This window comes from Cibotium barometz, chromosome 38 (assembly GCF_041138505.1).
Source record: "Cibotium barometz isolate CiBa-2024 chromosome 38, ASM4113850v1, whole genome shotgun sequence".
Lineage (NCBI taxonomy): Eukaryota > Viridiplantae > Streptophyta > Polypodiopsida > Cyatheales > Cibotiaceae > Cibotium > Cibotium barometz.
Window position 1 is genome coordinate 3374010 of NC_141083.1, and position 72089 is coordinate 3446098.

Sequence of the window (72089 nt, forward strand, 5' to 3'; positions counted from 1 at the left end):
ATTTAGGTGCAATTGAGGGTTCAAATTAACCATTAGGTATCTGATACAGATTCCTATAACTTTAGATTGCAATTCGGAGTTGGTTTGATACTCCAACCATTCCGTACAAATTGGTTACCCTTGATTTAATGTAATTGTGCTGATAAATTTGTGATAATCATCATTTTATATTTAACCCTTGGTTAATGCTTGTAAATCTCACTTAAATTCAAGATTATTCGCAGCCAGAGTTGCATTTAGGAATGTGCATAAGAATGAATGCTATACGCATTATGTATTGGGCACATTACATCAGTGTAAATATGGGATCAGACACTGCCCTTGTCTAGAATAAGGTAAGAGGTAAGACCTCCCGCATAAATTTGGGTTTGCATTGCATAATGACAAGATAAACATCAAAAGCCCAAAGGAACTATCAGCAAAACATTTAAACATGCTGCTCACATGGAGCAAAAAGACTTGACGGACAAGCTCATGGCCCCAGCCATGAAAGAAGAAGAACATCTCCTTCCAAGAGGAAGATCCACACCAAGAAAATCTAAAGGAAGACATGGACATGAGAAGAGAAGCTACCCCAAGAAGACTAAAAGAAGAGACGGACGTGTGAAGAGAAGCTACCACGACAAGAAGACTGAAGACAAGAGAAGATGTGAGGCTCCAAAGAGTGAGGAGCCATGTGAAAATCTCTGAGAGAGAGTGAGAGAGAAATCCAACAACCCAATGTAACCTGCCCCAACAAAGTAAAACCACCTCTGAGCCACCGATGATGTAGGCCACGTGATAGATGTATGTGTGAGCACTTTAGTCAAGGTCACGGGCACTTATAGTAAGCCTTGGACACATAGAGAGAGAGAGTGTCAAGGACTATGAGTTTAGGGACTTGAGGCACTGGTCGCGGGCTATCAAGTAAGAGAGAAACTTGGTACAGGATCCAGGTATGCTAAGTTAACTTGAGGGGAGGTGTGCTAAGTTAACTTGAGGGGAGGTGTGCTAGACACTGGTCGCATACTATCAAGTAAGAGGGAAATTTGCTATAGGGTCCAGGTGTTCTAGGAGTATTCACTTGAGGGGAGGTGTTGAAATATACAAGTGAATAGGGTGTGTGCGGGAACAAGCCCTTGGTTAGAGGCTATAAAAGAGAATGTGTAAATGTGAAAGAACCTGTGAAAAGGTGAGAAGAATCTACTGGCAGAGAATAAAGGGTAGCATGAGAAGATTTAGGAAGTGTGGAGATATTCTGGGAAAAGTGAAGAGGTGGAGAGAATCAAGCAAAAGAGGTAGAGATATTTTGGGAGAGGTGGAGTGAATCAAGGAGAAATCAGTGGGATTTGATGCTTGGATGTAAACACTGTAAATTGAGGCATTGGCCTAATGAGAATTTGTTGGTTTTTTATTATCCATGCCTACATTAAGCTATTTGTTAATTACTCACTAATCACATCTTAATTATTTGTTAATTACTCACTAATCACATCTTAATTATTTGCTAATCACTTTGTTAATGATGTTGATTCTAGTATTTGATCCACCATAGCTCATCACATTGCTCTAATTTCAACATAATCCCCATCCTATAGACTATGCGCATGAGACCCAATTTCACATCCACATCACACCTATAGGTAAGTTTGATTATGGATGCAAGGTGCATCACCTAGTGCACACACTATTTCCTTGTGTCCGAATATGGGACTAGATTGCTCAAAATTTCATCAAATTTGATTTGGCGTATGTTCATAGTACCAACAACACATTGGACCACTCCAATCCAAGTTAGTCTCACAAAAAACATCCAAAAATAGGTAGTTACAAATTTAGCGCATGCCCAATCCATCCGAAAGAGTCCATAATCCAATTTGTCTATTTGGGCTTGAACTTTGTAAAGGAGTAGGCCTATGGAAGGAAATCAACACCCTATACTTGTTTTTGGAAAATTCCAAAACCAGAGAGGAAATAGGTTAGGGTGACTATTCCTCCTCTTTCGGAGAAGATTCAAGTGAGGAAAATAAATTATGCTGAGAAGTAATGCTAGCACCACTATCAAAGTACCAAACATGCTGATCTATCACTAACATGCATACATTATGGACATAAAGATCATAACTTCAATGCCCAACGAATGCCCAATCATCTTATGCATAGTTCACTGACTACTCCTTTTTAGTACTTGGTGCTAATGTATCAGCCATGCCTGACTCTTTCTACTTCTCCTTCTCTAGTCTTTTCCTATATTCATTGATGTAATGGCCTACCTTCCCATAGTAGTTGCATTTTCCTTTCTTCTTAGACTTATCCCTCCCCTTCTTGTATCCTTTCCAAAACATTAGGCTGATTCTGCCTTTGGATTATAGTCGCCCTAAGAAAAGGCTTTTCCTTTACATTTTTGACTAGCAACAAATGCCTAATCTCTCACATGCATACTAGAACGATTTTGCTGAGATTCCTCTTCTTGCAAGAGTACTGAAAACAACAAACTTATTAAAAGTAAGGGAATAGGGTTACCCTTCATTATGAGCCAAATTTTAGATACAAAACCCTCATGGTATGAATATGGTAGAGTTTTGAGAATAGGAGACACCGAAGAACTATTCAGATAGGCCTCATCAATACATATCGGATACTGCTTAAGATCTTTAGTCCTTGTGAGGAACTCATTCATTAAATCTCCCTCATTAATATGTTTAGACTCTAACTGCTTGTGCAAGTAGGCCACTCGTGCCTTATGCACTTGGTAAAGCGTAACAAGCATATCCCAAGCATGCTTCACAATTTTACATGCAAATATGAGGAATAATGCTTCTTTGCATGTGTATATGCATCCCTACTATCCCACCTAGCTTGTTTCATTGTGGGAGGTGTGGAGAGGTAGATGCCATAGTAATATTAGAACTTGTATCACCATCCAAAGTACCTATTCTATACTGTTGTGCTGGCGAGATAGGGCATGCCTCAATGCCAATAAAAACATTCCAAATCCCTTTGGCAGCCAATATATGACACATCATATAGGGCCACAACAAGTAGTTAGTCTTGTCAAGCTTATTCTCAACGAAAAGTATACCAAATCCACCACTGTGCCTACTACCATTTTGCTTATAAATAACTAATCTCGGACACATAATGCAAATATCCCAACTACTTGCTATTGCAGATACTGTCTAAATACCCACTAAATGTAATCCAAATGGCTGCTGCTCTAATAGATCACTAATGATGATGGAAACCTACAAAGTGTATGAAAAATTACAGAGTGTAGACTTTCAAACCAATACTTAGTAGGAATGTAGAAATTGATGATAATGTTGATGATGCTGTTGTTGAAGATGAGCCAAAGATGCAATGTCAAAGATGACAACAACCTTGTTTGCACAGCAAATGCTACTATTGCTACCGTAGAAAACCCAAAATTGAACAAAAATAGTATGAATTGACACTTTCTTGAGATGATTACAAAAACCTTATAGCATGCAAACAAAGCCTTGAAACATGCAAAATGGAGCACATTTATAGGGTCATAAGCAAGAAGGGGTGGAAAATAAAGCTTGTGCATTGTTTTAAAGTTAGATTTTTGAGACATATGCATGTATACAATTTTTGATATATATGCTGGTATATTTAGTCCGCTTACAATTTTTGTGAAGTGGGAATTTTGGAATATATGGTTATTTTGCAATTTTGGTGATGTTAGTGTTTAAAGAAGTAGATGCTATAGGTTTTTAAATAATTTCTATAATTGTGCCACCACCCAAAGATAGCGCAGTTGCAACTATGTAACTCCTAAGAACGTGGGTGCATTCCCTCCCTATCCACTCTTTTAAAACTTTTCCACAACACTCTATGTACCTTCTTCTCCACATCGCACACACCTTATGACTACCTTACATAGCCAAGGTGACCAACTTGCTATAGGGAAACTGTACTGCCCTTGGTACTCTCTCTCTCTCTCTCTCTCTCTCTCTCTCTCTCTCTCTCTCTCTCTCTCTCTCTCTAGAGCTTTTCTCAATGCTAGATATGTTGGCTATGCCCTATCGGTAACCTTTCCTAAACGAATATAGTTATATTGTTTATGTGTGTGTGTAACCTTTAGAGCTCACTCCAGCTCTCTCTCTCCATAACATCTCCTAACTTCCTAATGTTTGTTGTCATCTTTCTATCAGTTATTTTAAGGTAAATCAAGGATGGATGCATCATAACAGCATGTTGGTTTTGCTCAAGCAATTATGAATCTTTCTTTGGGCCAGCTCTGCTGGCAGGAAGTCACTAGTCCTCAAGCAAGGATGGATTTGTTGGCACTTTTTGTACTTGTAAGCACTCTCATTACACTATATTTATCACTTCTTCTTTTGTTGCCAAGGTATTAGTGTCATTTAAAATGAGCAAATGCATGATTTTTTTGTGTTTCAAGGCCATATTGAAGATTTGCATAGTGGAAGAAAGTGTGCACATTCTGGTGACAAGGATAGTGCTCGAGAGTTGATTTGATAGTATTGGGTTGCGATGAAGAGAAAGGAATGTCATACCAAAAAGGCACGTACAAGGCCACAGCATAAGGATGCCAATATGTCACTTGATGACAAAAAATTTTGCAAGATTTATAAGGTGGTTTGTTGCTTGCTTTTTGAAGAACAAACAGTAGGCATGGATGTGGATAATCGAAAAAAAAATATTTTAAAAACTTCTTCTCGATCCACCATTCCCAAAGCTGCATGATGCATCATCACAAGTTGAAGCACTTGTGCTATCTAAACATCCGTCACATCCTTACACATGTGAAAGTGCCAAGGACAATGATGAGTACTTCCTCAAGCGATCAATCATCATGATGTTACTAAATTCTCAAGTTGGTGGATCCAAAGATGTGAATGTCTCTAAAGCTACAAAAGTCCTTTATATCCATAGACGAAATGTTTAGTTAGCAATATCTCGTCGGTTATCTTTAGCCATGTGCCACATGCCACCACATTGCAGAGGAGATTCACGACCTTATTGTTGAGTTTTGGACATCTAAGACTCACGTTTTCAAAAAAAAAGAGATGTGTGTCGCCATAAGATAAGTATGGGCATGTATGTGGAGGAGCATCCTATTCATCTCCTTGATGAGCCGCCTTAGGTATACTTTCATAAAACTGTAATTACAACTCTTTGTCTGTCAATACATATTGCAAACCTTTCCTTTGCATTAGCTCATTGCATACTCCTACTTAAGGCAATTGTTGATCAAATTTAGAGTGCATTAAAGCTCTGTAATATTGCTTCCTATTAGTGAACACTTGCTTTAAAGCTAATTTTTAGAGCTTTAACGCATTAACTTTAGTGCTTGAAAGCGATTAGACATTGCTTTGAAGTACTATCACAGACCTTAAAAGCAGTTACAACCTTCTTCAAAGTGTCTTTCACAGTACAAGACACTTGATGCACAATAAAAGTCCAACAAATCTATGAAGCATTGTGTTTAGCAGCTTAAGGCTAGTTTCAAGCATTTCTAGAGAGCTTTCATGCATTTCTCTTTCCCCTCTTTGCACTCTCTGAATGCTTTAAAGCAATGTTATATGTTTTCCAAAGCTTTAGGGTCAATGTCACAAAGCTTTTAAGGCTATTAAAGAGCTTTATAATATTGTTTTTGTGGTTTGAAAGGCTTTGAAGCATTGAGACATGTGTTGATGAAACTTTAGAAGCTTTAAAACTATATGATTCTCCTTTGAATGGATATGGAAAAAGATTTGAATCATGGAGTCATAGCTTGTTCTCACGATCGATACCGACAACAGATGTCGAGGTATTTACACGTTTATTACTTGTTAGGTTTTTTTAGTCATTTATTTACATGTTTATATGTACTTTTCTATATTTTTACATGAGCAACATGGTTGATTGTGTCACGTAGGGTCCCACACCTACCACTGAGAGACTCACTCAAGAGTTGGCAGAGGCGGGAGCGGAGATGGACCGCCTTAGAGCTGCATTGTGGATGACAGAGGCAGCTACTACTACAGAGGCACGGCATGCGAGAGAGTCTAACATCCAGCAAATAGGTTTCTCTTGTACGTAAAAGAGTTATAATTAAGGTCCTAAGTTATAAATTTCTTTAAGTAATACCTAATGAGAGAGACTAATCAATTATTTTTATGCTTTACTTTTTGCGTAGGCTCAGACTGAGGTAGAGAGTTCTAGAGCTGAGGTGTAGTAGCACATGATTATGGAGCGGATTGCACAACATAGGGTAGAGCAATTGATGCTGCATGCTCGGGAGTTCCACAAATCCTCAAACGTGACAGTGCCCTACTTACCTTTATATCCACGGCCTGTTTATTACAGAGGTTTTTTGACGACCTCTCCCTCAGGATGCACCACCATTTCTCCGTGATGCCTGTTGCACTCTCTGTATCGAGGACATTGACAGTACTGGTGGATATGCTCTAAGATGTGGACATTTTTTCCATTTGTCTTGCATCACCCAAGAGCTAGTATGCTTCTCAGCATGTCCCTCTTGCTGCTCACGTGTCGACCTAGCGACATACAAAGTTTTGGGCATTGATGATCTTCACCCAAGCTTCGCTCGAGTAGATGATAGGACTGGTAGGCCTCTTGATTTTACCTCAGCTAACTACTAACTTGGGACTCGATGCCGCTACCGATGACAAAGATCACGAGCCTAAGGTGCCTCCAGAGATTGAGTGGAGTGCACATGAGTTTGATGCATACTAGAGAGTCCTTCACGGGCGAGAGCCAGATCACAGCATACGAGTGTGTGGGTGGTACTGGTCCTAGTGCAACCTTGGGTGATGGTGTTAGTAGCAGTGCTTCATGAGCAGCGTGTCCTTACAGCAGAGGAGCTTACACGCGTAGAGTGGCAGACACGTACCATTGCCGATTATAGATTTTGGGTTTATAGACAGAGACGTCTTGCAGTAGGATGACGTAGAGAGAGGGAGAGGGCTATAGCAGCTTATGGGACTCATGAGCTCTCGAGTACACCAACACTAGCTCATGATCCTCCCTTTGAGGTAGACCTCCCCGCCGCGCACAGCCTCCTCGACGTGCACAACAGCCTCGACACGCATGTCGACCACTAGTAGAGATGACGATTTTGAATGGGTTGCCGTTTGATAGTGACTAAAATCAGATTAGCTGGGTTAGCTCACTTACATTGTACTTAGATTTATGGGAAGTGACTAACCTCAAACTACCTGGGGTAGCTCAGTTTCATTATGCCTTGATCTTTTGAGTTAGTGGCTAAACCCAGAGAGTAGTTGGGTTAGCTCACATTTTGATGTACTTATTTGATGTTTATATCATTATGAGTTTTTTCATTATTGAGTATCATTACATTTTAGTTGATGTTCTTGGTTTTTTTTTTAACACTTTGGCTATCATATTGTTTGTTGAAAATCCCCATGCCATCGTACCCAAACATGCTCCGATGGTGGGGACCAAACTTTGCAAGCATGTGGGGAGGACCCACATGCTTTTGCAAAGTTTGTTGAAAAGCCCCATGCCATCGTACCCAAACATGCTTCGATGGTGGGGACCAAACTTTGCAAGCATGTGGGGAGGACCCACCCCCACATGCTTTTGCAAAGTTTGGTCATGATCGGAGCATGTTTGGGTTAGTAATTAGCACCCAGTGTGGATTTTTCAAGTCTCTTGGTGCTTAACAGGCCATGGAAAATCCAGGCCTTCCCCATACCATCGTACACAAACATGCTCCGATGGGGACCAAACTTTGCAACCATGTGGCGGGGACCCACCCCACATGCTTGCAAAGTTTGGTCATGATCGGAGCATGTTTGGGTTAGTATATTTAGCGCCGAGTTTGCGGATTTTTCAAGTCTCTTGGTGCTTAAGAACCCATTAAAATTTCGGGCCTTCCCTACACAATCGTACCCAAACATGCTCCGATGGGAACCAAACTGTGCAAGCATGTGGATGGGACCCACCCCCACATTCTTGCAAAGTTTGGTCATGATCGGAGTATGTTTGGGTTAGTAATTAGCCCAGTGTGGATTTTTTAAGTCTCTTGGTACTTAAGAGGCCATGGAAAATCCGGGCCGTCCCCATACCATCGTACCCAAACATGCTCCGACGAGGACCAAACTTTGCAAGCATGTGGGGGGACAAATCCGTATTAGGCGCTAATTAGCCCGAACATGCTCCGATAATGGCCAAACTTTGCAAGCATGTGGGGGTGGCCCACCCCCACATGCTTGCAAATTTTGGTCATCATCGAAGCATGTTCGGGCTAGAATTTAGCACCCAATGTGGATTTTTCAAGTCTCTTGGTGCTTAAGAGGCCATGGAAAATCCGGGCCTTCCTTCCCCACACCATCATACCCCAAACATACTCCGATAGGAATCGAACTTTGCAAACATGTGGGGGGGACCCACTGCCACATGCTTGCAAAGTTTGGTCATGTGATCGGAGCATGTTTGGGTTAGTAATTAGCGCCCAGTGCGGATTCTTCAAGTCTCTTAGTTCTTAAAAAGCCATGGAAAATCCGGGCCTTCCCCATACTATCATACCTAAACATGCTTCACTGGGAACCAAACTTTGCAAGCATGTGGGGGGGACCCATCCCCCATGCTTGCAAAATTTGGTCATGATCGGAGCATGTTCGGGTTAGTAATCAGTACCCAGTTCGGGCTTTTTAAGTCTCTTGGTGCTTAAGAGGCCATGGAAAATCCGGGCCTTCCCCATACCATCATACCCAAACATGCTCCGATGGGGACCAAACTTTGCAAGCATGTGGGGGGGGACCACGGCCACATGATTACAAAGTTTGGTGATGATTGGAGCATGTTTGGGTTGGTAAATTAGCAAACCAGTGCAAATTTTTCAAGTCTCTTGGTGCTTGAGGCCATGGAAAATCCCGGCCTTCCCCATACCATCATACCCAAACATGCTCTGATGGGGACCAAACTTTGCAAGCATGTGGGAGGGATCCACTGCCACATGCTTGCAAAGTTTGGTCCCCATCGGAGCATGTTTGGGTTAGTAGTTAGTGCCTAATGCAGATTTTTCATCAAGTCTCTTGGTGCTTAAGAGGCCATGGAAAATCTGGGCTTTGCCCATACCATTGTACCCAAACAAGCTCCGATGGGGACCAAACTTTGCAACCATGTGGGGGGGACCCACCCCAACATGCTTGCAAATCTTGGTCATGATCGGAGCATGTTTGGGTTAGTAATTAGCACCCAATGTGAATTTTTCAGTGCGGATTTTTCAAGTTTCTTGGTGCTTAAGAGGCCATGGAAAATCCGGGCCTTCCCCATACCATTGTACCCAACATGCTCCGATGGGGACCAAACTTTGCAAGCATGTGATGGGGACCCACCCCCACATGCTTGCAAAGTTTGGTCATGATCCGAGCATGTTCGGGTTAGTAATTAGCGCCCACTCTGGATTTTTTAAGTCTCGGTGTGCTTAAGAGGCCATGGAAAATCCGAGCCTTCCCCATACCATCATACCCAAACATGCTCGGATGGGGACCAAAATTTGCAAGCATGTGGGGGGGACCCACACCCACATGCTTGCAAAGTTTGGTCATTGTCGGTGCATGCTCGGGTTAGTAATTAGCGCACAGTGCGGATTTTGCAAGTCTCTTGGTGCTTAAGAGGCCATGGAAAAGCTGGGTCTTTCCCATACCATCGTACCCAAACATGCTCCGATGGGGACCAAACTTTGCAAGCATGTGGGGGGGACCCACCCCCACATGCTTGCAATGTTTGGTCATGATCGGAGCATGTTTAGGTATGACCCACCCCCACATGCTTACAAAGTTTGGTAATGATCGGAGCATGTTTGGGTTTGTAATTAGTGCCCAGTGCGGATTTTTCAAGTCTCTTGGTGCTTAATAGGCCATGGAAAATCCAGGCCATCCCCATATTATCATACCTAAACATGCTCCAATGGGGACCAAACTTTGCAAGCATGTGGGGTGGTGGACTCGCCCCCACATGCTTGCAAATTTTGGTCATGATCAGAGCATGTTTGGGTTAGTAATTAGCACCCAATGCAGATTTTTCAAGTCTCCTGGTGCTTAAGAGGCCATGGAAAAACCGGGCCTTCCTCTCATACCATCATACCCAAACATGCTCCGATGGAGACCAAACTTTGCAAGCATGTGGGGGGACCCACCCCCACACATGCTTGCAAAGTTTGTTTCATGATCAGAGCATGTTTAAGTTAGTAATTAGCAAACCAGTGCGGACTTTTCAAGTCTCTTGGTGCTTAAGAGGCCATGGAAAATCTAGGCCTTCCCCATACTCTCGTACCCAAACATGCTCCGATGGGGACCAAACTTTGCAAGCATGTGGGGAGAACCCACCCCCACGTGCTTGCAAAGTTTGGTCCCCATCGGAGCATGTTTGGGTTAGTAATTAGCGTCCAGTGCGGATTTTCTCATGGTTGGAGTATGTGAGGGCTAGTAATTAGTGCTTAGTGCGGATGTTTCAAGTTTCTTAGTGATTTAAGAGGCCATGGAAAATCCGGGCCTTCGTGATACCATCATACCCAAACATTCTCAGATGGGGACTGAACTTTGAAAACATAAGGGGTGGACCAACCGCCACGTGCTTGCAAAGTTTGGTCATGATCGGAGCATGTTTGGGTTAGTAATTAGCACCTAGTGTGGATTTTTCAAGTCTCTTGGAGCATGTTTGGGTTAGTAATTAGCACCTAGTGTGGATTTTTCAAGTCTCTTGGTGCTTAAAAGGCCATGGATAATTCCAAGCCTTCCCCATACTATCATACCCAAACATGCTCCGATGGGGACCAAACTTTGCAAGCATGTGGGGGGAACCCACTCCCACATGCTTGCAAAGTTTGGTCATGATCGGAGCATGTTCGGGTTAGTAATTAGTGCCCAATGCGGATTTTTCAAGTCACTTGGTGCGCTTAAGAGGCCATGGCGAATCCGGGCCTTCCCCACACCATCGTACCCAAACATGCTCCGAGCATGTGGGGGGGACCCACTCCACATGCTTGCAAAGGTCGGTGTCATGATCGGAGCATGTTTAGGTTAGTAATTAGTAACCCAGTGCAAATTTTTCAAGTCTCTTGGTGCTTAAGAGGCCATAGAAAATTCGGGCCTTCCCCATACCATCGTATCCAAACATGCTTCGATGGCAACCAAACTTTACAAGCATGTGGGGGGGACCCACCGCCACATTCTTACAAAGTTTGGTCATGAGATTGGAGCATGTTTGGGTTAGTAATTAGCGCTCAGTAGTGCGGATTTTTCAAGTCTCTTGGTGCTTAAGAGGCCATGGAAAATCCGGGCCTTCCCCATACCATCGTACCCAAACATGCTCCGATGGGGACCAAACTTTGCAAGCATGTGATGAAGACCCACCCCCACATGCTCTGATGGGGACCAAACTTTGCAAGCATGTGATGGGGACCCACCCCCACATGCTTTCAAAGTTTAGTCATGATCCGAGCATGTTCGGGTTAGTAACTAGCGCCCAGTGCAGGTTTTTTAAGTCTCTTGGTGCTTAAGAGGCCATGGAAAATCCGGTACTTCCCTATACCATCCTACCCAAACATGCTCCAATAGGGACCAAACTTTGCAAGCATGTGGGGGGGACCCACCTTCACATGCTTGCAAATTTTGGTCATGATCGGAGCATGCTTGGGTTAGCAATTAGCGCCCAGTGCGGATTTTCAAGTCTCTTGGTGCTTAAGAGGCCATGGAAAATTCGGGCCTTCCCCATACCATCGTACCCAAACATGCTCCGATGGGGACCAAACTTTGCAAGCATGTAGGGGGGACCACCCTTGCATGCTTGCAAAGTTGGTCATGATCGGAGCATGCTCGGGTTAGTAATTAGCGCCCAGTGTGGATTTTTCAAGTCTCTTGGTGCTTAAGAGGCCATGGAAAAGCCGGGGCTTCCCCATACCATCATCGTACCCAAACATGCTCCAATGGGGATCAAACTTTGCAACCATGTGGGGGGGACCCACCCCCACATGTTTGCAAAGTTTGGTCATGATCGGAGCATGTTTGGGTACGACCAGTCTCCACATGCTTTCAAAGTTTGGTCATGTTGATCAGAGCATGTTTGGTAATTAGCGCCCAGTGTGGATTTTTTAAGTCTCTTGGTGTGGAAAAGGCCATGGAAAATCTGTGGCTTCCCCATACTATCATACCCAAACATGCTCTGATGGGGACCAAACTTTGCAAGCATGTGGGGGGCGTACTGGGCGCTAATTACTTACCCTAACATGCTCTGATCATGACCAAACTTTGCAAGCATGTGGGGGGGGTCCCCCCCCCACATGCTTGCAAAGTTTGGTCATGATTGGAGCATGTTAGGGTTATTAATTAGCGGATCCCCCCCACATGCTTGCAAAGTTTGGTCATGATCGGAGCATGTTAGGGTTAGTAATTAGCGCCCAATGCAGACTTTTCAAGTCTCTTGGTGCTTAAGAGGCCATGGAAAATGTGGGCCTTCCCCATACCATCGTACCCAAACATGCGCATGCGCAAGTGGTGTATATAAGCATTACTATAGTGGCATTGGTGGTTGGGCATCACTACATAGTTTTTCTAGTGCCAAAAGGTGAGAGAGAGAGAGAGAGAGAGAGAGAGAGAGAGAGAGAGAGAGAGGAGACAAAGCAAGATCACAACTAGGGGAGCATGGAGCAACAAAAAGAGGAGCAATCGAGAACAATAAGATAGTCGTATAGACAAATAAGAAGGGAAGAAACAACGGAAAGCCTGCGTGTAAAAGTGGTATAGCGAGACAAATGGAAAAGAGATGGATGACATAGGGGAAGAGAAGCAACAAGCTAGGTGAAAAAGAAAGAGAAAGAACGTGGAAGAAAAGTAACACCAATGAGAAAGAGAAGTCAGTCGACCAAACAGACGACAAGAGATAGACAATGGTAAGTAAGGTGAGGCAACAAGAAGAGTAAGCTAATGAAGAAGGAAGACGATGGTAAGTAAGGTGAGGCAATAAGAAGAGTAAGCTGATGAAGAAGGAAGCAATCTAGAGAAGAAAACATCTACTATCTTACATGATCAATAAGCCCACCTTAAAGAAAAGCTGTCAACACCACCTTAAGTGAACCACTCTCCACATCAACAATAAATTGGTAATAAGCGAGGTATAGTTTTCTTAACCCTCCTTTTATTTCTTACTTTGGCTCCCTACTAAATGGATAGAGCACTCCCCATGAAGGGTAGAGGTGGTACAACTAGGATTGTTTGCACATACAAAGTCCAAATGCTAAATAATCAAAAAGTCCAAAAGTAAATCCCCCTAATTCCAAATGCAAATCAGCATCCAATTACCAACACACCCTTGAAAGTTGCGTATTTACCTTTAATTTCTCTTCACACACACCACCAACACTTATCCAACCATCATGTGGTCCATGAGTGTGTGCTTGCAGTGAGTTTTTTTGACAACCACTCTCTCTAAATCCATACCTCCCTACTCTTCTCACTCTTCTTTCCTCCTCCTCACTCCTCCCCTCCTCCTCCCAGCCCACCAACCCGGCTTGGCCAGCCCTTCAGTCCTCTCTCTCTCTCTCTCTCTCTCTCTCTCTCTCTCTCTCTCTCTCTCTCTCTCTCTCTCTCTCTCTCTCTCTCTCTCTCTTCCCTTATCTAGTCTCTCTCCCTCCCCTCTCCCTTTCTATTTCTCCTCTCTCTCTCCCCCCCCTTATCTGCTCTCTCTCTCTCTCTCTCTCTCTCTCTCTCTCTCTCTCTCTCTCTCTCTCTCTCTCTCTCTCTCTCTCTCTCTCTCTCTCTCTCTCTCTCTCTCACAATAATGTCAAGCCACCCCCTCAATACTATTCATGTTAATACAATTAGCCGAGAAATTTGACAAGATTTACAAAAATTCCAAGAAGAAAACACAATGGATGCAAGAGGCATTATTGACTACACAGTTGTGTTAGGCCCAAGGATAGTAGAGGAGGGGTGCGTTGAAGATATAGTGTACAATACCCTGTAGCTTTTGCAGTCTGAGGATTTCCAATCATCGAGCAACTCAAAATCAAGCACTGAGCAACATGGTCCTCAAAAAATAGATTATTTTCAATATTTCCATGCAAGAAAGCTCTAAATCTAAAAAATCTTAATCTTTAAGGCACATAAAATCATCTATTTCATTTTTTAAAAATTACATATCAAGAGAACAATTTTATACAAAATGCAAAACCCTAAATCAAGTTATAACTCTTGAGTCTGCTCCTTAAGGAGGCACAATCATATGCGCAATCAAATTCTCATATCCAGTGAAAGGAGTTGGTAAGGTTATTCTCACTGTGAATGATGGGATAATTACTCTCTGTCAGAAGTATCATTTGTACCAAGCATTAAAAAGAACTTATTATTAGTCTTCGCCATTGTTAGGGTTAGATTTGTTGATGAGACAGGTGTACAGTTCATGACCGAAGTGATGGAGAAATCACTATGGTATCTTGTACTCTAGGCCATGGGCTTTAAATAGGTTGAACATGTATGAGAGATTGCCACATGATGCTTGTTTAGTTACTATCATACACGTACTATGAGTGATGTGGAGCTATGGCATGCCCACTTTGGTCACTTTAATTTTGACAATTTGTTGCACCATAAAAGGTAGGAGATGGAGTTAGAATTCCCAAATCTTGAGGACCCTATCATACATGTTTATGAGGGATGTAGCTTGGGGAAGATGCAATGAGAATCAATTTTTACACACTTCAAACACTTTGTTTCTATGGCTCAAAACGTGTCTACATGTAAAATTGGTACCCTTCATACAGATGGAGCGGAGGAGTATATGTAAAAGGAGTTTCATATACATATGGAGGAAAGAGGCATAAAACATCAATACAAAGTGCTTTATGCACCTTAGTGGTATTTAAAAAAAAGTGCCATACATAAATAAAGAGAAAACTAATCATCGATAGTAATGTGATGCTCACTAGTCATATGGATTTTCCATGCCAATGCCCTCCTCCCCAACATCTCTTACGTCCTCCATTTGTTCCTTGAGACAAATTCTCTTTCGTGATAGAGATTCTATCAATGGTTTAACCGTAGTAGATACAACAACTTCATCCACATCCAAGGCACACATGGACGGCTAGATGCCATGCAAGCTTGAAGTAAAGGGACTATCTTGCATCCCATCTCAAGCACAAGACCATGAGGAACACATAGCATCTCCGAATACATCAAAAGATACATTTCATACCACTTGAGCATGAATTGGACCTAATGAGAGCTTGCAATATCATGTATCATTGGTTAGTAATAAGTAACTTGACTACTGGAGTGGTGTAATCCTAAGCTCAGGAAAAAAAGGATTGACTCTCATTATAGAATAGAGTAGGATTGCAAGCCCTCCATCGGAAGAAGTACATAAAATGGCTATCAAGCTTTAACATGAAAGAAGTAAGATAATACAATAGCATTAGCCTATTGCAAGACATTTTTCACATAGTCAAATAACATGTAATTGGACATTATCCTTAATTTCTAAGATAGTTACTAGTGCAAATCATACCTCGATGCAATGACCAGAGAAATCATAGTATCCATAAGGAATCTTTGCACAAAAATGCACTCACCTGGCCACATCCAATCCCTCAACACGAATGTATCTTTCAGCCCATGTTATACCTGGCCCTATAGTTCACAAGCATTACCGTCTTCAAATAAAATACTTCTTTTTGTAATAATAACAAGATAAGACTAGCTAATACATGGAGTCTTACTAGCAATAGGTCAAATTATTAATAGCTATCCAAATTCTACAAGTGTAGCTCCTACTAGACACATGTCCCATAGTAGATATGTTCCTCTCTCAAGTCATTCCAAGGAGGCATGCCATCAACACCAATCAACCTATCCCCAAAAGGGAAGTCTAAAATAATGAAGTCTACAACCCACTTTACTTTCTGTCCCCCTTTCGAACAAATAAAGGCTCACCACAGAATGGAAAAACCCATGGATCTTGGTGAACTCAGTATTCATTTGGGACTTTTGAAAATCCATCCCCATTTGAATGTAATCACCCACCACACCTAAAAACATATGAGCCCCTAATCACAAAGCACTAAATCTATCAATGTTGGAGGTTGGGAGACGAACTCCTCAATTGCCTTTGCCACATTTTCTATCATTTTTCACATGTTAGAATAACTATAATAATAAAGTGTGGTATACAAGTAAATGTAAACAACAAGAAAATTACCATGTGTCAATTCATCAACTATGAGCAGTGTATCGCCACCAGCACCGTCATCTTCCAAATCCACCACATCTAGTAATATATTACAGAATAAGTCTTGTTGACTAGACACACACATATATGTCTTAATATGAAGCTTCTAACAACTAGGATTAAATGTTCTACATTTGATTATTTATAAACTAAAAGACATGGATAAAGTGATACCTTCTCTTATGGCATGTCTTTCTTTCTTTCTTTTTTCTAATTGGGTGTTTGAATTTGCTTTTGTGCCCATAATCACTGTTTTTATGCACCAAAGGTATCCAAAGGATAACCTATCAAAAACTTTAACCTCCCAGATCAAAATGCAAACCAAGAGACTAACAATCAAGCCTCCTAGAGCACAAGTATCTACCCAAATCAAAAGGATAGCTACTATAATTTCCAACCTGCACAACTTGGCTACCACATATACCAAGGTCAAAAGGAAAGCATACCGATATATCCATTAATCCGGAACATAGATGTAATACACCATGTGCAAGATTATTTCCACCATTCAAAGGCAATACACCAAAATCATGGCATGCCACATAGTCTTGCACCATGCATCTCATATGATAAGTAATGCATCCGAAAGTGAATACCCCAATCCCATAAACCATAGAATCACTTAGGCATTCACAAAATCTAAAAGTGCACACCTCAAACTCCATGTCTGTATGATCTTTATTGTCATCTTCAAAATCCCCTTGAAAATCTCCACTACCAAGCATAGAACATGCATCCTATAATGAATATCTTCATTGTCAAGGCTACCATCATCCGCATCTTCATAGACATCCTTGTCCTCATGATAAACGGTAGTACCATGATCATCAACATCAACCACCAACATATCACCAACACGTGTAAACAATCTCCACATGAGAAAATTCTTCTTTGTTTGCATCATGATCCACATCCTCCAAGCCTTCATAGTCAAATAATTGACAATCATATGTCTTCCAAACCGGAATCAAAAATGGATCATACAATGCATTCTCATGAACCATCCATGAACCACTCACAATGCGTCACCCAATGCATGACCAAAGCATGGGCATCACGTGTATCACCAAAAAATGAGTCATCATCCCATTCATCATCAAAAAATGCGTACTCATCCAAAATGTCATCCATGACCATGTCCTCACAATTTCATGGCACCATGTCATGAGCTGAAAATTCCTCAATCAAAGAACTTATGAAAGTTATCCAATCATACCCATTTTCAGCTTGCGTATCCCCTTTGACCATGGATACATTGCTGACTTGTCGATAAAGATTCAGCAACAAAGCATCTTCATCTTCTTGCTGTCCAAAAATTACACCAAGCATGCCCTCGAATTCAACACCCATAATGTGTGCATAAAGGCCCACATAGTCACACTCCATACATTGGTTAAATGTAAAAGTGAATGGAGATCTTCCATTGCTTTTGGCAAAGCCCAAATCTAGCAACATTGAGTGTATAATAGGTCTTCTATCCCTACTCAAAGAATTATGGAAACCAAGAGTCGGTACCAACAATTCACATACATTGATCCTCCTTATCTTGGCTTCACTTGTAGTAGCTTCACCATAAAACATTGTGCATTGCCTTTCTCCAATTACTCCTTTTGAAGAGAGGAGTGTTTGACAATGTGGCTCATCAATAGAAAAGGGTAAAGGGTATCTTTGATTGCACATATGCATTGAAGAGGAACCATACATAGACACACTTGATCCATTTGTATCAACTTGATGAATAGGCATACCAAATGCATTTTCCCCGCCTTGTTGCATTGAATATGGACGTAAGTTCCCCTTTCCAAGCATAGGTCCATGACTTTGATCACCATAATACATACTAGCTTGAAGAGCATGTAATGTATTTGCACGTGTTGAACCCACAAAAAGCTTACCATCATGTGGTCCACTTATTGAAATGTGTTTAATTGCATAAACATAAGTTTTATGGCCTTTGCCAAGTTCTTCTTCCAAGCTAGATAATCCGCAATGATTCTTCTTGAAAGTATTGGACTTGTCCACTGTGCATTGGAAATTTTGGTCCATTCTATTAATCATGCTTTGCATGAAGTGCATCATCATATTCATATTCTTCCCATTCATAGGATCATGCATAGGCATACCGGGCATACTTGTTCCACCTTGATGCATCAATGATGGAGGTATCTTTTCCTTTCCAAGAATAGAACCATGATTCCCATCCACATGTTGCACTTGACGAATATGCAACGCATTTACATGTGAAGGTCTCACAAAAGATCCATAAGCTTGTGGCACCATTGGTGGAAAAGTGTTTGGTGCATATGGATGCAACATAGGTCCATTGTAAGCTTCTTTGTCTTTAGCCACATCTTACCTCAAGCTTGTGGTCCCATCATTCAACTCCTCGCTCATAGAGTCACACTTGTCCACCATAGACTGAAGTCTTTGGTCCATCCTTTCAATCATAGTTTGCATGAGATGTACCATGTTGTTCATGTTCATGTCCCCGCCTTCTTTAGGTATTTGTGGAATTTTTACCTCTTGATGCACCCCTTCATTGATATTGCCACTAATTTCTTCTTGCATAGCTTCTTGAGCATCCTGATTTTCTTCTTGTCTTGCTTCCGATGTGCCCACTTCATACTCAAGAGCTTCCTTGTAGTTCCCTTTGTTGAGTTTGGCCTTCGGCAGCATCTCAATTGCTCAAAAGACTTTTAGAAGGGTTCCCAAACTCCAAATTGAATGGTCTTTAGCTCTATAGAGATGTATTTCAATGCTCTATTCACTTATGTAGTTACCTTTGACTTGAGCAACCCTGTACTATTCTTTGTTTTAACTTTTTTTTTGGAAAAGTCAACTTCAACACAAAAGTGACCAAATCTCAATCAAATGGAGGCCTATTTTGAAAGTCTTTAGCTTGATGGAATTCTCTAAACAAGCCCTTTGCATCCATGTCAATGCCTTGACCACATTTGATCAAAAACAATCCTCTATTTTGACCCCTTTTGACCAGTCAAATATGGTCATCAACTATGGTCGTTTGACCAAGTCAACGATGCCAAAATCAAGAGCCCTTTGGTTTGTCGGGAAGCTAATGGCATATACAATGTCCCAACATTCTCAAATCTCCAACTTAATTCTCTGCTTTTTACTGGGCACACCACTTTTGCCTTGCGGGCGGAGAGATTTTCTGATTGGAAAAGTAAACGGAGTCGGAATGGAGCACTTGAGGGCTCCAAACGTAGCCCTTGGAGAGTAGAATGAAGCTATGCAAACACCTTGAAAACATCCCCAACCCTCTAGGACTGAATTAGGGTTTAGCAATGCACGAGAAAAAAAGTCAAGATTGTCTCCAATTGCTATCTACACTTCCCCTTTGCATTGGTAATGTCTCAGACCCGTTCAAAGGCATGCACCACATCAATTTTTATCTTGGGCATACAAATATAACCTCAATTTCATTGCATATGTGCTTTTTATTTAAAAAAATTTTGACAGCATCTCCTTTTTATTTGCAATAAAATCTAAATATAAACTCAATTGAAATTTACTTGCAACACTATATCCATTGCTTGCCAAATCTTTTCCCATCAAAATGCGTACGTTAAGAACACTTGGAAGTCGATGTATGTTATGACCCATGTTATTTGAATAATAATCATGGTCATTTAAATTTGTATATATTTTTTATGATGCCTATTTCTCATCATGAACACGTTAGGATTGATTGATGTGATGTCAATTGATTGTTACTACTGACGTGGTTTATGTTTATGAGTTTAGGTGATGAGGTGTGCAAGGGTACCGATTTAGGTGTTGCACAGTGCGAGGGTACCGATTTAGGTGTCGCACGGATGGTGGATTGAGTCATGGCGTGTGGACCGATCTCACAATATTTTGTGGCTGTATTATGGCGATTGATATTATTTTGACATCAGTGTAACGTGTGTGTGTGTGCATGCGTCAACTTATTGTACAGTGTGCGTACGAGCATTAGTTGATTTATTTTGTAATGTGCATATGTGCACAAGTTAGATTATTGTATTAGAAAAATAGTGCAAACCTTAGAAGGTTTGAGGATAAAGGTTAATTGAGGACAAAGGCTAAAATTGAGGACAAAGGCTAATTAAATGGCAAAGTCCAAATATGGATGTATACTTTATTTTTGGCTTAAAGCCTGCTTTTTTGGAATATATAAAAATACCCACGCGAGAAGAAGCCACTCATGTTGGGGGGGAAGATTGCACCCAGTCTTGTGTTGCCTTGTGTGGATGGTGATGTATTTCTTTCTCTTATCTTATGTTTTGTTTTGTGCTTTAATTTTTAATTTAATTCAAGTAGTTGTTTGATATTTGATTTAATTTATGAGTCTTTTGATTATTTTCTTCAAGAAAATTAAAGGTCCGATTGCAGTGGCATCAGAGCTTTGGTGTAATTTAATTTTCTTGAAGGCCGTCAAAAGAGGTGAAAGAGACAAAAAATAGAGGTGATTTTGGTAATTTTCTTGAATTTAAATTGAAGAAGAACACGTTTAGGGATTTTTGTTTATGTATGGATGAAATTAAGCTTGTTTTTAACCATTGGGTAATCAATCTCCATCAATCTATTGTCCAAAAGATAAAACTAGGTGGAAAACCATTAGTGGGTTTCCCAAAACCATGAAACCACCTTCCTCTTCACTAATCCTCTTCTTAATCTGTCCGTACGGATTGAAAGAGCAAGCAGAGGAGCATAGAGAGCCATAATCAGAATTGCTAAACCTTTCCTCTACTCAGTTTCTATAATAGAGGGATGAGAATTGTTGAAGAGTAGTTTTCAAAAAAAATTTACTTTTAATTTTTATTTTCCCTCTTCTCCTCTGCGCTGCGCTACGCTGGGCGCAAGCTTAGAGATATATATATATATATATATATATATATATATATATATATATAACTCCCAATCTCTCTCTCCCTCCTCCGTATCGGGCAGCGGCAGCGGTAACGGCAGCGCATTCCTCTCCATCCGACTTCTCTCTCCATCCGTCCGACGGGCGCTGCGAATTCAGGGAGGCCCCGATTTTATTTATTTTTCTATTTGCGCTTAATTAAGCATTTATTTTTCTATTTGTGCTTAATTAAGCAGAAGCTTAAAAGCTTTGTGCTTACAACCCACATTAAGGGTTGTCCCTCTAATCTTGGCCGCGTGCAATCCAGGAGGCATTATTTTTAAAAAAAATTAAAAATAAAAACAAAAATAAAATCTCCCTTTTTACTCTTACGGGTTGCGCTGTGTGAATAGCCGTAGGAAAAAAAAAGCTTATAAAAGCTTTAATAAGCTTAATTAAAGGTTTATTAACCAGCATAAAAGCTTTATATATATATATATAAGTTGTAAATATTGAAATCGTTGTGCACTAATTATAATTTCCTACAAAGCTTTTTTTTTTTAATTTACGCTAAACTTCATGAATTCCAAGATGATTGAATCATTTCATTTAGGTCTTTATTAAGTTTGGGTTTAATTATGCGTTAGATTTAAATTAGTAGAAAATCATGTTAAGTAGTAAGCTTAATTAAGAAACTCTTTGAGCTTTAATTAATAAAGCTTTAATTTTAGAGTACATGGATTATTTCTTGAAAAATTATGCATTTGTGTATTGAGCTAACTTGGCAGGATTCACATCTAGCTCGACATTCCATATGAGATAAGAAATCCTATCTTTTCTCTTGTTTTTAATTTTTCCTATTAATAATGGGTGAATATCCACACCATCGTACTATTCAGGAACAGCTTGACACCGAAGAGGTTAACACACTCGACACACTAACCAAAGGTGGAGGTATGTGTTAAAAATTATTTATTGTACACAATTTCTTGTTTGCTTTTGTATCTGTTTTCAGAATATTCTTTTCTTCTAGACCTAGTTAGAAAACTTTAGCTCCTGAAAAGAATTTTAGATACAGTGACCTAATTAGAAAGATCAAGACAAGATTAACAAAAGTTATCTTCAAGATCTAGTTGCCCCAATTCAAGTAAAAGTGATTGTTAGACATCTCATACAAGATTAAGACCAATTTGAAGATTCAAGAACCAATCAAGTTTCTCCAGTCTTTGATTCAAGTTATCAATTGCTCACCATCGAATTTAGTGATGATGAGAAAAGTAAAGAAATAGCTCTCAAGTGACTAGAAACCAAGTTTAAGTTGTATACCAATCACAATTACGAAGTTTATACCAATTCAAGTACCAATTCAAGTAAAGCTTTATCTAAATTTTTAAGTGTTCTAGTTTAAGATCTATCTGAGTACAAGATTCTTTCAAGTAAAGTTTTGTTTAAATTTTCAAGTATTCTAGTTTAAAGATCTATCCAAGTACAAGATTCTTTCTAGACCAAGATTTGCTCTAAGTCAAAGATATATTCAACCACAAGATTTAAACCCCTTAAGAACAAGATTTATTCAAGAATTACAATTATGATTAATTAAAGACTAATCTCTCAATTTTCGTCCATTCAAGTATTTTTTAATCTAAGCCAAGATTCATTACTAGTATATCAAGTTCTTGCTATCAACTAGGACGCAAGATGTCTAATTTTATTCAAGTTCTGATTTCAAGTTTAAGATTAAGCTTAAGATCAAGATCCCCTTTAGATTTCATTGTTTACAAGTAAGATTCACAAATCTCGAGAATTCATCAAGTTAAGATCAAGAACAAATCCCCAGAATTCATCAAGTTATTGACAGTAAAGTAAGTGATTATTTTTCAATCTTAAGTTGATAAGAATTTCCATTTCGACCTAATTCATTTTTAGAATAAGACCTGTAGTTTAATTTTGAGGATAGAGAAAAGTTATGTCGGAATGAAAGTTTCAGAGGGAATTAGCTACTCCGTCTCAAACTTCTGTTCAAGGTAGTGTCGTGTGGAATTAATCTATGGTATGGGACATTAGATTGGTTTTACATACCTACCCTAGACGTATCTATGTCTTCTATCTTTTACCAACGAGTGTTTGTATGTGGAAGGTACCTATGTGGTATGGGACACTTAGATCCTTTTCACATGCGTTCATTTGTTTGGTTTTATTTTTTTTAGAAATTGTTTGATGTGATGATCTTGTTCTCCACTTGTGCCATGAAGCCATCCACTCATTGATTACGCAACTGAGGACAGTTGATTCCCAACGGGGAGGACTGTTATGACCCATGTTATTTGAATAATAATCATGGTCATTTAAATTTGTATATATTTTTTATGATGCCTATTTCTCATCATGAACACGTTAGGATTGATTGATGTGATGTCAATTGATTGTTACTACTGACGTGGTTTATGTTTATGAGTTTAGGTGATGAGGTGTGCAAGGGTACCAATTTAGGTATTGCACAGTGCGAGGGTACCGATTTAGGTGTCGCACGGATGGTGGATTGAGTCATGGCGTGTAGACCGATCTCACAATATTTTGTGGCTGTATTATGGCGATTGATATTATTTTGACATCAGTGTAATGTGTGTGTGTGTGCATGCGTCAATTTATTGTACAGTGTGCGTACGAGCATTAGTTGATTTATTTTGTAATGTGCATATGTGCACAAGTTAGATTATTGTATTAGAAAAATAGTGCAAACCTTAGAAGGTTTGAGGATAAAGGTTAATTGAGGACAAAGGCTAAAATTGAGGACAAAGGCTAATTAAATGGCAAAGTCCAAATATGGATGTATACTTTATTTTTGGCTTAAAGCCTGCTTTTTGGAATATATAAAAATACCCACGCGAGAAGAAGCCACTCACGTTGGGGGGGAAGATTACACCCAGTCTTGTGTTGCCTTGTGTGGATGGTGATGTATTTCTTTCTCTTATCTTATGTTTTGTTTTGTACTTTAATTTTTAATTTAATTCAAGTAGTTGTTTGATATTTGATTTAATTTATGAGTCTTTTGATTATTTTCTTCAAGAAAATTAAAGGTCCGGTTGCAATGTAGCACGTTGAAGCTTGTCAACCTCCTAGCCAAGCTCTTCCAACCCCCTTACTCAAGTTTGAAATCCGAGAGTAACGGCTTGGGCCAAGTCTTCACCACCATAGTGCCTAATCCCCCACCGTACCACTTTACCATGGCACTCATGGCACGGTGAGTTCAAGACACACTCTCCTTGGCCTCTTCTCCTTATTGCCAAGATACCCTCACCATATATCTAGCTTTCTAGTTATGCAAAGATCAAATGAAAGCATAGAAATGAATGAGAGTAAAGAACACATACCAATGGCATTTATAAAACATGCCAAACGATTACAACATCAAGATTCACTAGCCTTATGCCTCCCTTATAAATCCAGTACATAGCCTTTCACCACCATGACCTCAAAGGAACACATAAAAGTCATCTCAAATAATCATAAGCATGTCTCATTTCCAACCTCATGTGAGCTCAATGTACTCCCCTATCCACAATTTATGCATCAATCAAGCCAATATAAAGATATAATTTCCATTTGAATCATCAATTTGATGTGGATTCAAATGCAATCCCATATTTGCATGTATGGCCATAATGACAATCCCATACAATCAAGAAATGGCATGGAATCTCCATTACTCATGTATATTGATCAAGAGCTTGCAATTGCATCAATGGAGCTTAAATGGTGAAAAGTAAAGCTTAATTGAAAGATGATGCTCTCTTTTATTTTCTTTTCTTTCTTAGTTGAAAAATGTAGAAATTTTTAACCCAAAGAAGACTAATAGCTTACCATTGTTCCAAGCTTGGCAAGATTTGAAACCATCCAAGAAAATGAGTCCATTGGAAAGCCATCCAAGTGAAGAGCACCATAGGAGGCATTGATTTGAAGCATTGGTAATCGATAGGAGATGAATCGTAGCCCTTATGGAGCAGGAATTCGCCGCAGCCACGATCTGTGATGTTGTGGTAGAAACGTGCAACGGTAAGGCTATCATCAGAAGCTTCAAGCCATCATCACAACTCCCTTATGCCTAACCTAGGCTTTTCCAAGCCCTAAGCCATGCAATGGCTATAAAGTGCAGTCGAATTGGCTGCAAAATAGTTTGAAAGCACACGGCCTGATGGCGGGAAGGAAATCCTCACGAAATTTGACAATATCAAGCTTAGATTGATGGCATGGTCTTGCTCAAACAAAGCCCAAGATTAATGCTAGAACTCAGTCACAAATTGAAGCCCTAATAATTCCAAGATTAATCATGAAGAAGAGGAAGAGTAAAACATTTTTGAATTAGTACTAATTAGGATTAGTAGATTTTTCCCAATTTTGGTCCTATGATTTAGAATTACAGCCAGATTCCTCAGAATCCGGTCCTTTTCCATCCCATGGCCCCAAAACTTAGGAAAGGTGAATCAAAAGATCAATTCCACTCAAACAAGATCATCATGTCCCTATTTCTTGATCAAGAAAATCAAGAAAATCAAGAAATCCAAGAATTCCTCAAATGTATCTTTCTCTCATTAGTGATACTAACCATGCAATTATCTTGAGGTTTTGATTTTACCCTATTCATTATCTTTTCTTTACTCTTAATCATGGATTTAGTTCTTTGTTATGATTCTCCCTAGGTTACTCTTTGAATTACACTTTGAATATATATTTGCTAATGTTTTTTTTCATTTCTATCCCTAAAAGAATCTCCCCTATGTACCATTTCACATCACATCCCTAAAGAACAATATCCTCTACACAAATGTACCATATCCTTAAAGAACAATCTCCTCTACACAAATGTACCATTTCACATATCCTTAAAGAACAATCTCCTCTACACAAATGTACCATTTCACATCACATCCCTAAAGAACAACATCCTCTACACAAATGTACCATATCCTTAAAGAACAATCTCCTCTACACAAATGTACCATTTCACATATCCTTAAAGAACAATCTCCTCTACACAAATGTACCATATCCTTAAAGAACAATCTCCTCTACACAAATGTACCATTTCACATATCCTTAAAGAACAATCTCCTCTACACAAATGTACCATTTCATATCACATCCCTAAAGAACAACATCCTCTACACAAATGTACCATATCCTTAAAGAACAATCTCCTCTACACAAATGTACCATTTCACATATCCTTAAAGAACAATCTCCTCTACACAAATGTACCATATCCTTAAAGAACAATCTCCTCTACACAAATGTACCATTTCACATTATATCCCATCAATCAAAATTTCAAATAAACCATGGAATTTTTCATTGGTTTCCTTTCCCTTACCACAAATATACCACTAAGTCCTTTTTTTTGCCAATGGTAAGACAAAAGTGTACAATAGTTAAAGCGTGAAACGAAAGGTCCCTTTTCCTTTTCACTAGTCACACAAAGGGAACATCTTGAAAATATAAAATGTGTGAATTTTAAGTTCTATTTTGTTTTAGCCCATAAATGTCTTGGAATGATAACTTGAAGTAATTCACAACAACCATTGGTAAGTGTAGGGTAGTATCACATGTTTTCCATATGGTGTCATTTGAAATATACAATGTGTAGCATGTGAAGAGTGTCACTAAAAGTTTGAAGCTCTCTAAACTATGATAATAATTAAAGATAAAGAATCAACCTTTCTTTACATAATTATATCATTATGTTTTACATAATTATAGTCACCATTGTTGTTAAGCACCCAAAAAGACTTGATCATTGTAGGAGATTGTGGCCTTTCCTTTCTTGATGAAATCCTATAGTAGATAGACAATGGGAAAAGTGTTCTCCCATATCAATAGGTGTCTATCCAAGTACTTGAGATCCTAATATGAAACATGATTTAAATTGAAAAGGTTATGCAAGTACTTAAGCCCCTAATGTGAAACATGAGTTAAATTGAAAAGCTTATGCATCAAATTGCCATGCTTGAAATCACGTGAAGCATGTGCTTTGACATGTTGAGTACTTGGCATCAATAGGAAAATGCTATTCCAACTCATTAAGTCACTTGCATAATTATAAATTGGTGTGGTAAAACCATAACATTAATGGTTGTGTGTATGTCGCTTTTAATAATTATAAATTGATGTGGTGTGTAATAATTTGGTAACAATTTGTGAAATTTTATTCACAAATGTGAAGTGGCCCTTGTAATTTTTAAGTGATTGCAAGTGTGAAGGGATCACACTAAATTGTGTGTAGAGGACATGATTTACTGTAAAGGGATCACACTAAGTCATGTGTAGAGAACATGTTAAACGTATTCCACTCTCCTCTCTCCTTCACCCTTAAGGCTATACCTCATTGTGTAGTCCGTACACCAATCTCCATATGGAAAAGACACATTAGAAAATATCTCTAGTAATGTACACTTAAAAGCATCTTCAAAATCCCACTCCCTTACTCCACACCTACACTTACAATCTCCTCTCTCTCTCTCTCTCTCTCTCTCTCTCTCTCTCTCTCTCTCTCTCATCTCCCTAGTCTCATCTAATTTTGAAAAAAAGTCTTATTCCACTCTAACATGAGGTTTCACCCCAAAATATTCTCACCAACTCAAGGCAAGTGTTCACAATCCCCACTTCTATCTTAATAGCAATTCACATTATATATGGCCATGGGCCCAAGCCATGTAACAAATGCCTAGTCATAAGGGTTGTATGTATTAATAGAGATAGGTTTTGGGGGCACCCACTTGAGTTGGGCGGTCGAGCATAGCCCCATGTATATATATAACTTTTGATGATGTAAATGTAGAGAGAACAATTATTTTCACTTATGTAAAGCTTTCATCTTCTTCTCTTGAGCTCTTACCCTCTTGCTTAATTATGGTATGCATGCTTGTATAAGTGCTTGTGATATGTTGTGAGTGCGTTCTAGATAGCTTGAGTGAGAGAGTGATTGAGCTAGATTAGAGTGGAGAGTGATTCAAGGTTTCTAGCTTAATCATTGCTATTGGAAGGGTTTCCATGGAGGATTGAGAGTAGAGGAAGGGTTTAAACACAAGAGGGATTGATACTCCTCTTGGCCTCTTTTGGCTCTCCTATTGGGATTTCCATGATCCAAGATAAGTGGTTTTGCACTATCCTATGATTCCTTGCTTGAGGGCAAAAAGGGTATTTAACATGAACATGTGGCACCCCACTACTTACTAGGGAAGGACTAATCTTGGATGAGGAAAGGAAGTAGAGAAATCTTCTTCTAAAAAATATTTCATTTTTCTCACTTAATAATGGAAATCCTTGGTTAATGTTGTAAATTGTGTTCTAGAGTAGCGTATTGACTAGATGTTTTAATGTGTGTGATTTGTTTGTATGAGAGTGGATCTGTGTGATTAGAGTAGGCTTTGTTTCTAAGGATAACATTGTTTATATTTTTTGTTATTAAGTTGATCCTTTCTTTGTCTCAAGGGAGTGATGGAATGAAGATTAAGCTCTCCCAAGTGTGATAGAGGTAGGTTATCTGCCCATTTGATTATTTTCATCATTTTACCATGACCATTAGCCTTATGATAACTAAGTAATCAGTGTATATTAGCATTTTTATATTTTTTACCAAGCCTAACTTAATCTAGCCATTCATCTTTATGATTATCAAGCATTGAATAGATCCTCATAGCATTAAAGTGTTGCTATGCATCACTATTATGTGATAGAAAACTCAAAAAACATTTTAAAAACCCCTCAAAAAGGCAAAACATCAAAAAACTGTGTATTCTTACTCTCCAATTTTTTTAATTGTCGACCAATTTTTGGATTGTTGTGAGCAACCAGATCATCTATATGAGATTTGGACCATAGTTAAAAGTGGGTAATGTGGGCCAAATCAGTGGTAAATGATCTTCATTTTCACACACTTGAGCTTTAAAAAAAAGGGGGTTGTCAAGGATATTCTCGTATAAGAGGGTAAAGACCCTTACTATACCTGGAAAGTACACCAAGAACAATGTCAATTACTATCTTTAATTCCCTTTCAAGTCACCGACCCTAATTCCATATCACCAATCCCTAGCCCATAAGTCTAAATCACCAATTGGACTACAAGATATTCCATTTCTATATGTGAGATCCAAAATCTAGATCACTACTTATCCCAGATTGCCGATCCAATTTTTAAATCATTCCCGATGATGTGGATCGTTTTAGGCCATACACTTATAATAAAACCTATTCTAGAACAATTAAGGAAGAAGTTGACATACTTACCTTTGCAGGTTTTATATATGAGATGGAGGCACACAAATTGGGTGTCACCAGTGGTCATAGTACCAAAGAAGAATGGCACGATTCTCCTAGATGGGTTTAGATTGGGATGCCTTTCTAAATCCGAGCGATTGTAGCTTGCTTTGTACGTACATAGGTGATTTTGTACATGCGTGAGAGTATGGGTTGCATCATCTTGATTTATTCAGTTTCGTATGGTTACTTGTATTTTTAGTCACTTAATTTATTAATTGATTGGCATAGTTGATGGAAGTGCAAATTATTCGATAGGCAAGCCAGTGGTAGTCAGGAATATATTTTGTGAGACTCAACTTAGGTGTCGATAGACGCACATACCCAAAATGATTGTTATGAATAATTTAAAGTTGATTATTGTTATAATTATCTTTATTCAAATTAAAATAATATAAAATATCAAAAGTGAAAAATAATAATACTTTAATATCATATAATATTAATATATCTATACTAAAAAGCTAATTGATAGAAAAAGTAAACTTTTCTTAAAATAGACCTTTCCAAAGTAGTCTATTTAATATATGATTAAATTTAGCAAAACTCCCCATGCCTAGTTGTAGACTGACACTATTCTCGTAATTTTAAGTATAGATTCGACTATATTCTCACGAAAAATCAAAGAGTGACAACCGTTACAAGTTGCAAGCCTATACCTATATACAGGGAGCCAAGACAGGCTAAGACAGACAAACATCTATAGAGAGTATCGGTTTCTTTTACAATTTTTCTTATATGGTTTAATAATTTCATGAGAGAGAGAGAGAGAGAGAGAGAGAGAGAGAGAGAGAGAGAGAACTCTATTAAACGTGATTTGCAAGAATTGCAGGTTCCTTGGATGAAGCTCTCCTTTCTTTCTATATTCCCTTTTCTCCTCCAATGAGATGATGTTTCCTCTCTATCAAAGAGATTGATTGTACCAAATTAGTTCATATCTTAATAAATCTTTGAAATACTCGTGTGACATCAGGTCTCACACATGGGGGGCAAATTGGACCCAATATGGTGTTTATGTCTCTATGCTTTATTTTCTTGCAAATTATTATTTGAAGTGAAAATTTGATTATTTTTATTTCAATTTGTTCCACTGCTCAACAACTATAACAAAAAATCAAAGGACATAAGAAACCATTGCTCACCCAATGGCAACATAAAGAAGAAAAGAAAGACAATAACCCCCTACAATGTCAAGTCGTTAGTGGAGGGCCAAAATGTGCCATGGTCATAGGGGTCGAGAGTCGAGAGTCGAGTTACGAAAGGCCAAAATGAGCCTGAGCGTAAATCCTAAAGCAAGCGTCCGTTGTGGTTTCAAGCGGCGTCATCGCACAGCAGAAGATGATCTTGAGACAACACATGGATAGCAGATGCTATGCACGTCTGCACAACCTGCACAGATGCCCAAGCAGGGCAATCCAGCTCAAAGTAGCGCCCTGTTTCGGCCACATGTATGGCAAGCTGGATGGACTCGTGGCTTTCTTCCTCCATGGTTAGCAATATGCGCCTAGCATGAGGGTATATCCTCCTGCGTAAGGGAGAATATAATGTGTGAGACTTTGGGTTAAGAAAAACAACTGCGAAGAAGCGCAGCGATAGGGTCATGGTTTCCGTGTGAGGGGACGTTGTCGAGCCTCAATGCAAGCACCCTCTCCATGTCGACGACGGTGACCACGATCTTGCCGTGCCCATGGAGGGTTCCATAGACCAAATCTCCAAGCTCGGTAGCGCGCTCATGTGCGCTGTCATGGCGCACATTATAAAAAAAGATCGAGAGATCTATCGCTCACAAGACGATCCTCTTATTTTTTGCATGGAAGATGAGACAAGAAGCATTGGAATCTAAGAGAGATACCAAGGGCAAGCTTGATGTCTGGGCTAAAACAGCACAACGAGATGGCTTTCTCTGCATCGACAAGGTAAGAGAGAGAGAGAGAGAGAGAGAGAGAGAGAGAGAGAGAGAGTTTAATCACAGATCTCTACTTTTGTTGGCATATGAAGACATTGCAAACCCTAGCGAGTATGCTCTACTTTTGTTGGCATATGAAGACATTGCAAACCCTAGCGAGTATGCTTTCCTTCTGGCTAGGCCACTTTCAACGACAACAATGAAACAATAGTAGATCGCTTTCAAAGACTAGCCAAATGTGAATGATAGCATGGACCTAGAGGCTGTTTTCATAATGGCAGATGACATACCCATGCCTTCTGCAGATCCCCTCAGTTTTCATGTCATAAATGGATAGTTTCTAGGCGTTGACTTCTCGTTTTTGTCTATGAGCCATACCTCCCTTAAAAAAAGAGAGCCTTTGCCATTTTTGCTTGGGTAACATGCTTCGTGTAACTTAGAGTTTATTTAAAATGCTTGAATGGACATGAATTTGAAAGCATACTTGAAAGCAATGCTAGACTAACATCCGCAATCAATGAGTTTTAAGCCTGTTCTTAAGTTCGATGGAGATTCAAAACTTAACTACTAGCCACACCTTCAACACCAAAGATGTTTTGGTCCACTTTCGATATTGAAAGTGCTATTTGGGAAACAAGGAAAGGACACATTCTTCTATGTTTATTAAATTTCAAGGAGAATTGTGCCAACTCCCCGCCATACTTTATGGTTTTTTTTTTTACTTCACTCCCACAAACGAGCATGAAAACCTTGTAACTTGATAAATGACATGTAACTCAAATTCAAATGTGGTAATATATTTAGAATTATCTACCTTGCGAAGTACTCTAAGATCTTTGTCAATATCCATTTGATTCCTCACGTCGAATACGATCACAAGCTTGATGTTCATACTCGTTCAAGCTCTATAAGCTATTCATATAATCTTGAAAATGACACGCATAAGAAGACGTTGCAAAAATGGTATGGGTTGCAACGTCCATCTTCATTCAAACGCTTTAAGATGTTTATACATGAACTTAAGGACACGTTCTTTCAAAGTACATTGACAACGCACAAGTGCAAGCAATCAAGAGGATAAGGTGAACCCAAGCATTCTAGTTGTTTTCATCGTTGCCTGAGGGACGTAGAGTTTTATTATTTTCAAGTGCAGACCATTTCTTAGTAAGTTTTTTTTCAAAAAAACAAACGTAGAGTTTGTTATCTTCATGTGGAGACCATATCTTTGTAAGTAAAATAAAGAAACAAAAAACTAAAGTTAAAACTTCATATTAATTAAACCTTAGATTGCTAAGGTTCAAGCTTTAACATTGAGTAAGGTGTTAATTAATTAATAAGCCCATAGGTCTTGATTAATTAATTAATGTTTCTATGAGTCTAGACTGAATAACAACTTTACTATATAATTATATAATTCACCAAAAATATTGCTTTGGCCCTCGATGATTAAATAGCAGCGTGTAATTAGCCTTCAGCTATGTTAGCTAAAAGCTTGAATTCGAATTGCTTCTTTTTTAGCAACATGCCTAGGACATCTCATCATCTTCTTCTCTCTATCTCACACTAGGCGCAGAGAGAAATGAAGGGGGAGGCTATGTTGTGTAGAGAGATGGCAATTTACGACGCAATTAAAAACATACGAATAAATAAATAAATAAATAAATCCTGTCTCGACAAGTTGCCTTCTCAATGCTCACATTGAACAATGCAGCATGCTGATAATCTATTAACACGTCCGTTAGTTGGGCCAACAAGCATTGGTTGCATCATACCCAATGAAACTTTATATATATATATATATTATACATAAATCATAGCAAAAATAGGCTCATATGAAAGGATCACAAAATTTGGGTGAAAGGTTAGCCAAGACTGGATTTTTTTTTTTTTTAAGGAGCACAAAACTGGGTAATATAAAGCTCGGGAGGGGATGACTACATCAGAGCACATGCACAAAATCACCGTCGTAGAATATGACGACTAAGCAACAGACGAGAATGTGGTGCGCGATGACGAGTCCTGATACTCTGAGGACTTCAAAAGGTCCCTCATCATCGGCTGTTCGCCAGATCTACTGTGTGCAGAGGTAGCCAGGGCGCCCGATGACACAGCCTGCAGCTCCTCTCGGGTCAAGATGAAAATTTTCCCAGCTATTTCCACAAACTCCCTGCCCCAAAAAAAAAAAAATTCATCATCATAATCCACCCCCCTCTAAGACGCACACCACACCAGCTTTTAAGCAGCTGTAAACAGCATAAGATTATAAGATTAAAAACAGATTTCACAGACTTAAAAACTTGGATTGGATTTAATGGATCAAACTTACTGCCAGGGATCATCTCCCACCAGCATCATATCCCCCTCATTGTCTGTGTAGGTGATTTGCCATCCCATACTGGAATCGCTCAATTCCCCCTCCATATGAAAGAGCTTCTCAAGGGCACAAATCAGTCCCGGATAACCATTGAACTTTGAGAGGTCAACCGACCTCCCTACCGCATGACCCTTTTTGAGCACCTATAATCATCACAAGACACCTTCAAACCAACAACTGAACCAGGTTTTTTTCTTTGGAGGGGGCGTGCGAAGGGGGGCAGGGGGAAGAGAGAACTTCAGTTCAACATGCATTCTAACTTGTCTCCAAGAAAAAAACACAGCTGCAACAGCAACTTACCTTAACTCGATTCCTCGAGGGCACATGGCATTCTGTCTGGTCTCCGTGCAGGTGCCACGACACACAGTCTTTCTCATCACGTTCCAATATGGCAGCTGGCTTAGTGATTCCACCACATTGATCACAGCAGCTCTCTGTATCATACAAAGGCTTATCAGCTGCTCTCCGACCACAGGAATGCCCTTCATCAGCCACCAAGCTCTTGTCTCTCAAAGAGAAACCAAACAGTTTCAAATTGCCCTCGGGTTGATTAGCCAAGCCACTGTTCTCTTTGGGCAGCTTTTCCGGGATTTGTTTGGCTAGGCTTTCCGCAGACACAGAATTTAACTGCAGCAGGCTTTTGGGGTACAAATAATTAGGTGGACCCGCACTGGACATGGCAGCACCCCTAACCTCAGAATGGCATTGGGACACAAAAGACTTCAGCGACTCTACATCATTCTTTTGACTATGGGAGTTTGAAGGAGACAAGAGAGATGCCCAAAACATGGCCTGCAAGGAGATTTCCTGTTCTGACTTCATGGAAGGAAAAGACGCTAACGGTATCCCTGAACCAACGTCCACCTGCTGTTGCGGCTTCAACAAGGATAAGGAAGAGACAGGCCTTGAGTTCACATCAGCACCTAGCATAACTCCCTGGGCATGTTCATACTGCTTTTGCTGCTGTCCAAGAAATCTTGACTGTTGGCATGTATTGTCACTGATTCCAAAGGTCTCAGAACACCGACCGTACAGCATGTCAATAGAGGAGGACAGATCCGTCCTAGGGGGTGTGCATAGGTTTGTTTCACTTCTCCTTAGCCTTTTCAATTCAGCAAAGGGATCATTTGTTTTTGGCTCCCACACAGATGGCTTCACAGCTCCCTTGAAAATATATCCTCTAAATGACGTGTTCAATTCTTGAACTTGCAAGACCTTTGAAAAGCTGGGAGGATTAAGGGGTTTCCCTAGCCCCCCCGTCATGCCTGCAGCGCGTGAATGTGTTTACAATAGGTTCCCCAAACCTGTATCAACTGTCATGTGTAATAATCAAGTTAGATACATACCAGTAATACCACAGTCCATGGGTGGAGGAGGGGGATTTAACCGATGCCGTTTCAAACCCAGTCCTGTAGTTAGATCCAAGCTTGCCGATGCTAGAAAGGGCTCGATTTCCCATGGCGACACCCGCACATGGCGGTCGTTGGTCGAATGCTCATCCCAATTCACCTACGGAAACAAAAGATGGTATGCTGATTCCCAACTTTATGTAACCTGTAATACCAAAACAGTTCAAATATTGAATGGGAAACAACCTTCAAGGACCGCCACTTTGAGTCCGGCCATCTACTAGGGTCCACATCCCCAACTCCTGTAATGGTACCAGTATACCTGCTAAAAAAGGAGTCACTCTTCTAGCTACCAGGACACATCTGTACAGAAACCATAAGCTCCAGCACAATTACTTCTTTGAATGCTTCTTGCTGTACCTTCTTTCTGTTCCATCCTCGGTTTCAAATCTCATCTTGAAGCGCATCCCAACAGAAAGAGAGTGGGTAAAAGCTTTCCTATACTTTTGATGCGATATCACAAACTCAGCTGGGCTTGTCCTAGCAGAACATTCATCCAAAGATTTAAAAAACGGCACTTTCAGAATTGATGTGTTAACTTTCTGAAAGTTCTCAAACAGATATACACACCGTGGGTTATAATACACATTGAACATGCTTTTGGTGGAGACTGCATGCGCCGCCGCAGCAAGAACACCCATATGCATGCTATGGCTAGGAAGCACTGACATGGGTGCACTGCATAGAGGTCGAAGCCCTCGCCGAATCCCTAACCATAACTCCCCATTCTCCCCCCTGACATGATTGATGTCAAACTTTTGTAAAAAAGATAGGAAGATTCCCAGTACAGCATAAGCACTCAGTGTTTGACTAGGGGGGGGGGGGGGAGACCCCATCCTCATGGGCTGATAAGCAATTCAAAAAACTGACCTTAGAAAGAGGACAGAGTCCCCAGCGACAAGCCTTTTTGTGCTAACAAACACACTCCATCCGGTTGTGAGCAAGTGTCTCCGAGGTTGCCCTGCACAAATTAGTCATCACAATTCAGATTGCTTAACACATTACAATAGGTGTAATTATAATAGACATAAAGGATGCAAAGCAGACTTGAGTGCATCATACATCTAGATGCACACCTCTATATATGTGGCGGAACTTCCACTCAACTCCATGCAAGTCCTTTGCAACCAGTTCTTGGGAGGGGCGCTGCTGAGAGTAATCCTGAAATGCATTGGAATCACCTTTGAGATCACAAGGCCGACCAAAAAATACAAGTTTACCAGACCGTCATGACAACATCAATTAGAAGCCATTAGATTTATTCACAGCAATTCACCTCGTAGACTTAATCCTACCCCACTACCAGAAGAATACCAGTGCAGCGAAGCATTCATCTGCAGCCCGCCTTGGCACCGAAAATCCTCCATGAGTACTAGTATCAGACACAGTCAGAGACTTGCAGAACATGTGAGTCGCAAGCTTAGGGGGACTAGGCACATCCTCTTCCATAGATTTTTCGAGTTGCTGCCAAGAATCAAGTGATCTGATTTACAACAAGCTCTTGAAGCACCTACCTGCCACCCCAATGGGAGCTAGATGATTCAAATAGGCCAAGCCTACTCAACTGATTCAGAAGCCATGGGCTTGCCCTACCTGTGGCAAGGGAACTAATGTGAACTGTGCAAAGACTTCATCTGTCTCTCGGTCAGCCTGACATCATGGCCAAAAGAGCAAATATTTTACTGAAGCACAACCAACATAATACTGGCATCAACTATTCAGGCCAGAGATCAAAAGGAGTTAGAAGCTACATGCAGCGAAAGATCCGCGACACGACACATGATCTGGGCAGGGAGGTCATAGGTGGGAACCTTCTGTTCAGCTCCTTGCTTCATAGAAGCAGCCACCTACACATTGCATCATTCAGTGATTGCTTTCATACCACAGCAATGGATGGCATAGTGAAATTTCTACTGACCTTCATTACTAAAGAAAGAAATTACTACTGACCTGCTCCAAGTGACCTTGGGGGAAGTACACCACACGACTGCCTTTGCATGGCAACAAGACCAAGGGACCCGCACAAGCATGCCAGAGCTCCGAATACATCAGTTCATTTTTGTCTGAATGTAAAGATGATGTTCAGTAAACGTTCTGACCCAAAGAAGGATGAAGATGCAACCTCACTCTGAATTCCTACCTTACTTCCCTCAATTCACTTGATCAAATTTATGATGAATGAAGGTGCCAGCATAATCAAGGTGTTAAGATAATCTAAATATAGCAGCAAAATTTTAGCTAGAGCAAGTCGATACGTGTGTACCTAAGGTTGTCGCATTTGGTTCCTGGCTTGCACTGAGTCTAGCAAATGGAGGGGCCACTGCAGGACGACCCATGTGGAAAGCGAAGGAAGGCTCGTGAGGATGTGACATGGTGCGTATCCTAGATTGGACTGGAGAGCAAGTTAGCCCTTCCCAGACCTAAAACCTGCGTGACTCTCCAAATGCATACTGGCAATGAAAAAACAGTGGAATTACAATATGGAGTTAAACAAGCCCATGTATCAATTCATGAACTGCATGTACAAATAAGAGGCCAGAATGAAATGGTGGCCCTTCCACAAACTAAGCAATGGTGCATAGACAATAAGAAGCCCAAACATGGTGAATCAGAAGAGGGCAACATACCTGTTTAAGAGGCCACCTTTCTGCTTCAACCTCAGGAGTATCAATACTGATTTGGTCAGAAAATGCTTAATCCAGACTTTCTTGCTCAAATTAAGATGTCGCCCAGCAACCCATTCGGCCAAAAAGAGTTCCCCAAGCACGAGAGGTTCAACAGGAGATGAATCCTTTGGGAGATATGTAGAGTGCTTTTAAGGTTGAGAGAGGAGCTTTTCGGCTATCAAGTCAAAAACTAAAACCAATACGGCCACACACACACACACACACACACACACACACACGGGGCCTTTCTTTCACGCCCAACAGAATCCACCTACCTAAATCAGCTCAGAGAGAATAAAAAGAAAGCAATGCCCACCATTCCACAACAACAATCTACTGCATGTCCAACTCCGTAGCTACTAGGCTAGCACCCTCATTCATGAGGCCATGGCTGGCTGCTGTTGTTAAGAATAACTACTTGATGTAATATTATCAATAATGGTAATAGAGAGAGATTAGAGAGAGCAGAAAGGCGGCCGAAGGTGGCCAGGGCCCTTATAAACGCAGACACTCTGTGGGAAGGAGAGAACTGCCCAATCATTACCTAGCCCTCAAACATCCGCCTGACAACCGGTAGTATCCAATTTTTTTAACCAAAAAAAACTCTCGCAGAATCTAGCCACAATTCCATAAATTCTTGCCAGCAATTTAGCCAAGGATAAACAGGGTTTAATTTTTTTGTAATTGCTATTCTAATCACAGTCCAGCTCGACCTCCGCGGCAGTTTAATGCTTTGAGGGCGGGGGCTCGAGAATCCAGGCTAACGTTTATCTGGGTTTTTCGAATATTTGATTAAATATAATTTCGTAATTTCTTGATTTCTGAACTGCTTATCAATCATCGAGTGGCAGGGAAAGAAGAATGATCCCCTGACACGCCCAAATCTTGTTATTTATTTAGAAATTCTTTTAAGAGATGGATTTGAATAAGGCCACAGTTTTTTGCAGTTTGCATTTGCAAATTGTCTCACCATTAGCCTATTTGAATCCCTGCTATTGCCTTAATTAGGCCTGCCATACGGCCCTTAATTTCTTTTAGCCCGCCCAAAATTAGTGGGCTTTTATTGCCCTCTTCATTTTGGTGAAAAGACGGCTCCACGGTCACCTATGTTATGTAGGTTAATATGTGTTTATGTGGAAGCTTTTCTCCAAGCAAGCTTGGGCTTAATCACACGTCTTGATTCTAAGGAGCTGTGCACACGCTGGCTGATCACTCGGAAGAAGGGACTTTTAATTTTGGGCCACGCACAATGTTTCTTGCCCACCAGCGGCCCCAAATGTGCACATTTCTTGTCTCCGTGAACAACCCTATAAGGACTCTCGAGCACAAGAAGAAAACTGCCAAAGCAGCAAACCGCGGATACGTAGAATGCGCCCATGTATTCCAGAGCAGGAATCATGACCTTGTTTACACATGGTCTACCCTTGAGATAGGTAGGTGAAATCTATGTGAAGATGTTGAATCCCATTTTTGTGTCAATCACCATTTACCACCTCAAAAGTCTTGCATTTGAAACCACCCTTACATTGTTTGCACAAGTCCCCGACATTGGCCACCCGGCTTAAAAGGGAAGGATATATTTTCCATCCAACTCCTTTGCTTGTTTGGTGATGATAACTTCTAAAGAAATGATGGACATAAAGCCTTATTCTATGTCATACACACATTGGCCACATGGGGCTTAAATGGGAGGGAAATCTTTTCCATCCAACTTGCTTGTTTGATGATGATAACTTCTAAAGAAATGATGGTGGGCATAAAGCCTAATTCTATATCATACACACATTGTTGCTTCACCACCTTTTGATCACATTTTATCACCATCAATGGGCATCTTGAATACTACCTAATGCAAAGCTGGAGTGCATTAATGGGCAATAGCCCTAAAGTTCTATCCACTTTTAAAAGTGCAGAAGTTTACTCTTAATGCATGGCATACAAGAACACAATTTCATGCACTTGTGGATCTAATTAAGATGTGTATATTCATGGAAAATAAAAATAAAGAAGCTCTATTTCCACCATTAATTTAACTTTGCAATCTGCAAAAGAAGACTACATTACTAGCGGTTCTTCCCCTTGAACTTGAGGATAGTTACTTGCCTGAAGGCAAGAGTGCATGCTATACTAATACCAAATAGTTTTGTGGTTTTGATAATGTTGTACTTTTTACATCAAGCATGAAGGTTATTGAACCACTTGTATTTGATGATCTCAAACCGACTAGTCATAGCTTGCAAAGTTTGAGATATGTTTAGATTATATCCTTGAAAATTTATACATCACGCATGAAGGTTATTAAACCACTCTTGTCATTTTGTATACTGATCTCAACCAACTAGTCTCGTAACTTGTAGGTAATTAAACCACTCTTGTCATTTTGTATGTCGTGATTTGAAACCGACTAATCACAACTTGCAAAGTTTGAGATATGTTTAACTTATATCCTTGAAAATGTGCAATCACAATAACTACGAACTAGAGTTCATGTCAAAGATTAGTAACCCCCATTAATTTATTCTACTCTCATCTTCTTTTGCAAAATTTCTTAAGGAAAACATAAACACTTTAATGAAAATGGGACATAATAATTGCATCAAAGTAAGGGTTATTACAACAAATTTACACTAGATACATTGTTAAAGTGAATGTTAATGATTATGTAACGTTTTCCATTTCCACTTAGATTGTGTATCATAATATCTACTTGGATAGCACTAAATCTACATTATATATAGAAGGCGTATTCACTTTTCACCATATTTTTTGATTTCCTTGGAATGTTCCAACTTTTTACACAGGTTTTCTCTACCTGCACGGTAAAAAGATGACCCACTTTAAATCAATCCTAGAAACAAAGACCTTTGATTTAAAAACGAGATATGTACCTTTAAGGCCTTTGGCACATTAACAATGGTATTCATCAATCATGAACATTCTTTGATAAATTCTTAATCTCGTTTTACATATTTTATAGTATTACACCCTCATTTCAAATGAACATGTTAGAGAGGAAGAGAAAGGAATTTGTGCATCATACAAGAGAGAAGAAGGGATATAAATTTAAGAAAAAGGGTGAGAATCTTAGTGTGCATAGCTAGATCTTTATCAATAGAATATATACTCTATGTGGGATTACGTGAGTATATATGCAAGCTCCTCCTCCTCATCACTTATTAATTCACCATTGCGTTTAGCTTGTAGTATAGATTGCTTGAGCCATTTATTAGAAGGAAAGTCTGGAAGAAGTGCAAGTTCTGTTGGATACGGTAGTGTGCGGGTTGTTCGACTCCTTCTAAAACTCAAACGAGCTTGGTCCCTTTCAGTCTTCACCAAGTTATATCTCTCGATCCATTTCTCCATAGCATGTGAGTTTAAGATGCAAAATTTATTGATCTTCTCACGCAATGATACATCCATTGTTCTCACAAGGCCTTTCCCTTGTGGCTCTTCCCCAACTAGTCGATCATCTTCTTCTTGTGTCCATAATCTTGGCATATTGGGATCAGACGTACTGAGAAATTCAGTTATATATACAAGTGATTCTTGAGCAAGCCATCCCATTGCCATACTACCTTCAGGACGAGCTCTTTGACGAACAAATCCTTTAAGTGTCTTCATAAATCTCTCCAAGAAAAACATCCATCGGCTATGGACAACCCCAGCTACAACAACTTCATCAACCACATGAACTAGCAAGTGCAATTGAATGGTTAAAATACTTGTTTGGAAAGTATTTCTCAGCCATTGTAACAGCCTCGATGGAGTTTAATCGTGCTGCTTCTAATGTGTCTCTACTAATCTCTTTCCTTGATACCCAACGTACCACTGCATCAATTTTATAAATTGTTGCTCTAATGTCATCATTGAGGCAATCCTTGATGGCTATAGGAAGCACGAATTGTAAGAATTTGTGCCAATCACGACTTCAAGCCGCTAAGCTCATCGTCCTTTGTAAATGCTCCCTTCAAGCAATGCATGCATCCTGTAGGGGTACGAAACTCACTAATGCACTTCTTTACATGTCGTTGCTCATCCTTTGACCTAAGGTGCTTTTGGTAGCTTCACCTTTCCATCTGCTCTATTTTGGGCCCATAAGTGGTGCATGCGTTGAACCTCTTGTAAATCATCTCGTTGTGCCTTGCTCTCCTTTGCTCCTGTGATGGTTTTCCAAAGCACCTCAGCTATATTCTTGAAAATGTGCATTGGGTCAAGAAGATGGTTTACTAGAAGGTCATTCCAGTATGGAAGTTGATGGAAAATGGATAGATGCTTCATTCCTGGAGGTGTACAGGTTGGATCCATCTCCCATAAGGTCCTCCAATCACTGCTCTTCCATATGCGAGGAGACCTTCCTACTAGAAATCCCTCACGCAAAGGATGGTCCACTAGGAGATACTTCTTGTGGCCCTCGTATACTATCTTCTTTATAGACTTTGAGTATCGAGCTTCAAGTTGCGGCCCACATAATGGACATCCATTATACCCTGACACTGAAAGCCCTGTAGAACATCAAAAAAGATTGTAGCAGGTAAGTTTGGATGACAATCATGACTTAACATAATATGTTAACAAGCTACAATATTACCTGAGCACTCCACATAGTCCACATAAGTATTCCTCTCAATGTTAGCGCACGTTGTCCAAACCTCTTGGAAATATCATGAACTTCAATGCCCTCCCATAGAACACAAAGCTCCTCAACTAAAGGGGCTAAATACACATCCATGTTCTTCACCCTGTACTTTCCGGGAACTATCAAAGACAATAAAAGATGTCCTTTTTTTATCGCCAGCCATGGTGGAAGATTATAGTTAACTAGACAAACAAGCCATGTACTCCATGAGATGAACTTCGTAGACCAAATGGATTCACTCCATCCATCACTAGTTCGAGTCAAATATGGCGAGCCTCCTCTTGAAAGGCTACCCACATCTCTTCAATGTGCTTCCATGCAGGGGAATTCGCAGGCACACGCATAACACCATCCGTGGACCTAGTGTTACGGTGCCAAGTCATCAATCCTGTAATGGATTTGCACTTGAACATTGTTTTAATCTGAGGGATGATGAGAAAGTGTCGTAAAACTTTTGCTGGTACCCTTTCTCCTTGCACATCTTGTCTATATCTCGATGTACCACAATGCGGACATTGTATTACGTTGTTATATTCTTGTCGATAAAGAATACAATCATTTGGAAAGCATGGTATGTGTTGTAGTCCATGCCAATCGAGTGCAACATTGCTTTTACTTGACTACGGTCCACTGGCATCTCATTATCTTCTGGCAATATTTGATGTTTCAATAAGCTATTACACAAAATAGTCAGGCTAAGAAAATGCATATAAAGGTACATAACTCACTAATTGCATATGATATCGTCACTTACGCAAAATTTTTTGATACGCTCGTATCATACCATCCAAAAATCGATTACAAGTTCAATATGGATAGGCAAGCGTGTAAAACAGACACGTGCTCCACGATATAGTGAAAGACGAGCAAGCTTGCGTAGCTGTTTCTCTTCTTGTTGTTGGGAAGCGTATTCCACACGTCGGGTGTTTTCTTTTACCCCTTCGTGTTTCAAACCTCGATCTTCTGTTCCATCGTGTAAGGCATTTATCATGCCATTCATGTCATGTTCTAGTATTTACTTCGAATCCACCTCAAGTTCCTCGGGTTGTTGGATCACCTCGTTTGTGGCTACTCTTGTTGGTCTCCATCGTTCAGGCTGGATATCCACTGGTTCGTCATTGTTGAAGCGCACATTGCCACTAATTAGATGTTCCAATCGCTCCACCGAAAATATTTCTCATTTTTTGTATGATCATTGCAAATTCGTCGACGTCAAGCCACTTGGTATTTGCAGCGAGTACATGGGCAAAATGTCTTCTCCTCTAATTCAACAAAATTTGAGGGTGTGGTGTCATCCATGGTTTCCGTATTGATTTGCAAAATGGAAACAAATGCTTATTTTTGGAGGGGAATCCTGCCTTAAGTATTTGTGGAGGGTGGTAGTCAGTGAGACAGGTAATTTGAAATGTCGGGGGCGCGCAAGATCTGGAAAGATTTTGAATTTGAATGAAAAGTAGCGATCGTCAAAATAAGCGTCGAAATATCATTGAAATAACCGTCGAAAAGAGCGTGGGAATTCTATTTTTTCAACTCTTATTTCCACGCTATTTTCTACGTACTTTTCGACGCATTTTTCCACACTTATTTCAATGCTTTTTTCCACACTTATTTCAATGCTTTTTTCCACACTTATTTCGACGTATATATCGACGGTGCAGGTTTTTACAATAAAATAGAACCTCTCTTTTTTCTGTGCTTTTTTTCGTGCGCATGTGTTCTGCTTCCTCACCAGGTATGCCTCCTTTTCCCTCACTCCCATCTCCTCTTGGTTGGTTACATGTATATGTGATGTAAAATGTCTGTGTGTAATTATGAGTAATTTTCTTGTTTTTTTGCTTTCTCATTTGTTTTGCAGGTTCTTTCTCTCTCCCAAGCTCTTGTCCACCTCCTTCTTTGCCCTCCTTCCCCTCCCCTCCCCTCCCCTCTCCTCTCCTCTCCTCTCCTCTTGGTTGTTAAATTGGTGTGTGTGTGTTGAAGGATAAACCTCCTTGTGTATCCATGCTATTCACACTTTTAGGGTTTTGTATTACTAATTCTTTTCTCATCTTTTTGTTTTGTTTTGTAGGTCTTCTAATCCTCTCTTTCAACTTCACCAAAAAGAGGTAAATTCCTTTCTCTCTTTCCTCTATCTTTATCTACCAAAAAGAGGGGTTTTTTTGTAGGTCCTCTATGAATAGAGCTTAATGCACATGTAAAGAGCTCTAATCATAGAGCTTAATCTATGCATTAAGCTCTATTCGTATAGCTTAATGCATAGATTTAGCTCTATGCATGCATTCATAATGCATAGAGATATATGCATAGATTAAGCTCTATGCATAGAGCTTAATCTATGCATAGAGCTTAATGCATTAAGCTCTATGCATGCATTCATAATGCATAGAGATATATGCATAGATTAAGCTCTATGCATAGAGCTTAATGCATTAAGCTCTATGCATGCATGCTTAATGCATAGTGCCAGGATACGGTTTAGTTTAGGATAGCGTGGCTTGCATAGTGCTTTATGCAAAAGCCTCATGCATAATGCTTTATGTATAAGGCCTCATGCATAAGCTTTTGTATGTATGCATTACTAATTCTTTCCTCACCCTTTTGTTGGTTTTGTAGGTCCTCTAATCCTCTCTTTCAACATCATGAAAAAGAGGTAAGTGCTTTTCTATCTTTCCTCTCTTTCCTCTATTATTATTGCACCCTTGGGTGCTAGGGATTTGTTTTGTAGATTTGCGCATAAGCATTATGCATAATGCTTTTTGCATAATGCTCATTCATGCTTTATGCATAAGCCTCATGCATAGCTTTATGCATAAGGCCTCATGCATAAGCTTTATGCATAAGGGCTTATGCATAGTGATTTATGCATAATGCTTTATGCATAAGCCTCATGCATAGCTTTATGCATAATGAATGTTGAGGGATTGCTCTTATTAAAGTGTCCATGTGGGCTTTGTTATGTGTGTGTAGAAACATGTCTCGCACTCCAGATGAGACACCGGCTTGCTCTCCATCCTTCTCTCCATATGCCATGTCGCCTGACCAGTTCATGGGTTTTTTAGCACAAGCCACGCTCGAGCAAAGAGCGATGGCACAACAATATTTTGGGAGAGGGGCGGGCACTTTGGCCACACCATCGGGCACCACCACCGCTAACCCTAGTTCATGTGTAGAAACCCCACAAAGAGCCGCTAGAACTCCTCCCTCAGGTCGCTCGTCCACTCGCAGAGCAGCAAAACACTCGAGTAGTGAAGGTGGAGGTGGTTGTCCAAGTGGGGGCACGGATGGGTCTACGTCCCCACGTGAGCGTCCTTCCCCACCTAGTACCAGAAGCACTCCACGCTCGCGATTATCGCGACGTTTCGACACACAGCCCACACCCGCCGATGGAGAAAAATTTTACACAATTGTCAATGGCAATGTGGTTTTGGATAATGTCGGGCAAGAGATGAAGAGCCGCATCCGTGAGCTTTGCCACATTGTCTTTGCAAATGACTTTATGACTTTATGGCCAAAGTTGGATAAAGACAAGAAAGATAGAGTCATAAATCAAATCAAGGATGAGTACAAGCCGGCCGATGGTAGTGATGTCGTCCCCATAAGGTGGATAAAGGACCACATGGTGGACGTCATGAAACATTGGCGGGGAGATGTGACTAGGAGAGTGAAGGCAGGGGGTGACAAGCCTTGGTACATGAGCATCGAGGATTGGAATGAGGAGAGGCAAAAGCATGCTCGAAATCCCCAACGCTACAAGCAATAAGAGGATGCAGCCAAAGCCCGAATGGAGAGCATAGGAAGCTCTCACCTTGGAAGTAGCAGTTGGGACGCATTCTATGTCTACTTTGTAAGTATCAATATTTATCTTGTATGTTTCATTTGATGTTATGTCTACTTTGTAAGTATCAATGCTTATCTTGTTGTTTTGGTACTTTTAGAATCAAGTGGTTGGTCGGCCGGCCAACGGGAGAAGAGGAGGACATTGCTCGCCGCCATAACACATACTTTCTTTTGGAGAAGCTTGAGCAAGAAGGCGCCGACCTCAATTGGGGGCGCATTATAGATATGGTAAGTGCGGCAAGCCTTAACCTTATGATTTGTATACTTGCTTTGCCTTGTCATGTTAGATCGTTGTTTTGGTATACCAAAAAAAGTGTCTTGTATGGTTTTTGCAGGGACCAATGCCTGATCCTGAGTGAGGGCTCTGCATAGAGTAGCCTTGCCCATGTCTTTCCCCTTGCACATACGCATTTTGGTTAGCTCACATCTTTGTTTGAGCTTGTATAGATTGTATGCAAATTTTTGCTTATCTCATCAGAGCTTGATATGTAAATTTCAATTTTGGCTTACCTCATCAGAGCTTGATATGCAAATTATTGCTTATCTCATCAGAGCTTGATATGTAAATTTTAATTTTGGCTTATCTCGTCAGAGCTTGATATGTAAATTTCACATCTTGCGATATAATTTGGCCATTGTTTGCACTTGTGTGAATTGTGTACCTACTTTGTAATGTTGAAAACGTTATGGCACTCTCTCTAACTTTTTCAACAAATTCGCTTCGTTCTTCACATCAAAGTACAATTGCCTTTGGTACTCTATAAATTTAGCATAATGGTGCATCCAGCTACAAGACTGTAGTTGGATGCCAAAAAAAATTAATACCTGCACGCGTCGAAAGTTTTCTGCATCCGTCGAAAACAGCGTCTAAATGACAGTCGAAATAAGTGTTGAAATACGCGTCAAAATTGCAGTTGAAAAATAACCGTCGAAATAGTAGTCGAAATATCAGTTGAGATAGTTGTCGAAAACATTGTCGTCGAAAAATGCGTGGTAAAATTACCTTTTTTGACTCTTGTTTCGACGCTTATTTCGGTGCTTATTTCGACGTTTCTATTTTGATGGGTATTTCGACGTTTAGGGGATTTTAAGCTTAGTTCTAAAGCGTCGAAAAAAGCGTGGATAATGGCCCCGCCTCTTGTAGTGTCTATCCCTAAATCGTAATCTCATATACACAAATCTACCATATTCCACTAATAAAAATTCTAAATAAACCATGGACCCTTTCATTAGTTCCCTTAAGGAGTAATTCCCTTGTCATGAATATACCAATAAGTGCATCTTTTGCAAATTTCAAAAAAACCATGGACTTTTTCATTAGTTTCCTTAAGGCATATACCACTAAGTCCTTCTTTTGGAAAGGTAATCAATCAAAAGTGGGTGATAGTTAAAGGGTGAAAAAAAAAGATCCCTCCTCTTTTTCACAATGGTACACCTTAGGTGGGCATGGGTTTTGCATGGTTGCCTAGATTCTTTTCACTTTAGGAGATGAAATTTTTTAAAGCATGCAAAGCCATTTAATCCATATTTTAACTCATGCCTCTATTTTTTTCTAGCAATCAATAGCCCATGTAAAATGGAAAACTATAAAATTCTTGTTCTTGTCCGAATAAAAATGAATCTCATAAGCTACACTAAAAGTACCATATCCACAATCACACAAGTGTCATTTTATAAATATTGTATTAGATTTTGATATAAACACATGTTGAGGGTCCTTTATAATTAGTTCATTCATGATGACTAGCATTGGGTAAATGAATTATCATATTTCTAACTCAAAGTCCCTAAAATAAAACGTTAAGCTAAAAGAAGCATGCATGTTTCATGTTTAAAGACTGTGTAACACTTGGAGGTGGATCCAGCCATATTATAAAAAATGTGGAATCTTAAAATTATTATATGTGTTAACTCTAAGTTAACCAATAGATGTCTTAGAAGTGTTACTAAATTATTTCATAGCCACTCATTAAGCGTTGGCATATAATAGCACATGTTTTATAATGTTCAATGTGTATCATGTGAATAAAGTCACTTAGAGTTTGAAGAGCTCCACACTTTCATGATTTACTTAAAGACAAAGTAACAACCTTTCTTTACATCATTGCTATCATTAGATTTGACATATTTACAGTCATCATTATTTCAAGTATCTCACCTATAAGAAGACTTGATCATTGTAAATTTGCTTCTTTTAACTTCTATAATATATAAACAATGAGGAAAGTACTATCCCATACCATTAAGTGTCTATCCACCAAGTACTTGAGACCCTAGTGTGAAACGTGAGTGAAATATAAAAGCTATGCATTGAATTTTCATGTTTGTTATGAAGCATATTCTTAGACATGTTAGGTATCTTTGTGCACTATTTTGACTTGTAGAACAAGTAAGAAAATGTTATTCTAACTCATTAAATACCTACCTTTGTCTTCTCTTCTACTACCAAGGAAATATGGGTTATAAGGCTTTTTATATTAGAAATTTTAGGAAAGCTAGCTATAGTTTTGGAGGTAATGAAGAGCCTTTCTAAAAGCTTTCTAGAGCTATCCCTTATTATTACTCCTCACATAACCCTCATAACTAATTAGTGTTATAGTGAGCATAATTTAGCAAGGCTAAAGGGTTGTGAGCCTTAAACAAATTGCCAAACTAATTAGTGTTATAGTGAGCACAACCCTTTAGCCTTGCTAAAGGGTTGTGAGCCTTAAACAAATTTTGCCAAAAACATATGGAAAAATATGGAAATGGGCAATATCAAACATGTGTAGTATTAGAATAAAGTAGTGAGTGTTATTATGCATGTAGAGACACTATGCATAGTGAGTGTTATGCATGGAGACAAATATTATATCACCGTTAGAGATGATTCACGTACAAGTTTCATACATTGATGTAGTTATTAACTATGTTGCTATCGACATGCAAATGTCTTTCTTAGGGGTTACGGTCTAACCAACACCTACTGTGGTGGGCTAGACAAGGCCTAAGGTGACCCACTAGATCTACCATTCCTCCCTCTTTTACTGTCACCTAGAAGATTTAGCATTAGGCTAACAAGGGGTGGTGACAACACCATAAACTTACTCTCTACATCCATGAAATCACTTCCTCATCAACCATTGAGCTGCATTGAATTGATTAAAGCATTGACTTGGTTACTTCTTAGCTGACATCTAATCCCTTGGGTGTGCATGTTGTAACTAGCATGATATAAGATGTTGATTATGAGGCTCAAATTTAATATTATCCTTGACAAGCTATAATTTTATGGTTAGACTTCTTAGTAGATTTGGGAAGATAGAAAATTAATATTATTTTGGTAACCGATGTGCTTTTTACACGACAAATTGGGTTGAGGCTCACATCAAGAATTGAACCTTAGAATTCTCTATCAATTATACATTTCAGATTGGTACATCCTTGTGTTTGGGCTTTTCCATACATCCTTGGTCTAATATATACATGTAGAATACCTTAGTTACAATTCATGACTTGGGATAACCTTTTTCAAAGTTCATGATTTTGCAAGGGTGTTTAGGCTTTACTCATTTGAGCTAGCACAAGTATGCATTGACCCGAGCTCTCTTTCAAAGTGTATCTCTTCCAAACAATCAATTTTAACCGTGTGCTTCATCTTGATTCTTAAGTTAACTTTACAAGATGCTTAGTCCCAAACATTTGATTATGTTTGCATAGGCCTTGCATTGAAGCAAGGATTATGCAAACACAAAAATTTGGTACATCCTTGTGTTTTGGCTTTTCCATACATCCTTGGTCTAATATATACATATAGAATACCTTAGTTAGGATTCATGACTAAGGATAACCTTTTTAAAGCTCATGATTTTGCAAGGGTATTTGGGGTTTACTCATTTGAGCTAGCACAAATATTCATTGACCCGAGTTCTCTTTCCAAGTGTAGCTCTTCCAAATGGTCAATTTTAATCATGTGTTCCATCTTAATTCTTAAGTCAATTTTAATTGTGTGCTTCATCTTTATTCTTAATTCAACTTTACAAGGTGCTTAGTCCCAAACAATTGATTGTGTTTGCATAGTCCTTGCATTGAAGCACGACCTTAACACTATCATTTTCTTGCATAGAAGGAGGGGAGAAGGAGAAAAATTAAGGACATAATTTCTCAATCATTAACCATCATCTAGGCCTTGTAAATAGGGTCACTAGGTGTCCTTGTAAATAGGCTCACTAGGTGTCCTTCTTGCCTATTATCAACCCCATTTTGGGTTAACTAGATGCTCCCGCTGTACATGAGAGTGAAGAATAAGTATCATGAAAGGCCATCATAAAATTGGACCTTGAAATGTGAACAAGGGCCAATTATATATAAGGCATGATCTGATAATGAATGGCACAGTCCCCCTTTGTTCTCAACACATTCTGTAGTCCTCTACTTGTTGCTTTTTTCATTTTTTTAATGTGAGAGAGAGGCAGAGTTGAGAGTAGAGATTAGAGATTAGATTACTCCTTAGCTCATGTTCATTTCTGTGCTTGGTGTTACAGAGAGTAGATTGCGAGAGGTGTGTGTGTCCTTTTAGGGAGGTGAAGTAGCTTTCTTTATTATATAGAGGCAAAGAGAGAGGGAGGAGCTAGCAACCATTGGTCAAGCTTGGATGGCTTTAAGAGACCCAAACTTGAAAGTAAGGTAAGTTCCCCACCACCATGACTGTTATTGCTTGTTCATACTCTTGTCTATGAATCTAGGAGTTCGAGAGAGAGCTAAAATGGGCCATAACATTTTTGGCACTGCTATGGGGGAGGTAATCTTTTTTCCTTCACTCTTTTTAGTGACTTTCCTCCTTGCAAGTGTCTTTTCCCCTAGCCACAATTTTCTAAAGTGTAGGTTGAGAAGAAAATAAGGTTATGTATTGTAGATTGGTTGAGAAGAAGACAAGGTTGTATCTTTTGTGTAGGTTGAGAAGAAGATAAGGTTGTTTGTTTTATGAGAAAAAGAAGAAAAAAATGGTTGTTTATATATATATATTTTATTGTTATTTAGGTCTATGAGTACTTGGAAAATCCTAATGAAAGAAAATCTTATATTTCTATACATTTTACATGTTTCAATCCTTTATGTCGTGAAAGTGCACGATTTTTTTAACCTTTTTCCTATTTTTTTAAAAAAATCATTAAAATCATAAAAATAATGTGCAATTGAGTCCCAGTGAAATCAGAATCCTTGCTTTAAAAAAGACTCATAGTAAAAAATTTAGATAGATAAAACACTTATATAACCCTCCAAATGTGTTAATTATCATTTTTACTGATTTTTTATATCCACTTTTCATGCTTGTGAAAATTATTTTTCACAATCATGAAAAACTCCTTATAATTATGATGTGATTGAAGTGATTGCCTTGCTAAACATAAAAGTTCTTATATAAAAGAATATTATCCTTGTATCCTAAAAAATCTAAACTTTTTATGATTATAAAAAACTAAAAGATTGGTTTACTTGAAACATTCTAATTACGAAAAGATCTATGACGTGAATCATTATTATACATCAAAGGACATTAGTGTGCATCAACACAAACCTCCAAAATAAAACTCAAAAGTTCATAGTTTTTCTATGTCTTGACAAAACTCAAGTCTAGATCCAATTTTGGACCATTCAAGTACAGTGCATACTTCTCCTACACTAAAAAAACACAAGTTGCAATGTCAAGTTTTCACTATGAAATGACTCTGGATTTTCACCCCACTATAAAAAACTCGATAATTTTTCACATATGTAAAAACCCATTCTAGCGAAAATGGGAAAGTTGATAAAGCATTGAACTAGTGTGGTGAGTGGAATTTGACATATCTAGACCAATTTTCATGTGCTTAACATCTAAGAGAGTGATTAGTGATGACAATCTCACTCCATAAGATAGTGCATATAACCACCCAAGATCCTCTTGCTAGTTAATAAGTATTGGGCCTGGTCACCTAATTGAGTGCTGGTGGTTGGAGAGGAATATAAGCTATTAAAACTAGTAGTGTGGGGAATCTATGGAGAACTCTTTAAGAATTGAGAAGCAAGTGGATAAGAGGATTGTATCTTCTCCCATAAGATCCATTTAGCCTTTTGGACTAAGGATTATTTGGCTTACAAAACAAGAAGCTTAGTCATCTAATCATGGCCAAATAATGAGCAGGGGATTAATGAGTGTTGAGGGTAGGATAATTAATCGAATAGTAACACTCCGAAATTATTTGTACAAGGGTAGACTTTTGCTAGCACCTATAAACAACCACATTTCACTTCCTGCATTAGGAGAGATGATGCCAGTGCTCTTAGGGCGCTAAAGCATTCTTTCCTTCTATGGAGGAAATGGAACTTGACAAAGAAGTCATAGAATCTCAACTACGAAAAAAGATACTTACTCGCAAGGTTTGGATGTGCGACCTAATGCTATAAGTAGAGAAAACTCTAGAATCACTTGAGTTTTAGCTTAAGATTCAAGAACATATGGCTATGCAAGCTCAAGATCTAGCCTAAGTGTTAGAGAAGGGTATGCTACCTTTAGAGTTTTAGAATGCTCTAAGGAAGGTAGGGAGGTAGCTGTGCAATTTGATGTTGTAGAGCCTAATTCTAACATTATGAAAGAATCGATTGACCAATTTTACACAAAGGAGGACATCAATAACATATTGTTAGAGACACCCATAGTTCCTTGCACACATGTAGATAGCGTTATCACCACAAAACACGAGATAACTCCCATAAAGGAATTCCAAGAACTAATAGAGAAAAGGAGAACTCCTGTAGAGGAATTCCAAGAACTAATAGAGCAAAGGAGAACTCCCGTAGAGGAATTCCAAGAACTAATAGAGAAAAGGAGAACTCCCGTAGAGGAATTCCAAGAACTAATAGAGAAAAGGAAGACTTTAATAACCTATTGTCAGACCTAGAGTTCCTCACACACAACTAGATAGTGTTGTCATAAAATCACACAAACTTCTATCAAGGAAGCCCAAGAACCAATAGAACACACCCCTATTATACCCATCCTCCATATATGTCTGACCCAAGAAGGGGTAGAGGATAAGGAAGCCAACACAATACATCACGTTGCAAGGTTTATGGGTGATCGAGACCCAATTAAACATTTAGAAATCTTTGAGACAACTTATGAAATATATGGAGTCATAGATGAAATATATGGAGTCATAGATGATCTAACGAAGATTTATTCTTTTTCCCTAATGTTAGATGGGAAGGCTCACCAATGGTATAGAACCTTAAAGCCTAAGGATAACGTTAACTTTACTCGACATAAAAACATATTTGTGACAATTTTTGCATAATAATGTTAAATGGAGCCTAGTGGCATAACTCCATAACATCAAAGCATGTGTCAATATGATGAGAGATTAAGTCTCTTGATTGAAATATCTGAACTCTTAGTGTAAGATTCGAGAGAGGTTGACTGATATTGTCATGCTTCTGTAATCTTTTGTAAGGGAGATAGAGACCCAAAGATGGATGATTATCTGTTCTTATCTAGACTAGCTTATCTGGATATATGTTCCAAAATGGCCATAGAATTAAATTTTAAGGTAACATGTTGATGGTATCCTATTCACATGATACAAAGTCTCCATCAATGGCTGCACCCTCTCGGAACTTGAGTAGTTTTCACGACTCTGAAATACGAGAAAAATAAGTAAACAACATGACCATTGATAAATTGAGTAATGATAAATTGAGTAGAAGTACTATAAAAGTTAAAGCTTAAAGAGGAAAGAGAGCTGTTGGGTTTAAAACACATGTAGGAAACCATGGTACCAAGTCTAGGAGGGAGTGAGAGTGGTAGGAAGATATGGAGAGATCAAGCCATGGTGTGCGAGAGCATAAACATGGATGTGTGTGTGTGTGTGTGTGTGAGAGAGAGAGAGAGAGAGAGAGAGAGAGAGAGAGAGAGAGAGAGAGAGAGAGAGAGAGAGAGAGAGAGAGAGAGTGCTTTTATAGGCACCAAGGCCTTATCTTTTGACCCTAAATAAGAGGGTGTCCATACTAGTGTGTTCACACCACTAAGGACACTTGACCAAACTCTAGACTACTAACTCCAAAATATCCACCAACAAACCTCCCTTTGGAGTGATGTGGAGTATGGTGGGGCTGCATGCATAACTTTCAATAGTCCCGTACTCCAACATAAGTAAATACTAGACATGGACCCCATAATTTGCTCAGTATTGGCTCATAAACATGGATTAGAGGCTAAACACATGGCTCAAAGGTTCAAAAAGCATGGATGAGTGCAAAGGACTCAAAGGTCAAGTTCTGCTTGGTACAAAGATAGCCTACATTGACATACCAAAATAAACCCCCTTGCCCCCCCCCAAACAACTAAAGTAAGGGTAAAAAGGGAGTAATGGAGAGGATTCTTTTATAGAAAACAATGTGTTACATAATCCAAAAGTATCCAAAGACATATAACTCAAATTTTGGGGAAATACCCGAGTAGAGAACCTACGACTACAAAATTAAAAAGAACTAGAAATTAAGGAAGAAGAGTCCCCCCACGATGCCGATGAAGATCCTTTTGTGTGGTCATTTCCAAGCCAATGAGACTTGGGGATTATGCATAGTTTTCAAGGAAGATTTCATTAACAAAGCCCATAATCCTAAAGAAAATCCCAAAGTTGTAACAATGGGTGCTATAGTGCCGTGGATCACATATGTGGTGTCCATGTGGTTGTCGGAGTAGCACTAGTTGAATCACCTATTTGTGCAGCTTGTTTGTGCCTCCTCTTTGAAGGAAGAAAAATAATGAAAAAGCTTTTAATCCATTAAAGATCTTACCAAAGGATCAGAGAAATAATTCACATGATGTTGATGGCTTGTGTTTTGTTGATTTGTAACTTCTCCGTAGGTATGCTACTCTTGTATACCTCCATACTGTAGATTTTTATAGAAAACCCTCTATTGATGATGATTTAGAAGGCAATCATATGTATGTGTGAAAAACGCATGGCTGAATAGGCTGTTATGGCAAGTTTCTGGCATCTTGTGCAAGCGTAGGATAGGGCAGTGTATGGGGAATCATGTAGGTGATGTAAACAAAAAGTGCATAGCTGAATAGGCTGTTATGGAAAGTTTATGGCATCTTGTGCAAGCGTAGGATGGGCAGTATATGGGGCATCGTGTAGGTGATGTAAACAAAAAGTGCACAACTAAATGGTAGCCATTTTTTGGTAGATCATATAGGAGGAAAATACAACATGTGAGGTTGTTGAAAGTGCTACTTATAGGGATAAAATCTAAAACATATGTGGCAGGCTTTGGAGTTGAAAATATAGCTTTCTATAGTTCATAGAAGAAACTTAGAGAAGGCGGCTTAAGGGGAATAGGTAGCATGACAAAAACACATTTAAGAGATGCAAAGATGAACCGGGAAGCAAATAAAAATCACAAGTAGAAAAATCACAAGGATGAAGCAAGGGAAGCATGGCAATGGAATCAACAACAAAGCTCTGATACCATGTGAGAAACCATGGTGCCAGGCCCACGAGGGAGTGAGAGTTGAAGGAAGAGATGGAGAGGTCAAGCCGCCATGGTGTGTGGGAGCATAGACATGAATGGAAGAGAGAGAGAGAGAGAGAGAGAGAGAGAGAGAGAGAGAGAGAGAGAGAGAGAGAGATGTATACGGATTGAGAGAGAGGGGACAACACACAAGAAAGTAAGATTGCACAACACAATGATGAATGAATTATGAGCCTAAGAATTCTACCATGTACAATGCTTTTATAAGCACCAAGGCCTTATCTTTTGACCCTAAATAAGAGGGTGTTCACACCACTAAGGACACTTGACTAGACTCTCAAAATACCGAATAACATGGACTCCAAACTAACTTCGAACCCAACATGAACACACCCAAGAAGGAAGCTTATATGTTGTTTATAGATAGAATCACATGAGCACTAAGTGTCCGCATTCGTGACCCAAAAAAATGCTTTATTGTGCTCATTGTATATATTTAGAGAATCATGCACCATGTGTAGGTTCCCTCTACCATAACTAGTATGTTGCTTGCACACCAAGGCAAGGTAACATTTGGCGTTACCAACATCACCGTGTTAGTCTCGTACAACAAAATGTGTAAACGAATCCAAGGGGTATGCATAGAGTATCTAATGTACATATACCACCACCGATCTTACCAACATCATGTTCATGTTAATGCGGCTATTGGTCTTATACAACAAAATGTGTAAACCTATCCAAGGGGTATGCATAGAGTATCTAACTTACATATACCACCACCGATTGCATCACCATATCCACATCTACATCCACCTAAGATTACACTAATAAATCAAATTTTGATCAAAGGGATATTCTTATGAGGTAGAGTTAAACACAATGACTATTACGAGGAGCCGTGGGGATATTATACTTCACTTCTACATTATGTAAGGATCCACACTAGCACTAGTGTTTCAAACCATTGTTTTAGTGGAAAGGATGAGATGTTAACTCAACTGTAAGGAGGAACCCAATGTAAAGAGGAAAGGATGAGATGCTAACTCAATTGTAAGGAGGACCTCAATGGTAGAATACCCACTTAAGGTAGGTATGCCAGCTCAACCACAAGCTCCTATGAAATAACAAGTGTACCACTATGTTTCAAATGAGGAGTGGATCACCTAATCAAAGATTTCCCATATAAATAAAGTGGAGAGGTGTCAACTTCTACCAATCCTACCATAGTTCTTCACATGATTAGAGTACAACTCAGAAGTATAAATTCAGAAGCTGGAAACAACTAAAGCCCTAGCGGAACAATGTCAATCCTTGAGCAAAGGAAGGAAGAGCATATCTCTAACCATAACTTAAGTGATAATCTCATGGCATTGATGCTTGCAAAGAATGAAGATAAAATTACTTTCCCCAAGATCCGTCTTTCTAGAGGATTACATAGAAAACCCCACCTGGGAACAATAAATCACAAGGATGCCGCATGGGATATGGCCACTCTTATGGTGTTCATATCATTGCAACTTAACATGCTAATAGGTTGTTGTTGTGAAAGCACCCCTACATTGTGGGAAGGTGTTAAGGACTGGGTAAAAGGTACTTCTTCAGAACAAAGAGTTCCAAGATTTCACCAAGAAAGGGACTTACTTGAGCAGGACATTAAAGGATCCTACTCCTCCAACAACCAAGGGCGAATGGTAGTGTTCCTCGATTTGTATTGATCCTGATGAATCAACTAAGTCACTACCATGAAAGTGATAAGACTAATGCCATCATTCCAATCCACCATAATGGATAGTAGAGCCAACTACAATCTTAAATGGAGGAGCATGAATTAGCATTATCACTAGGCAAATTTGGGAAAAGTTTCACTAGAATGAATGCATCTAATAGCAAAAATGGCATATGGAATATTAACAAGACCCATGGGAGATTTGCAAAAACTTGTACTAGAATGAATGCATCTAATAGCAAAAATGGCATATGGAATATTAACAAGACCCATGGGAGATTTACAAAAACTTGTACTAGAATGAATGGATCTAATAGTAAAAATGGAAGATGGAATATCAGTAAGACCCATGGGAGTTTTGCAAAACCTGAGGATAAAAGTCTTTAAGTTCTATTACAATCATAAATTTGTGGTATTAACTATTTATGCCAACCAAATTCATGTCACTATTTATGCCAACTAAATTCATGTGACACTATTTTGGGCATATCTTTCATGAGGGAAGCCAAGTTGGTGTATGATTAGGCATTAGACCACATTTATTTAAGAAAAGATACCCAAGTTCTAAAGGTAGAACTATAGACATGGTAAATGCATCCAATTGGATGGCTACTTGATCGATAAAAAATTTGACACAACATATCAAACTAGCTCAATTAGTAGCAAAACTAGAGACTAATTTGGAAGAGGATAGGATGTTAGCATCCCTCCCTCCTCCTAACTTTAGTGAGAACTAGATGCACGTGTTGGCTATTAACCACACTGGTTAACTTTATTTTCAAGTGTGGTTATGCTTCATGTAACTCATTTTTATGTAACCCTGTTAAGCGCTTCATGTAAAAGATATGTGGGATGTTCGAGCTTACAACTTGTGTAATACCAGCCACCATGAGGATAAGCCTAGGTGTACATAGAGCTAGAAGAATCAATTTTGGGCCCCCAATTGTAGAATGGGAGGCCAACCATTGAGCTCATGTATATAAGTGACTTATGAAATATGAAAAGTGAGAATCCCATTATCACAATTGAGTTTCCTTCTCTCTCTCTCTCTCTCTCTCTCTCTCTCTCTCTCACACACACACACACACACACACACACACACAAACACACACAAACACTCTTGTGGCTATGGTGGTAAGCATGTGTGCATTTATGCTTTCTTGCTTGATTGTTGTGTGTGCATGTAGGTGAGGTTCTCATTGCTTGCCGCTTCTTCTTCAACTTCTTCTTGCTCTCTCTCTCTCTCTCTCTCTTTAACTCTTGCATACATGAAGGCATTGAGTAGGAGTTGAGCTCTCCATATCTCCTTCTCTCCTTTCTCCTCACTTAGCTTGTAGAAAGGTCCACTTGAGTGACACAAGTGATGGTGGAGTGAGCCCCTTCTAGTAGCCTCACATTGAGGAGTTAATCCCCTCATTAGGGTTGGCTAAATGTTAGTTCCCAAACCAACCCTTGTATTATCTTCTTTCTCTTCTCCTCTTTCTCTCTTGTGTAAGGAAGCATGTTCATTTTGGTGAACATCTTTGGCACCACTACCGTGGAATACATTTAGCTTAGGGTCCTCCATATCCTATCATTTTTTAGAGTCTTGATTTGCCCGATTGGAATGAAAATCCACCGATAGGAGTATGTTATAATATGCATGTTTGTTTGGTTTGATCTTGTTTTTCTTCATCCAATGGAGTTCAATGGAGCAATTGGAGCTTGGGAAGCTACATAAAAAATGGGAGCTACAAGTGACCTAATCTTACCTGTGAGCCCATTAATTTTTTGTTTTCCTTTAAACTAGCTAAAAAACTGCATAAGTAGCTTAATCTCATAATTAATCTTAGGCCATTACGTTTAATTAGGCATTCTAGGCATCATTGGATAGCTTGAGGTTAGCCTAAGCTATCCACAAAAAGAAAAACATAAAAAACATCATGGAAGGGCTGAAATCACAAAGAATCCATAGGAAAATTTGAGCACATTCAGTTTCAGTCAATGTTTTTGAGAAGTGAACGGTTGTTCACTTCTCAGGCATACGATGGTACACTTCTTAGCCATGGCCGTTCGCTTCTCTTGGCAAGATCCTCCCAAATCTACCTCATCAATGAGAGAAGTGAGCATTAAAAAGCAATAAAGTGCATTAAAGCGAGCATAAAGAGCTTTAAAAAGGGGTAAGGGGGTACAACTATACTGTCAGAGGAATATCAGAGGGTAGTTATCAGAAGACACGTCATTCTAAGATGCATTCTCGTACCTTCATAGACATACAGCCATACCTTAGCAAGTGAATGTATGTTCCCTTACAAGTGAATGGTCATACCTTCTTTAAGCAATGCCCGTACATCTCAAAGTGTACGCCCACTCTCTACCATATCCACCGCTATACCCTTCTAGCCATTGAATGCCCACACCTCCCAAAGCGTATGTCCATTCCCTTATAGATCCATGACCATACCCACTTTAACGTCGTACGGTTGCACCTCCTACTAAACCATGCCAGTACCTTTATAGACATATGGCCGTACCTAAGCCAAAAAATAAATAAATCCTCTACTGGCGAGTGTGATCATGCACTGTCACTTGACACATTCATGCACCTACGCTTAGGGAAATCGGTGCAAAACAGCCCTCTGTTTGATGATGCTGAGCCATCAAATGCATAATCACTTGTGAGATTAGATCCTTTGGTCAACACAGAATGTAGCTAAATGGTGTTAGTCCTTGATAGCACTAGCGAAAGTGAAAAGCATCCCAGCATGGGATGCACTACCCTTGACTTAGAGGCAAAAGGATTGGCTGCTCTCAGTGCATGGACAGACCATCGATTCTCGAGAAAGACCTAGGATTCCCTACATATTTGCAAAGGAGCCTTGCTTTGAGACTACAAAACGTTATCCTAAGAAAGCAGTAATCAAAAGAGCCTCAGCCCCAGGGACTCATGCATGGAATGTCAACCAGAGAGAATTGTCACTCCATTGCTAGACCCTAGACTAGAGGTGGGGTAGAGTTCAAGTAACCCAATCTAGCAGTCTAGGGAGAAATGCTGATTACTGTAACAATAGATTCATACCAAGACCGTATGCCAACACCAAACCTTGGTCAAGAGCCAGCTCACTCCTAAGGCCCTTAGACCTCTCGTCAAAGGGAAAGAGCCTACCCGAAACATCTCAACTAACACACGGTAACTATGTACAACCATTATCCTCCTCGTGGGATGTATCTTGGATACCATGTGGATCCCTATGAAGCACATGTTATCCCACCACTTAGGCAAGGACCACAGATGGGATACTATCCTTCGGGCCTAGCTCTCCCACCCATCATACCCCAACCTACACCAGCACTAGCCATGGAAAGACTGACATTGGAAATGTTGAGAATAGCCATGGAAATAGGGAGGAGGTAGCTTAGTAATTGCACCACTAGCACCTGCTCAGTTGGTGTAAGGACCGACAGGAGAGGAATAAACCATCCCACATCTCTAAGCTAATCACTAAGTTTGATGGGACTGGGGATCCCATAACCCATTTGTAAATCTTAGCCGGTGCAAGGGCTAAGATAGGAGAGGAATAAACTAGCCCACATCTAAACTGATCACTAAGTTTGATGGGACTAGAGATCCCATACCCCATCTGGAAATGTTCAACTAGATTTTTGAGGCATTCGGCCATGTGGACGATCAAGTAAAAGTAAGTGCCTTTTAGACAAGGTAAGTGCCTTTTAGACAAGCATGACAATGGTTTCAATCCTCACTGAAGGTGGAAGATAAGGCTACCTTTGATGCCTTGAAGGAGGATTTCAAAGTGGGATATTTAAGACAAGGGACTTGATGAAGCCCATTCAAACAGTTACACAATGTAAGATAGAAGGATGTAGAATCCATCCGGGATTATATCAACTGGGTGAGATATCTCCATTCTCGTTGTATAATGATAGGACAAGTTCTCTAATGAAAGATTGATCTGGGGATTCCCAGAGGGCCTCAAAGATGTAGCCCTGCACAACTTCCTGAACACTCTAGCCCACACTTCCTTTGAGAAATGTTGCACCAGAGTGCCATGGATTTCAAGGGAACTCATTCTCATGAATTTCATAAGGGCATTTTTGAAGCATCCTTTAAAACTACTAGCGCGAAACCGAAGGAAAGGGAAAAGAGTCCTCTTTAAGACAACAAGTGGAGTAGTTAGTAGCTGCACTAATTTGCTCAATTTATTGAGCTAACCACACTAGTACAGAGTGCCCACATTTGAGACCCCAACCCACTCTCTACTGTTCTTACTGCCAAAGGTGGAGTAATCTCATGAGACCTCCAATTGTTACCATAAAAGAGATGCTCAAGCATATCTACCCTAGGCCTTACCTCCAAACCCTAGGCCTTACCTAGGTAAGGCCTTACCTCCAAACCCTAGGCCTTACCTCCAATTGTTACCATAAAAGAGATGCTCAAGCATGAGATCTACCCTAGGCCTTACCTCCAAACCCTAGAAAACTGCTAGCCTTGTCAACCCCAGCGCAACATAATGCACCTCAACCAAGCCACGAAGTGGCCCGGAGAGAAATCCTTAGGGTGCTCAAGGTACCCTTACCACCCCCAGTCCTACCACCGCAACCTCCATTACCTCTGTTCACCAGTTGACCTTGATAGAGATCTTTGAAAAATGTCACAAGGGAGAAGCCATTAATAATATCACCTTTTGAACCCATTGAGTAATGAAATCCACCCTCATAGATCCTAAGTCACTATGTGATGGAGAGTGAAAATATGAACCCTGTGTCTAGCAATCCCAACACTGGAGGGAGGAGACATGAATAACATAGCCAAACGACCACCTATGCAATGCTATCATTGTGCAGGATCTCATCGAGTAGATGAGTGTCCGATCAAGAAAGTGATGGCTAGTACTCCTGTGAGTACTTTTGCCTTAAATCCTTTATGCACAGGATGTGGGATGGACCATATATATAAGGATTGTCCATTGAGAATGGGTATAATTGGGAAAGTAAATGAAGCTTAACCTAGCAGCACCAGCATTAATTGCTCAATGTATGAGATGTCTTCACTCACACGGTGCCTCTAAATGCGGTCACTAGAATGCAAAGTAGAAGGAGAACTGTAGTTCATATTGTCGTCGAAGAGTCTGTCGCAAAATCAGGAAACCCCGGGACATGCAAGGATTTTATCCCCTAAGGAAGTAACTAAACAAGCACGCGCAACTAGGCACAGCGAAGAAAAAGGAGATCGGCAAAGGGGATGGCCGTGTTGTCATAGAGAGTGGGTCCAACAGGGAAAACCACCAATGTGCCATCTTCCTAATCTGATGAGGAGAAGATGCTACCGTCATCCTCTCAAGCAATAGGGCAAATAGATCCCAATCGGCTACCCCAAGTTAGCTGAATACCCAAACCCCATTGAATAAAAGGAAAGGCTAAAGGCTACTTAGGAGTTGGTTAAGGAGCATCAAGCTCAAATGGAGGAGGAACCTCAAGCGGTACATGTGGAAGGTCCCCCTATGCCAAAATTTCAACCCATTGAGGAAACCCAAGAACTGGACAGAGATCTCAACAACCAAGCACTCCTTGGGTTACTTCCTCAAAAGATAGAATCGAAAGCCATGGCAGCCCCACACCAAGTAGACCCTCTTGCGGAGTACTCAAAAACCTAAGGGATGATCACCCAAACAGAACCGACACAGAAGCTCATATCCCGATACCCTACACCCAAAAAAGCCTAGTCACAAATAGGGATAATCTAACTCAGGAGCCCGCATCCATTCTAAGAGACATTGTAGGTCTTTCCTCCTTTCTTTCTTCACAAATCCAAATTCCCGTTGGTACCTTAGTTCATTCAAGGAAGCTTGAATTTATGGAAAGATTTGAAAGATTGGATGGAAGGATGGATTGGAGTATGAATGGAAGTATCGAGGGAGTTCCAATTAGACCGATGAGAATGATTTGTAGAACCAATGGAATCATTGGTGTTCCCATGATCTGAGTAAACAAGTTAGAGTAGGAGATGAACTTAATGTAGCACTGCCCTTAACTTTTAATGACCTTCAAGTCACCACCATCCTACATAGCTGGGCAAGATTGAGCATTGTTACCAATTAATGTTAGAAGAAATGGGGAGAACCTTCCATGGATGACATAGCTTTACTCATGAAACTTGCAAACGGAGCCACTACAAAGCCCATAGGTCTTTTGTAGGATTTAAAGATAAGAATTCTCTCGGAACTAACTTCCGACACACCTTCATGGTGGTGATGAACTTTGGCTAGCAGCTTGTTTCTTATGATTGCATCCTAGGATGTCCCATCATGAGGGAAACCAAAATGATCCATGATTGGGACACGTATTATATCTACATTCAAAAGAAAGACCAAATGCTAAGGTCAACTTGCACACTTGGAAGATCCATCCAATGAGTGGGAGACCCTTTGTAGAGGATTTGGTAACGACTGCCAAATCCATGGTAGCCCACTTGTGTCAACATGCCATAAAACGTTGGATGAGGAATGAGATAGTGTGGAATTTACACCCTTCCAAAGCCGAAAGACTCTGAGAATTGGATGCATATCCTCACTAGCCTCCTGGACATACTATTTGATGCATATCCTCACTAACCTAGACATACTTCCAAAATGCATGGGCACACAATTTGCCACAGTTGACAGGCAAGAAATTACATCCCTCTACATGCTCAGTGCCGCATGCATGCCTGATGCTACAAGCCATGAATCTGTGAGCGTCAGAGATGAAAGAGCATTATGGGGAAACCATCCCCACAAAACACATAAATCCAATGGCATACGTCTTCCCACTAGAGCCAGAAGAACACTGGTTGAGATACATCAAAGCTATTAACACACATTCCTACTTTTGCCAAGTCTGGCGAAAGGAGCTCGACGAATTCCCCATTCCAGTCAACACTGTAAACACAAAACTTGAAGAAATAGCCAAAAAACTCACGCTAAAAAGCTAATGGAGAAAGAAAGTGCTAAAGCTCAGGAGACTAAAAAAGTTCCCAAACGCTTCAGAGCCTACAAGGTTGGAGATTGCTTTGTACAATATGATAAGGCCCAAAGAACCCACAATGGGAATCCATGAACGTTATGGCCAAACTTTTATACTATTTGAACATCCAAATCTTTTTATGCTTGTGAATGTAGAAAGAGGTTGGAATGTGGTAGACCCCCTCTTTAGAACAATAGGTGTTTCCTCATAGTTGCATGTTCATAAAGTAACAACAACAAAAGATGCGCTATTGATTGAACTAGACAAGGAGCATCAATATGCCACAAAGACCCAACCATACATACAATTAAGTTGTGGCTTTCCATGAGATGTTCAATCATACCTGCAGAATGCTTGGAAGGCCGACCTCCCCTTGTTGGTGGCCGCTTCTTTGGGCTCCCTCTCTTCCTTCTCTTTCATTGCTTGAAGATCCTCCTCAATTTGCTTTTTCCTTTTCGCATCCAACTCCCCTGATGAACCGAAATCCAATATATACTCCCCCTTCAAATGTTTCAAATATGCCACCTTCTCCTCCTCAACGCATGATCCTTTTTTCATGTCTAACCACCACGGGCATTTTCTCCTTTCACAATCAGTCACAAAAAAGGCCCATCTAGTTGACCACCCTCTCTAAAAATAGGCAAAGTGTACAAACAGAATTGGGGAGGCTCATGGTTTGTCCATGCCTTACAAACCTTAAGCATTTTTATATTATGCTTATTGTCAATAAGATGCATAAAGAATCTGCACACCAAGATGAGTCTAAACTCTTAATGAAATAATAGCAAAGATAAATGTTGTCAACACACGATATAATAGAGTATTGGGAAAACATATTCTCCATTAATAGAAAAGTCATGTTATAAATGTACCTATACACCAAGCATCTAGCTGAATTTTGCATGTCCATATGATTAGCCATGGAAGTGGCCACAATCATTTGTGTCTCAAATGCATGAAATAAGACCCCTCTATACCACGCTACTATGTCATGGTAGTAACTATACCAAGTGAGGGCTCTTTTGGCAGCACAATAACAATTCAAATGGTAGACCCCAAAGCACCTCAAACAAGTCATCCCCATTTGAAGGATTCACAACAGACAAGAGCTACATTCAAAATATGTCCAATATTATTAATTGAATCACCATTCAAAATACAAGCTTGATTACCTTAAGTATATGCACCTTCAGCTTGATTATCTTAAGCATATGCACTGTTTTATTTCGACTTATTGAACCACAACAAGGTCTCAATTGGAAACTAAATCCACATACCCTTGCCATCTTTCGTGTTGTGTAAGACTTTGTGTGTGCCTTCTTTGCCTTAACAACTTATCCAGCATACTCTTCCTTTGGAAGTCCTTGAGGTATTTTCTTGATTAAAAGCATCAAGATATGCATCCCATTTACCCTATGCACATACCCAATATGCCAATGAGAATCCAATTCATCATTTATGTGAGAAGAAATATCAATCTACTTAAACCAACTTACCGCAAAGACTCAATTTCCAAGAATAGCTTGTGTCAATGGATACCAAACTTTCTTTCCAAGTTTTGTCTCATTCACTCTTTGTGTCTCAACCTGCTTCTTTTCTTGTTCACTAAAGCCATGAGGGGTCCCTCATCACATGAGCAAGCAGTCTTAGTGTGATATAGGTAATCCTTAAAGTTTGTGGTCATAATGGCCTCTTCATTCATGCTGCAAAAACCAAAACCGCAAGACAAAGCCCACATAAGAAGGACCATTATTAGAAAGATACCACAGAAAGGTCTTCACAAACTCAAAACATTTGCATGAGACCAAAAACTTACATGTTCAAGCGTTGAAGAGATGCCATCAAAACCAACTCTTCCTCTTTATTAGGCACGATAAAATCCTCTTGAATACGAGGATGTTTGGCTCTATTATTTTTGAACTCTTCTTCTATACACTCCATCCATGAAGCAGTTCTATGATTACCTTCCCACATGTAGAAAATTTTACCTCCTCGAAGCATAGACCACTCTTGATTCATTTTCAACTCCTCCTCAAATTCTACATTAATGTCTTGCCAATGCTTGTCACATGACTTCACAATGTCATCTGTGACATCCTTTGAACTACCATCAGGTAATACGAGAGAAAGAATGAACACCCCTTTGTATGGCTTGTAACCCTCATGTGCAAACACTCTTTTCAATTTGGACAAATCACGGCAGAGATCCCTTACATGTGGATTTATAATACATCTACATAATGGCACCAAAGGGGCAGCAACACCTGGGTTGATAGTGACACTCTACAAAAAATCATTTATTTGTTGCTTCACCCACTTGAGGAATAACATCCATTTCCTCTTCTACTTCATTGATTGGCAATGCATCAAGAGGATTTACTGGTATCAATGTAAGGGTATTTTCAACATTCTCACTTCCCTCAATGCTTATAGTTTGATCTTGACATGTCTCCAGATGATGACCCAATGTTAGACCTTTCTTCTTTTTAGGAGTGGGCCTTGATGTTGTTAATTTCTCTTCTTTGGCATGTCAACCTATAAAGAACACACAAACAAAAGGCACATGGTCAAAGAACACATGCCGTGCTTTTGCCATTGCATAGTGGCATCAATATGTAGTATGATAGTTTTTCTATGTACTATATGTCTAATGTATGCATAGTATTATCATGCACAGTACTATGCATGATAGTTTTATCATGCATAGTATTCTAAAATCTAGCATCCATACAGAGGGAAAACCACTATATTGCCCCACTGTACTTCCCATAAGACGCAAAACTATTTGAAGCCTTTTGATAAAAACACATGTTCCCAACTAGTGAATTGCAACAATAGCATTGGACAAAAAAAAACAAATATAAAACAAAATAAAACTCCTTCTTGGAAGCTCAAGTGAAGACTCCATTAGGGGGTAGTTCACCGGCGAACTACCCCAAAACCCATCTAAGCAAGACATTACAAAGCAAACATTGAGTTGTGAGCTTCAGAGCGAGAGCTTGGCTATGAAAAACAACGTTCCATACTTGTTGAAAGTGGGGTGCTTGGGGGTAGTTCGCCGAGACAAACTACACCCCATCGTAGTCTTCAAGATACAAATAACAAAACCATAGATTTCAAATAACAACATATTTGCATCAAATAACAACACCGAGAGCTTGGCATCAGGTAACCACATGGTTTCAATCGATTGTGGCCACCACCCATATCTTGGCTTGACTGTGGCCATCATCGATAGCTTGGCCATGGTTTCAATCGACTGTTGGGCACTTGGGGGTAGTTTGCCGGTGCACTACCCCCATAAGATATTTTCAATAAAAATCTTATCTTCAAGATAGAAATAAAGGCATCATATAACATCATAGCATCCATTAGGAGCATCAACATTGTTGCAACTGCCAGGAGTGCCTAGGGGTAGTTCGTTAGTTCGCCAACGAACTACCCCCATCATAGTCTTCAATAAAAAGATTATCTTCATGAAATTATTATAACAACATCACAACATCATACACTCTCACAACCTCCAGGAGCCTAGCTATGAAACACAATATAAAAGATAACCATGTATGTGGGGCGCCTGGGGGTAGTTCGCTGGCGAACTACCCCCATCATAGCCTTTAATACAAAGATTATCTTCAAGAAATTATTATAACAACATCACATCATGGTACACTCTCGCAACTGTCAGGAGCCTGGCTATGAAGCACAATATAAAAGATAACCATGTATGTGGGGCGCCTGGGGGTAGCGTTCGTCGGCGAACTACCCCCATCATAGTCTTCAAGTTAAGCATGTTTAGTCAAAGAAATACGCTAGCAAACACATAAGCATTTTTGACTCACCAGGTCTTTCTTCGATGGCCACTTGTGCATCAATCGTCTTCCCTTTGTTTCAATCTAGGTTTTGCAAGCTTCAATCTATAATAATACAACTTGTGAAATCTACAATATATAAAACTTGTGAAATTTGGTGAACTTTACAAGATTGTAAAGGTAGACTTTACAAAATATAGAAAACTTGTGAAATTTTGAATACTCTACAAGATTGTAAGTTAGCAAATTTCATAGATTTTACAAGCTTTTGAAAACTAGAATATATAAAGCTTGTGAAATATGGTAGATTTTACAAGCTTGTAAGGTAGAAAATCTATACTTTGAAAGTGATTTCTCTTCAGCTATACCAAGTGTGTGTGTGAAATCAAACAATCTCAAATGACCACAGAGGAGAGGAGAGGAGAGGGTCATGTAAACATACCACTGCAAATGATATAGAACCCCTTCTTCCTCCACGCTTCATCTCTGGAAGCCACTTTTTAACACAGCTTCTCACTTTGGACCTTAGTCTCATATGCAAAAATAACTAGACCTTGATCTCTTAGATAAAGTTGGACTTAATCAAATTATAGATTGTGAACTACTATGCCATTGGGTGTTATTTATTCTGTTTGGTGAGTTGGAGTATGATATTAACATCATTGAGATTAGATCATTGAATTATTGTTATTTGATATTAAATAGATATTAAAAATATATTGACAGGTACTACGTGTTGAATATTGTACTAAAACTATTAAAGCTTGTTAAATTGTTCAAAGTGTTGGAATATTATATTTCATTGAATGCAGTATAAGTTTGCAGGTTTGTTATATGAAGCGTCACATGCAGAATAAGTCTCATGTAATAGAATTGCAGTTTCTCAAATGAATATCTTAACAAAACGTATATTGGATAATAAGTTTTCCATGAAAGATATTTTATTAGTTTGTGTTTATTGATATAAGATATATGTTTGAAATTATTTCTAAGATAATTTATAAGTAAAATAGTTTGATCTTATCTTTTTTTAGAATAATTTTTATTAAATGAGTGAGTAGTGCTGTTGATACCATATCTTTCCGGCCATCATTACCATCAATGTGCTAAATAATTTGATAAATTCGACCTTAGCCGTTATTGCAAATTCAACTTTTTATTGGAAGTTTCGTTAGTAGTTTCTGTCTTCGTTAGCAAAACTATGGAGTTCACTTTGATTAGAGAATCAAAGAGATAGAGATTACCGAGCATGGTTCTATGGAGGTGTCTGCTAAAGAGTTGCAGCTTTATTTTCCTACAATGAGCAAACAGTTTCTATGCATTAGTTGGTTGAGAGGGAACAAGATGGATTGTCCTATAAACTTTCAAAGAATCAATAGGATCTCTAGTGCTGCTTTCCACTTAGACATCTAGTTTGGTAGGTGCTTCATTGTGTCCGGGATAAAGTTTCTTAGGAGTGTGGTTACAAGGTGGAAGCAATGGAAATTAGTAAGGATGAGGTAACTCTCAAGGTAGAGATTGGAGAAAGCAACAAAGTTGATTGGGTTTGCAACCATGGAAGAAATATTGGACATGAAGTGACGGTTTCTTTTTTATTTCTTCCAGAGCATGGTCTTCCTAGGTCAGCTGGAAATTTCCTCATTCCAAAGATGCCATGTTTTCAAAATGTCTTCTCAAGGTCCTGGAAATGGAGTTGAACTAGTAAACAAAATGAGACCTGAAGGTGTGTGTCATACAAGAGAACCTTGTGATATTGTCATTGAGAAGCCTCCTTCTAGGCCGACAGAGTGGCCAATGGGACAAGGCACAAATCTTACAAGGGTAGAGATTGAAGGTTTGTGGGATGCACGGTTTCATTTATTGAATATAGGTCCTTCAAGGGGAAGGGCTGCTAGAACTACCAATGACACAATGGAGGGGGAAGTGGGGGAGACTTACATGGTATGGATGCCAAGCCAACACATCGTGGAGGTAAAAAGGTTGTTGTTTCAAGGGTTGTAAACAAAAGATATGAATACAAAAATGATCCTGGTTGCCAGCCTTCAATGTCAAGTTATTGAAAGGAATGTCATTCAAGCCAATGAGGACGTGGAATTTCTAGTGTCAACCCCGAGAAGTGAGGCTCGTTGGGGGAAGACATATAAGGTGAAAATTTGTGCATTCCCATCATGCAATTGTGAAGATTTTGAGTTTAGGATGATAAGGGAAATTATTACGTGCCTTGCAAACATATGTACTACATATACACAAATGAATAGGGACTTCAAGTGGCTACACAGAGGTTTGTTCACTAGGCAGCTTTAACAAAGAGGGAGTTGGGGTAGGCGCTCAAAAATTTTGTTAATAGGAGAGATTGAAGGTCAATAGAAATCTTTTGGGGTGGTTTTTGTGTTTCTTTTTTGGGTTCATAGTTTTGTAGCTGAAACAATGGGGTTCGTAAAGGTTACACTACAAAGATACAAGTTTTTCCTTGCAAAGTATGCATTTTTTGTGCATAGATTTGAACAATGGTATGTGGGGTCCTCCAATGTCATGAAAACTGATTTCTGTATAATCCATGCAAAAAATTATATTTTTTGTATGAAAATATGCTTGGTTATACATGATGGGTGTGCTCAAACTTATGTTGTGCTGCAATCTTGTCTCTTTGTTCTTAATTGCATGTTTCACTTGACTGCACCATTGTGCATGAATAAGGCATAGGGTTTTTCGTTTAAGATTTCTTGTGAGGGTGTTTCTCTAGGAAACTATAGTAAGTTGGACTATTGTTTTTTCCTATGTGGCTTTTGCATGACTTTGTTGTTCCCCACGCTCGGACCCTCGGAGGTTTTTGCTCAGAAAATGGACATCCCCGGTTGTCTTTCACTCTTTCATTTGGGCTACAATATGGTGGGTAGAGAATTGCAACATCAATCGGGCTATATGTAGTAACTAATGGACTAGCCTGCATGGATTTATAAAAGTAGTTTACATTAGAGCAAGGCCTTCTACTTGAACCCATTGTTCTACATGGTCCATTATATCATTGCCAAAGGTAGCAGGCTCAAAAAAATATTTGTCATTCAATTCATTCAACATTGTCTATTAGTAGGCATCGCCCTCTACACATCAGCCGGTTGTTCAGTGTAAAGAGCACCAAGCTTAGTTGTTTACAGCAACAACTAGATGGAATTTTTGGATATAAATGTTAGCTTGTTGCTTGTTGAAGTAGATATCCCCTTTGAAAATAAGCATGTTTACTAGAGTCATGTACTCCATTGGCACATTGTGGCATAGCTCTATAAACAAGTGAAGGCTGAGAGGTTAGTCCAAGGTATATCCTTGATAGATAAACATGAAGGTATTTCTTGGAGATCTAGATGGGGATACTGGGCTAGGATGTTATGCTGCAACACCAAGGTGGGAAAATTTATAGTCAAATTCACAATAAGCTACTCCTTTTCTACATTAACACTTGTTGACTTTGCAGAGTCCACACTTGGCTCTTGAGCTCTCTCTTTCTCAAGTTCTTAATGTATATCTTTTATTATAGCATCTTTCTTTTTGAGTTTTATATATGTAAGACATTGGTGTCTCGGCTCATGGCTACCACCTTGGATTGTTTTGTATTTGAGGACTACCTCCCTTTACTTTTGTAATGTGCCTATGGCCTTGTCTTTCTTGGTGAGGAGGGGCTAATATCCTAAATGTTGGGAAGAGAGCTTGTCCATCTCGGCTGCATGCGACGTGGCCATTTCCATGTCCCAAATTGTTGCAAAACAAGGCATACCTATACCCCATGAGCTTATATTTTTGAGCCTCCAATTTCTTGATTTGTTCTTGTAGAATTGGTACATACTAGGCATT

General features: G+C 39.5%; 1 protein-coding gene across 2 annotated transcripts; it reads right to left on the reverse strand.

Annotated features, from left to right (window-relative positions):
* Positions 1–32914: 32914 nt before the first annotated feature.
* On the reverse strand, positions 32915–39272 carry LOC147616248 (auxin response factor 1-like). 2 transcript variants are annotated; one of them, XM_086777265.1, is made up of 15 exons: positions 37697–39272; positions 37333–37519; positions 37020–37132; positions 36821–36916; positions 36663–36719; positions 36384–36533; positions 36146–36230; positions 35940–36030; positions 35640–35804; positions 35430–35549; positions 35256–35331; positions 35007–35169; positions 33961–34925; positions 33613–33803; positions 32915–33453 (listed from the first exon to the last, which is right to left on the reverse strand). In XM_086777265.1, exons 2-15 carry the CDS (start codon positions 37439–37441, stop codon positions 33267–33269), a joined length of 2568 nt encoding a protein of 855 aa, XP_086633391.1. In that variant the 5' UTR covers positions 37442–37519; positions 37697–39272; the 3' UTR covers positions 32915–33266. The 2 variants fall into 2 exon arrangements, with proteins under 2 accessions (XP_086633391.1, XP_086633393.1); XM_086777267.1 differs by lacking the exon at positions 37333–37519 and having other exon boundaries at positions 37697–38303.
* Positions 39273–72089: the final 32817 nt, after the last annotated feature.

What these genes read in the sequence shown, in the direction of transcription:
- LOC147616248 (XM_086777265.1), bottom strand. Translation starts at nt 37,441, where the DNA reads ATGTCACATCCTCACGAGCCTTCCTTCGCTTTCCACATGGGTCGTCCT. An exon ending in AATGTGTATTATAACCCACG is followed by an intron (nt 35,550 to 35,639) that starts GTGTGTATATCT and finishes ATGTTCTGCTAG; the next exon opens with GACAAGCCCAGCTGAGTTTG. An exon ending in CATGGACTGTGGTATTACTG is followed by an intron (nt 34,926 to 35,006) that starts GTATGTATCTAA and finishes CACGCGCTGCAG; the next exon opens with GCATGACGGGGGGGCTAGGG.